Raw genomic sequence first — 70104 nt, 5'->3', positions numbered from 1 at the left:
AGCTTGTGAACCACAGAATTAGAGGCTATTCTTGGTACTTCTTGAGTTTAGGCTAGCCTGGGTTACATGAGACGCTGTCTTTAAATCAACAGCAAAGCTTAACAAAACTGAAACCAGTAAAGTGTGTCATGAGAAAAGACCCTCACTTAGCTCCCTTTTCCCTGGGGATGGAGAACTTGAATATGATACTTAGCTTCTCTCCAGATTTAAATAAAATATAATGTGACTAACAGTACTTCAGTTTTTGTATGTTCTTTTGGTTTTCTTCTGTTTTGGAGGAGGGGGTTTCTCTATTACATACATCTCACTGTCCTGGAACTTGCTTCGTACACAATAAAATCTGGCCTTAAAGTCAGAAAAATCTCCTGCTGCTGCATCGTACTAAATTTCCCGACATATTAGGGTATTAACACTTTCCTGTTTTTTGTTCATTTATTTCTTTTGATTTTGGTTTGTTTTAAGCTAAATATAATAACCCCGAGGAGGGGGCTGTGAGTTTCTCTGTTTCTGTGACCACAAACTTGATGACATACCTATAAATGTCTCTATCCTTGGCTATCAGCAGATGTTGGGGCAGACTGAACTGTTTCCATAGTCCCACTCACTGGACCTTTAGACCACAGTATAGAGTCTCTTCCTGGGGACTCCCCTGGGCAGGGGTGCAGGCAGGAGCTCATCTGAGGCTGAGGACCAGGTCTACACCACCAGCTGCCATCCTTCCCCCACTCTCTCTAGCTTCTCCACTCTGTCCCGGCACCAGCCTGGGGGATTACTTTGTGATCACACTCTGGATCTTTGTGTTGTCACTTGGGAAGAGAGATCAATTAGTGTGTGTGTAAGGAAGTGGTGACAAGAATGGAGAAGACAGGGACAGTTTTCATCTATGAGGGTATCTGCTGGGCTCACAGAACCTGCAGTATGTGTTATCTGAGGGAAGCCTCTGGATCATCTACAGAGAAACAGGAAGGGTTGAGCCTGTTTTCTCCCCCTGCTGTCATGGGATAAGTTAATTAGTTATAAAGTCAGAGAGTCTGAATGCTGTGAACAAAGTCAGGAAGTAGAGTGTCAAGAATCACAGAGTCTCATCTTATGGAGGCCTTGTTTAGTCAGGATGATGATGGGCAATATGTTGTAACAGACTATATTTTAAAGGATCCTTGCATGATACGTGTTTGAGATCTGGTGCATGTGTGTGCAAGTAAGTTTGGGCCCAGGTATTGAAGTCCAGAGGACAACCTCAGGTATGGTAATTAGCAACACCCTCCAAGTTCACCATCAACCTTCTGTTTCTGTTTTTGATTGTTTGGTGTTTTGTTTGATACATAGACTTTTGTATGTTTGGCTGGGATTTATTGGTCATGTTGTTGGATTTGTTTTTGTTTTAGTTTTGTTTATTCTTTGACACAAGTCTTCACTCTGCTCCATTTGCTGTCTAAAATCTGGATACATAGACAATACAGCTTCAAACTCTATGAGATCCATGTGCTTCTGTCTTCCTCCTCCCAAATCTAGACTTGTAGGCCCATGACCAATGTGGGTTATAATATTTTAAGGAATACTTACTCATTCATTCTGGGGTGTGTAGGGTAGGTAGGGACACATGTGCTACTCCCTCAGCATCACTCATATTCCTGTCCTGCAACCTGACACTTCCCATGGTACTGTGATATGCAAAAGCCCTGTGTGCACACCAAAACCACAGACTTCTTGTCCCAAGAATAGTTCATGATTTGAGATTAAGGAGCCAGCAGGTGGCAGCAGTGCAGCTGAGCACAGGGCGTAATTGGCATTCTTAGAACCCACCAGAGGCTGCTGTATCAAAAACGTGGTGTCCAGCAGCTGACTTATGGCAGTCTTGTCAGGTCCAGGCCTTCCTTGGGTGGGTTAGTAACCAGATGACCTTCTACCCAGAGACCTCTGATAGGCAGGGTAAGGTAGATTAAATCTGGAGGTGAGTGCTCATGGCCACTAGGACATTCTTACCACACTGAGCCAAAGATGTCATCTGGTAGAGTGTGTTTTTGCCTGTCATGGACAGAAAATGATGTTCTTTGTCCACTGAGAGACAAAGGATACGCATTATGCACACCTGTATTCACCACTGAGGAGAGGCACAGATAGGAAGGTCTGTAGGAGTTTCAGATCATCCTTGAATACATAACAAATTTAAGGACAAGCTTGGTCAAACCACAGCCTAAATACCTGTCAGATGATCACCTGTCATCCCAAAAGGTTGGGGCCCCTTTGGGGAAGTTTATTATGAGAGGCATGCAAGGGAGCAAGAGAGATGTTTCAGCTAGAGAGGTGTACATGGGTAGCAGGGCCTGAGGTTGATCTGGAGCAGCCACACTATAAATCAGGGATATGACAGGAATTTGTCATCCCAGCCCTGCATGAGCAAGAGACAGGGAGAGGCATGGGGCTGACCATGTAGCTAGTCTAGCCTAATTGGTGAGGTGCATACCCATGAGAGCCATGGTATAAAAAACTGTGTGGGGGCTGGGGATTTAGCTCAGTGGTAGAGCGCTTACCTAGGAAGCACAAGGCCCTGGGTTCGGTCCCCAGCTCCGAAAAAAAAAAAAGAACCAAAAAAAAAAAAAACCAAAAACTGTGTGGATTTCTCAAGACGATCATCATGGTCATAACATTTTATAAGTTTATGGTAAATGAAGTATTTTTAAATGCTACATTAATGAACAGCAAATGAGGGTATGGCAGTGAGATATGGAGCTCAGTAGAAATGCTGCCTAACACAGTGACCTGGGTGTGATTCCTGGGGACTCAAATGGTACATGGAGAAAACTGACTGTGGACAATTGTCCTCTGCCTGGCAGGATCACCCACAGGCTCCTGATGAGACATCATCTGTTAGTCCTCAGGTAACAGACCTCCTGGTGCCATGACCTCTCACCATGGAGGTGCGTTACTTCAAAGTAGTGATTGAGGGGACCCACCCTGCATATCACCACCCTCCCTACTTCTTGCATGGGAATGAGAGCACTTGGATGCAGGATCATGTGTGATACATCCTAGGAATCCATGTCAGCTCTGATGTCCTCTCCTTTGGTCCCATGTCATCCTGTCTTTCTCTGGTCATGAGAGCCTGACTGGTGTTCTCTGTGTGTTTATGAATTTGTAATACTTTTTAATGAATGTGGGATAATACATAAAACAATTCAAGGAGCCAGTTCAGAGCAATACTAAGATCAAGCCAGAAAATCACATTCTGAGAGGAGCAGAACTTAGGAGTGTTCCCTCCTTCTCCAGTCTGCATATTCAGGTCCAAGAAGCGTGTAGCACCCCCATCTCTGCCATTATTGAAGAAGTAATAACAAGATGGCCGAATTACAGGTCTAATTTCATTTTTTGCCATAGAGACATATCCATAACCTGTAATATCTTTTCATGCAAATGAAGCCCTCTCAGACCCTCAGCACACGCCAATCATGGACATTCATCCTATAACCAATAATCATTTTGGAAATTTCATATAGCCTCTGTTACTTCCAACAAATCACAGCTCTATCACTGAAAACCTCTCAGAGAAACCTGTTTCTCCACAGGACACAATTCAGAAGAGATCTTGTGAGTGAACACCCCTGGAAAAACTTTGTTCCTATCCTTCCAGCAGAGAGCTCATCTTTCCTGTAGACCTTAAGGTCAGAAGAAGAACCAGTCCAGCAAATGAAAGTCTCACTCCAAGAAATCCTTCTCAGTATTTGTCTTGACCCTTTTCTCCCATGTGTGACCTCTAAGAGAGTGGCAGACTCTGTCTAGGATACAAGTCAGTGGGACAGGGGCAAGGACCAGGGTCCATATTGAGAATAACAGCCTGAGAATCAGGGTTCCCCTCTCCCTTATTCCCTGCACACTGCCATCTCATCTAGAAACTTGACCCCCCTCCCTCCATGCTTTACATTCAGTGACAGACAACATGTCATGTTTAATGCCCATGTTGGGCTTTTCCTGAAAGGTCCAAGTATACACACTAATTTTCTCATTTCCTGCCATGTTGATATTCTGGACTCTGGGTTCTCTTCTAGGATAGTTCCTTTTTGCCATGTTCAGTCTGTCTTAACTTTTGATAGTCAGCAGACCTGCTCCTAACAGAACACAGAAACTTTCCATTCCGACCCATGCTTGATAGAGTTCCTTCAAGCACAGTGTGTCATAGCTGCAGTGTGGTACCAATGTGTAGAGGGCCGCAATAACATTCGCCACCGCTAGATGGCGCTGGCTTCCACTGTGCCCCATGTGGAAGGTCAGGATAGCCTCCGCCATTACAAGATGGCACCAGCCTTCGCCGCGCCAGCCGACTCCCTTTCAGGAACTGTGCGCATGTGCAAGAGTGCCTTCATGCCAGGTCTTTGCCCACTCCGGGGCGTGCCTGATGAGATCATGGGTAAACAACCAATCAGGTGTGGATGTGCCATGCTAGGGTGTATATAAGCACACCATGTTGGCGCGCCAAGGCTTCCTCTTTAAGATCATAATAAAGTTTGGTCACAGTAAGGATTTCTATGTACCCGCGTGTTTCTTGCCGGCGAGAAGTCACGCGTGGGACATTTGGTGCCAAGAACCCGGGACACAAAAAAGCTACATCATCACCGGTGCCAAGGGGAGGCTCCCTTTCATGGAAGAAGCTGTGAGTGGGGGTAAGACTCTGAGAGACCATGTTTAGCCTTAATCTGTTCCAGCTCAGTCCTCTGCCGGATGCGGCAGGAACCTTTATGGTTGCTCTGGCCGCCCTCGGGTTGTTTCTATTGACCTTTGAGTTTCTAGTTACCGCCAAACGGCGTCAGAGGTTGCGTGGGAACTGCCCAGCTGTAACAGCAAAGCAGAGAGTGTTGGGGGGAGGGCGAGGCGGCGCAGTGTCAGAAACAGAGGGTAGTGAAAGGTTGCAACGAGAAAAGGATCCTGATCGATTTCAAGCACCAGGCCCTTCCAATGCAGAAGTGAAAGGTTGGGGAAAGAACGCCCCGGGTGAGGAGAAGGGAGGAGATAAAAGGAACACAGCATTTTGGGAGAAAAATTTTGTCTTTGTGCCTGTAAGAAGTGTGCTTAAGCTCCGGCGCCGGCTCTCGGGACGCCGCGGCATCCGTTCGCTGACACGACAGCTTTACAGAGTCATACTGATCAGATTTGATAGAAGCAGACCGCCTGAAAACTTATTCAGGAGAATCAAACAAAAGGACATCTCAGTGCCCATGCACAGCTTGATGGAGTTAATGTAATTGGGTTGTGAGTAAAAATATTCAGGGCTGTGTTTCACTTCCATACCATTGGCGAATGTCAGTCATGCTGCTCAGATAATATATCTCAGTATCTTACAGGAATTGGGTTTCAACACGTTGGTGGACTCGTCCAGGAATTGAGACAATCCATCGCCCATATCGACTCCACTGGAGTGGCTAGTCACTGTGAACACCATCTGTTTTTTTCCCTCTTTGTCTATTGTTTTCTCTGGTGTACCAGGATGTCCCCATGTCTGTCAATGTATGTCTGTGGTTTTTGTTTCTCGTTGTTTAAATGTTTTATGTTTCATGTTCAAAAGAAAAAATGGTAAAAACTTTATCTGCCGGTCGTTCACACCTTGACTTGGTTTTAACTCGTTTCAAAAAGGAACAAATGAATAAAAAACAGTTTCAATCAGGCCCTTGGAGCCCTGTGCCTGGAGCCAGGTGTCTAGATTAGCTGGAGAAGCTGCCCAGAGGCTAAGCGTATACACAAGCTGATCTTAAAGGTGCCAACAGCTTCTCAGCTTCTTCGATACAAGAGTTGATAGCTGTTTCTCTTAGAGAGATCCCTGTCTTATTATTTGACTCAACAGGTGACAAGGTGCTTCTCTTATAATCATAGCTAAAAAGGTAAAAATGGTATTTGGTCTAAATATTAAAGATATGTGTAGCCACTTCAATTTTGTTTCTCATTGGTTTTAAATGTATAAATATGCTCTACTTGCCTTGGTTATGGACTATTGGCTTTCAAGTTATTGGATACGGTTAAAAGGTATAATATTGGTAACAGAAAGTTGACATAAAGCTGGTAATCTGGATGGAGTCATTCTAGATAACATGTGACATGGGCCAACCTAGGGAAACAGGTCTAAATTGAGGTAATGTTTTTATGGAATTCTTATTCTAGGAACCAGGCTTCTAAAAGAATTTAGGACAATGTCTCTTTGTTGAGGTACTAGAGACTACGCGATCGTGCGTTCATATATAGGAATTGGCAGTCAAACTTTGTATCTGCATTTTGATGCTAATTCCACTGCCCTAAGGACAGCTGCCTAGTCATGTACTCAAAACTCAGGTGACCTTCCAAAGTTGTGGCTGTGTTCTGGTGTTACAAAGAGAACTTAAAGATTGTGATTAAGGATTGCCAGTGTTACATTGACTAACTCAAACTTATTTTTAATTAAGGAAAAATCAAACAGGTAGAGATTGTTACAAGATTTACGAAGGATTGATGAGGTTTTGGAACTTATGAGAACATTACAGCCAGTTTACTTACTCCAACTGCCATTTCAGGATAGATTTAGAGGATTGCTAACAGCCTTATATTAGGTAATTTTGTTGTTTCCTCAGTGTAAGAAGTTAGAACTTAAATCTTTCAATATATATGGAAATTTTTACTACAAACCTTTGCTCTCAAAATGAGCTTTGATATTTGGGGAGTAGCTGTTACACTACTCCAGATAAGAATATTTGAAGCTAATTTTAAGCTACTAAAGATATGTTAGTTGGCTAAGTACCTCACCCTACTAGAGGACTTAGGTCTTTGTTATGCACATTGGAGATAAAGCTTCAGCTGTGTTAGTACAGAGTTGAACTCCAGTCCACCAATTACAAGCCTCAAATGAGTATCATTCATGGGACTTTGCTGAGGAATTTGGAAAATTATCTCTAATGCCATGAGAGTAAATGGAGATAACTGGGGTCATAGAGTGGTCATCAAGCCTTCTTATGGCTAAAGTGAAGGGTCCTGGAATTTTTTCGTTATGTCTACAGTGGTTGTCACCCAACCCTCTTGAGGTTGAACTCAGCAGCACTCATGGGGATGGTGACCTTTGGAGCTGGGGTGGTGTTTTCTCTGAGCATCCCTGATGTGTTCATACAGAAGGATGCCATGATGGTCTGTGTAGTCATCCATAGTTGTCCATTTGCATCTCAACACCATAGGCAGCTGCACACAGAAAAGGCCTCAGGAGTAGACCCTCAGAGACATTGGGACGCTGACATGCTATTGGGTCTAGGGAGATTCGCTCTGGACCAGACTGGTTATCCAGAACAAGTCTATAGCCAAATTAATGAAATAGCCATCAAGGCATGGAAAGCACTGCCTAATAGGGGTGCAGTCTCCGGGAACCTTACCAAGGTTCTGCAAGGGCCCACAGAGCCTTTTTCAGACTTTGTAGCACGCATGGTAGAGGCCACTACTAAGATCTTCGGAGACCCTGATACAGCCATGCCTCTCATTAAACAGCTAGTGTATGAGCAATGTACAAAAGAATGTAGGACTGCTATAACACCATACAAACATAAAGGTTTAGAAATTTGGATGAAAGTCTGCAGGGAAATGGGAGGGCCATTGACTAATGCTGGCCTAGCGACAGCTGTGGTACAGTTATGGAAAACCGCCACTAAGGATACCTGTTTCAAATGTGGCCATAAAGGGCATTATTGAAGACAGTGTCCTGAAAGGAGAAGGGGGAAAAGTAGCGATAGACCCAAGCAGCCTGGACTATGTCCGCGGTGTAAAAAGGGAAACCACTGGGCAAATGAGTGTCGATCGGTGAAAGACTTGGATGGCCGACCCCTATCGACAGGATATGGTGGTGCATGGCCAAAAAATGGACAACAGGGCCCACGTCCCCAGGGCCCTCAAATATATGGGGCTCTGCAGGGCGACAGACGGGGACAGGACAAACAGAGGCCTTGGCCTCTCCTTTGCCACCCGAAGGACCGAGGAGAGCCACTAAAGTCTCCGCAGGACTGGACCTTCACTCTACCACCAGACTTGTACTGACCCCCCAAATGGGAGTGCAGCCTGTAGACACAGATTTTAGAGGACCCCTCCCTAAAGATACAGTTGGGCTATTGTTGGGACGCTCCTCCTCTGCCCTGAAAGGTTTACAGATTGTGCCTGGAGTAATTGACCCTGATTATTTAGGCACAGTAAAAGTCCTGGTAGCCTCCCGCCCCCCCCCCCCCGGAATCACTGTCATTTCCCCTGGAGAGAGAATTGCTCAAATGCTGCTTCTGCCTACCTTGCATAAGCGCTTTCCTGGTGAATCGTATTGGAAGCTTTTAAAAGATTTCATGATTCTTTTAATTTAATTTCTGACTCTGCTTATGTAGTTAATGCTGTATGCTCACGTGAAATTGCAGGGCCAATTCGGTCCACTAGTACCGTGTGTCAAATTCTTTTATAATTACAAAAATTGATTTGGGCCAGAAAAAATAAATTTTCCATACAACATATTCGAGCCCATACTAATTTTCCTGGTCCCATGACCAGTAATAATGCCCTGGTGGATGCTCGTACTCGTAGAGAGTTTATTTTTCATGCCGGTCCGGTTGATCTCGCTAGAGAATTTCATCACAAGTTTCATGTTCCTGCCTTTACACTTCAACAAAAATTTAACATCTCTAGGGCTACAGCCCAGGATGTGGTGTTACGTTGCCAGAATTGTGTTCAATTTCACCACCCTCCTCATGGGGGATTAACCCTCGTGGTCTGATCCCGCTAAAACTTTGGCAGATGGATGTCACACACATATCTCAATTTGGAACTTTAAAATATGCTCATGTTTCTGTTTACCTGTTCCGGTATTATACACGCCACTCTGATGACTGGTGAAAAGGCTCGTAATGCCATTAGTCATTGCTTAGAAGCATGGGCAGCCTGGGGAAAGCCTGATAGTCTCAAGATGGACAACGGTCCTGCCTACACAGCAAAGTCCTTTCAGACTTTTTTCCAGGCAATGCAGGTTGGCCATGCCACAGGATTGCCATACAAACCCCAGGGCCAGGGCATCGTGGAAAGAGCACATTGTACTTTAAAAGAGTTGATACAAAAACAAAAAGAGGGAAATGCTAGCAGCTGGACACCAAAAGAACAACTTTCTTTAGCTCTTTTTACTTTAAATTTTTTAATTTTAAATGTGCATGGCCACTCTGCCGCGGACCGCCATACTGCCATTACCCCTATGACTAATGCAGAAGTAAAGTGTAAGGATGTCTTAACTGATGAATGGTGTGGCCCAGATCCCGTGATTTTGAGATCTAGGGGAGCTGTTTGTGTTTTTCCGCAGAATCAAGAAAATCCAATTTGGGTACCTGAGCGCTTGACTCAAAAATTGCCTTCTGCTCTTCCTGAAGATGAGACTACGAACCCTACTATTACTACTGGGAATGGTAATCCAGGTTGATTCACTCAACCTGTGGGCTATTGCCAGATCCTGGCCAGTACCCATGCCAGTTCATAGCAATTCTACTGTTTTGCCAACCTTTTTCTCCACCTCCTGTTTGAGTGATGTTCCCTGTATAGCGCCAGATGGAGAAATGCCCCAACGGTATGCCGCCACTAACTTTTCTCTGTCGCATACCTTATGTTTTACTGTTAAGAACTCTTCCCTGTCCTGTGTTTGGTTGCATAGGGCCACACTAGCTAATTGGTTGGATCCTATGAGTGGCAGTGCAGTGGGCACCGGGGTCATCCTGGCTGCTTTGAGTCAAATTACCAAGGGGTTCTCTTCAGCCAGCAGAAAAATGTCAGTCAATAGTTCTGCTGATTTGAACATTACATTTGATTATGATGCATAATTGTAGCATTCCATCACACCCGGGGCAAGGTAACTATACACAGGATAACTCTACCCGTCGTAGAGTCTTACCTGCTTGCCCACCATATCAAGAGTTCCCACCTGATTTTACCCCATGTCAGAGTCCATTTCATAGAGCGAAACAATTCTTGCCAGGATTTGAGTTTTCCCCACCTCTTGGCAAAACACAATTTAATTGGAAACAGAATAAGTCTAGCATGGAAAATCTCTGGCCTTGGTTTCAATGGGTGCTGTCCAATGAGCAAGGGGCATATACATCCCTGACCCCCTTTGCTAGGTTAGTGGGTGAGAACTTCACACTGTATAATGTTTCAGCTACCAGAAAAAATGATACCAGGTTGATCAATATTCAATATAATAACCTTTTGGCAAATGATACTGCCACTAGTACTTCAGTATGTGTTAGATCACCTTTTTTCTTTCTCATAAGCACTAATGTAAGCAATGATGTTTTAAATTGTAAAAGCTCTGATGTAGTCTGCTATTTAGCTGAATGCTGGGATGGCACCAACGACACCACAGTGATGGTTAAGATTCCCTCCTTTGTGCCAATCCCAGTGGAGGCAAACCCAGATAGCTTTCCTATTCTTGATTTGCTAAGAGCCAGAAGGGATTTTGGAATTACGGCAGTTATAATTTCAGCTATTGTGCTGTCTGCTGCTGCAGCTATTACAGCCTCAATAACCATGACTAATGAAGTACAGACGGCTGAGACTGTCAATCAGATTGTAGAAAGAACTGCAGTGGCACTAGAGATACAAGAAGAATTTAATTCTCATTTGGCATCTGGCCTTCTATTAGCTAAGATAGATTTAATTCAAGAACAAATTGAAGCACTGTATCATATGACACAGCTGTCCTGTGTTTCCTCCCTTAGAGGAAACTACTCCTTTGCAAGCTAACATTTCTCAGCATTCTCAACAGAGCAAAGAAATCTCGAATTATCTGAAAGGAAACTGGTCCATGAAAGCAGAGCGACTATCAAGACAATTGTTGATGCAAATTGCTGTCCTTAACAGCACTAGGTTCGACCCCATCAAAGTTGAAGATTTTACCTTATGGATCACCAATGCTTTCTCCTTTTTTAAGGAGTGGGCTGGCATGTTTGCCTGGGGAGCTATTGTCCTCCTGGGATGCGGAGTATGTCTCTGGCTTATTGGCCGTTTAAAAAGAGAACATGCCAGACACAAAGCGGTTGTTTACCAGGCTATGATCACCATTGAAAATGGTGCTTCTCCCAACATATGGCTGGCCTCTTTGAAAGATTAAGAGTTCACCCTAGATCATTTTAGTCACTGTCATATTTAGTCATAGTGTCCAGAGATGGGCAACTTTCCTTGAGCCCGGACCAACCTAAGACACGGGGCCTGATGGCAATAGGGTTACCCTATGACGGGTATGTCCAAGTCATCATCAGGAATGACCTAAGACAGGAGCAATGACATACTGGCATGGCACCATGATCTAGACCAGTCATTTTTTTTTTATAAAACAAAAAAGGGGGAGATGTAGGGCGCAGTCCCAGCGAACTAAGATGGCACCGACATCTGGTGCCCTCCTGTGGTAAAAAACAGTACTGTGCATGCACAGGTTTGCCCCTGGCGCCAATCTGGCCAGGGTGGTACCATGCTAATGGGGTGATTCATGCTCCACCAATCCCTGGAGGACAAGTAGCACAGCCATAGCCTGTTGTGTATAAAAGGCGAGCGCCTTTGCTGCTCGAGGTCCCCGGTACCAGCAATGAGGTGGTCCTGCAATAAAGGCTGTTGAGAAGAATCCGACCGTGTTGTGTCTTCCTTGCTGGCCGAGGTGGGCGCAACATTTATGGTCCAAGTTGGGAGCAGATGTTGACTTCTGCCCCGGCTAAACTTGTTTACAATGTATGTTCTCTGGCCTGAGAGAAACAGTAGGAAAAAGTACTAGAGGAACTTGGGCATGAGAACAGGAAGTGACTGCAGTAGGCTGGAGCAGCTTCCTGTGACAAAAGCTTCAGGAGAGAATACTCTTCCCTTAGGGTGATACAGCTCAATAAAACAAGCAGCCTCAGAGGGACTTTGGTGAAACAAATTATCCTCTTTATTCCTTATGGATACAATCTTATAAACATATTGGGGTGGAGTGGGATCTAAAGACAGATGATTCCTATTGGTCTGTTTTAAGATGTTAGGGATGCCTCATTTGCATGGGGATGTGCTTTGTGTGTTGCTCCTTTGAGACAGATTGTCACAGTCCTCTCAATGGGGTTTCATGGTTATGTGTTTCAGTACAGCAATTATAGGATTAATGTGGTTTCATGTCTGCTCCGTGACAGGAATTAGGCTGTTCTGGGAATCAGGATGGGGGAATTTGACCATGCTTACCACAGGCTACCACCTGGTTGCCTGTGGTAAACATTGGTACAGCTCTGTAGGTGTGGGGCAGCATGGTCTGAAGCAGGACACATCTGGGGCTGGCTCAGGAGTCCCCGGGCCTCCAAGGAGGTCAGAGTCTTTGGGTTCTCAGGGTCTTGTGCATCCAAGCACTGCTGTAATCCAATGGAAGAGTAGACAACACAATGGGGGTCCACAGAATGGATCTAGCCCAGGGCTGAGGGTGAAAAGGGAGAGCTGTGGCTGGCTGGTCCAGCAGGGAGAGTCCTTGACTAGACTTGGTGGTCTTGGTTTGTCTTCCTGGTAGAGATGCCTGTGAGTGCAGAGAGGCCTTCTATGGGAGATTAGATGATGGTTCTGTAGGCAAAGGGGTTTCTCTGAAGCCCCCCATGGTGTATCCTAATGAAAAGAGACAGTCCATGGTTTTAAGACATTTATTGTCATGGCAGAAAGTGGATGAGTAAAATTCTTCTCTACTTCTCAACGTGGGCTTGTGATTAAATACTTTTTGCAGGGAGAAGTGTCTAGTAAGGAAAGGTTCATTTGGTAAGCTGCTAGGCCTTTACTTTCCTCTTTATAATGGATATCTGTCTGGAGCCTATGCAACCTGTTGTCATGCCCTATACATGTGGAAGGGTTTGGAGAATTGCTCTTATGTGATTGATAACCACAAATATATGGAGGACTGTGGATAGTGACCGTCCTGGTGTCCTGAGAGTCAGGCGACTTTCCTCTCGCCATCAGGTTGTCTCTGGTGTTACCTTGTTCTGCTATTTCTGACAGTGGCTAGATCGTCCTATAGGCCTGTGTGTCAGGAGTGCTGCAGACCTGTTTTCCTGCTTTCTTTCAGCCAGATGTGGAACAGAGTGTTCTGCTTTTGGGCGTGTAGTCTTTCCTATCTACTGGTCTTCAGCTGTTCCTGTGGGCCTGTGTCCTGAGTCTACCAGGCAGGTTGCTTGGAGCAGAAAAGTTGGTCTTACCTGTGGTCCCGAGGCTCAAGTTGCTCGTGGGGGGCTGCTGTTGAGCTCTTGGTGAGGGTGGCAACCAGGAGGGCCTGTGCCAACTTTTCCTGGGGCCCTGGTGCATCATGGTCCCAGATGGTGTTAGGTGTTTTTCTCTGGAGTCAGAAATGTGGGCAGAGTGTAGCTCTTCTGGCTTCCCAGGTATTTCTGCCCCCTGAAGGTTTAGCTCTCCCTTCCACAGGATTTGGGTGTAGAGAATTGTTGACTGGTTCCCTTCACGTCTGGGCAATGTCTGGACTGCCATGACTATTTTTGTTTTTGTTTTTGTTTTGGCATGGCAATCCAAATTTATTGAACTACGGATGCTACGTTATCTAAAATTGCCTCACTTTAATTAAGGCTTTGAGTTTACATTTGGCCACCTCAAAGTTGTAACATGAGGTTGGTCAATTTAAATACTGTGGCTCCCTGTTGGATGGACACACAATCTTTACACCCAAATGTTAATGCATACAAAGCAACAAGGCATTGTTAAATAGAACAGCAAGTTACTGCAGATTAGCCTTGTGACCAATTACATATGATTAAAATTACTTCCCACATTCACATCCACGGTACTCGTCCACCATTTAACGTCTCTACCAAAACATGGAAACAATCACTAACAGGCAAAGATACTAATCCTGTGTGTTTGGTATTGCAGACACATGTATTCACGAGCAAGCAAGGGAGGCACAGTGAGAATCTACAGCTGCAGAAGCCTGAAAATGATTTACAAAGTTGTTAAATCATTAAAAAATTGTTTGAAAATACACACTTCTTGTTGTAGATGCCCACTGTACAGACAACTATAAACATTGTTCCCTATGTAAACAAAGAAGGAAACATATAATAAGGAGATTTGAAAAGTCTGGACATTTCCTTCCCAACAGATATTAAAGGCAATGTCTTTAATCTAAGACATTTACTGAAAGGAGTATCATATTTTAAAGACAAGATCACTGTCTCCACAGGTTTTTGAAAAAATAAAAAAACCCTATATAGCTGTGTTAATCAAAGCGCTTATCTTGTATAATACAATGATAATGACCTTGAATTTAATAAAATTACAGTAAGCTACGAGTATCAAAGAAGCAAAGTTATCTGGAGTAGTCTATATAGGAGCTCTTTGGACTTTCTTTTATGATGCTAAAATAGTGGTGCTTTTAGGATTTACATTATTGTACTCTCCAATACAAAGTATGGGTGTGCTAAAGTATACAGTACACCATTTTCATACATGTACAACATTGGTGGATGAAGAATGTCTCTTAGCAGTAATACTGGATGTAGCCTCTGGTTTTACCAGCTGCATACTCTAGAACTATCATATAAGTAAAAACCTCTCGTGATACTGGAAAGTGATTAGAATGTGCAAACTGATGGAGTAGCTTTCATCCGCCTCTTACAGGGTACCACCGCGGGAAAGTCCATTTAAGATGTTGGTAGGTTTAACAAAGTTGGAATGCTGGCACTGTTGAATTGGGCAACAGTTCTTCAGACCTGGCTCAGAGCTACAATGTATTCAGTACATTAAAGCAGCTGACATGATGACTTTCTGCGGGCCTTTCCAGGCACCAGGGTTTTTCTGTTAATTTGCCACACTAGGTCATAAAAGATCTCATTAACATTTATTTTGGACTTTGCAGAGGATTCTAAGAATGCAGTTGTTCCACTGTCTTGCTAGGTTCTGACCTTGTTCCTTTCCTACAACGCTTTCACCTTCCAAGTCGCATTTATTACCAAGCAGAATCTCTGGAACATTGTCAGTGTCTTTAACCCAAAGAATCTTCTCTCTTAGATCCTGTAAGTCATTAAATGTCGACTGTGCTGTGATGGAGTAAACCAACACAAAGCCTTGTCTGTTCTTCATGTACAGATCTCTCATGGCTGTAAACTGCTCCGTTCCTGCAGTATCCAGGATTTCAAGCATACACTGCTGTGCATCTCCTTCAACTTGCTTTCTATAAGAATCTTCTATCATAGGATCATATTTTTCAACAAAAATTCCTTGAACTGTACAGTCAGAGCCAACTTCACAACACCTCCTGAGCCAAGAACGACTAGCTTATATTCACGCACACATGTTACACTTAGTACCTCTCGCGCTGTCACCAGGTCGCCGCCGTCACCATCGCCCCACATTCCCTTTGGGTCTCAGATCCAGGCGCTACTGGTCTCTGCCGCTGCTGCCACCATCGCCGCAGCTCAGGCTGCTTTCCACACCTGACTTTGCCATGACTATTCTTAAGGGATGGATGTGTATAGGAGTTTATGTGTCTAGATGAGCAAATTATATCTTATTTAGGTGGGCATTTATATCTTATCAATTGGATCAGAGGTTATTATGTTGTGTGTTCTTTCATGTGGTGATTTAATTGAGTTCAAGAGATTGTGTGGTGACTGGACACACTGGGCTACCATGGAATCGGGATGTGTATGTCTGGCACTGTGTCAACCTGTCTTGGGAACTAGATGGGTGGAGAGATTGTTGCTAGATGCAGAGAGTAGCCATTGTCTGTGTGATATGGGATGGAACATAGTGTGTGAGAAGTTTTGTTGACTGAAATGAAAATATCCAACAGATAACCATGTGGCCCTATGGCGCTGGCACTAATGTGGTATAAAAGAAACCTTTTAAAAAATTTTTTTACTGCCACAGTGGGGGACATAATATAAAAGAGATTGAGGAGGGGGAGTGAAGGAATAGAGGAAATATAGAGGAAAGGGGCAGAGAGATTACAAACTACTTAGGAAATGCAATAGTGTAGATAAGGTAGACAGTCAAGGTGGAAGAGAGGAGAGCCAGCTATGCCAAGGGCTAGGATATGTCTCCCAACAAAAAGTGTGGGCTGGGTCCAAGAACACTGCCATGTTGTCAGTAACCACAAGGGTGGATCTTTTGCAACATCGGAAAAGAAGAAACCAGATCAATAAAGGAAGTTGCTGGCCACACAGAGGTGGAGATGGTCCTGTCAAACTCAGTCGTCCACTTGAGAATGTCTGAGCATGTGTTTTTATTTACCCTGATTCTCTCTGGACTGCTGAGTGCCCCAGTGTCCCTAGACAGGGCAACCTTGACTGCCTGATGGCCCTGCTGGTCTCACTTCCTGGAAGGAATCTGGCTATGCCTCAACTCCTTATTTTGCTGTCGGCATCATGTCTGCACACTGGTGAGTGGTGGGGACCTCATTAGCAGGGACTGAACCAGAGATAGGGACAGAATGGCTGGGAAAAGTGGGTGTCTTGTGTAGAGTGTCTGGTAGGGGAGCCAGCCAGGCCTCTCTTTCCTAAGAGCTCAGCCTTCAGAGTGAGGACAACCCAACCCTTCCCTCTTTTTCTTGTCCCCCAGCCATAGCGACAGTCCTGCCCTGTGTCCCACCCCTCCCTTCAGATGAAGGCTCAGGATGCTCAGGGTTGACTTTTAAATCCCTGCAGTGGCTTCAGACTCTCCCTGTCCTTCCCAGGGAACTCAGCAGGATACACAAGGGTAAATGACTTTGGTGTCAACCAACCAGCTGTCCTCTCTGGAGTCCAGGGCAGCTCCATCGAGATCCCCTTCTCCTTCTACTTCCCCTGGGAGTTGGCCAAGGATCCTCAGATGAGCATAGCCTGGAGATGGAAGGACTTCCATGGGGAATTCATCTACAACTCCACCTTGGCTTTCCTTCATGAACATTTTAAGGGCCGGGTTATTGTGAATTGGACACAGGGTCAGACATCTGGTGTCCTCAGAATCCTGAACTTAAAGGAGAATGACCAGGCCAGATATATCAGCAGAGTTTCTCTGCAAACAACTGAAGGCATGAAGTCGTGGCAGTCTGTAGCTGGAACCCAACTCATCATCATTCATGGTGAGTCACCATGACTCAGGCTTTGACACCTGTGGCTTCCTTGTTCCCTAGATATCACATCAGGGTCCAAAACTCTGAGCTTCCTTTCATATTCCTTTCCGTCAGCTCTGCCCAAACATCTGCCACCAGCATCTTTCCTTGCAGTTGGGAGAAGTCTTTGCTGCCTCCTATGTCTGTCATCCTCTGCTCAAACAGAATCAGACAGGACTCTAGGCTTCAGTAACCCATAGTTCACACCCTTATTGTCCCAAAACTAACTACAGTCCTGTCCACTTTCACCTGTGACCTCAAGGTGAATATAATTCTCCAGGATGGAGCTGACTCTCTTGTTTCTGTGGCAGGGCTCTAGTTGGTACCTATGTGCAGCATCCTCACATAGCTCCAATGTCAGCACAGAACATAGAGTAGGGGCCATTGGATGTTCTGGTGTTCTCAGGTCTAACTGTAACTGCCACATGTCACCATAGTCCCTCATTTCACCTCATAGTTCCCCAGGACACACCTATCTTCTCTCCCCAGTCCCTTCAGTCATTAGAAAATGATTAAGAAAGTGTTTCCGTTTCCATGATGTGGCTGCTCTGTCTTCTGATCCCTACAGCCCCTCTGATGCTGAAGGAACTGGAGTCCCCTGGATTGGGAGCCCTGAGCCCATTGTAGTGACTTGTGTTCCTGCATAGGGACCAAGAGAATCTGGGTCCTGTGTGTTGCTGCATTGTTTCCTTCAACCTTTCTTTGTTGCTCCCCATAACCACACATTTTTGTAAATGTGAGTACTTCTTTATTTCCTGTTTTCTTTTTATCTTGTTTATTTATTTTATATCAGTTTCTCAGCTTGTAGCCCTGGCTTTTCCAATACTCACAATATAGATCAATCTGGTCTCGAACTCACAGCAATCTGCCTTGCCTCTGCCTACTGATTGTGGGCAGTACAGCATGTGCCACAACATCCTGAGGTGCCTCTTGACTGTCCTAAGCCAAAATATGGGTTGATGTGCACAGAGCAGGTATCTGTGCAGGCCACAGCTACCATGGTGACCTGTGGTAGGGTTTGATAACTGCTGCCTGGACTTAGAGAGAAAGGAGCCATTTTATGTATGTGTCTAGTTCAGTCATTCTCTAATTTCCTAAAGGTGCAAATCTTTTATAAAGTTCTTCATGTTCTGGGTACCCACATGCCTAAAAGTATATCATTGCTACTTCATAATTTTAATTATCCTATTTTTATGAATCACAACAAATACCTGAAATATGTGATACCTGATATGTAATCCATGTTGGGATAATTACGTACAGGTCAAGTACCCCTGGTTTAGAATTCGGAAATAGGTAAATATTGGGAAAAATTTTCTCAGTTATGTGTGTAAAGCAAAGGAATGTATTCTGCCCTGGACAGAGCTGCACACGAAAAGCTAAAATTGTGTTTTTTCTGTTTCACATTTTGGCATATTCAGTGTGTATGGCAAGTGCATGTGTGTGTGTGTGTGTGTGTGTGTGTGTGTGTGTGTGTGTGTGTGTTTGTACATATATTTATGTATGTAGTGGCTACAGGAAAGCCTAAGTTCTCATCGACCTTCTTTTGGGGGACAGGCTCTCTCACTGGCTTTAAGTTTTTCATGGAATCTAGGTTGGCAGGCCAGTGAGCCCCAGGCACAAGTCTGTCTCCACCTCCTCAGCTCTCGGATTACATCACTTGGCTCTGTTTGACACAGAACTAGACACATAGACCAGGTTACCTGTCCACTCACAGGGCTCTGCCTGCCTCTGTCTCTTGGGCTAGGAGCAAGGGTCATGCACCCTTCACCAGGTTCTTGATATTGATATTGGAGACCAAACTCAGGTTCTTGTGTCCAAGCAGCAAACTCACTATGAACTAACCATATCTGTATGTTACATATATTGAGTGGAAAAAAAACATCGCCGAATTTTTCTAACGTAGTTATGTGTGACCCAATGAAAATTAGTGAACACACAGCCAGGACACTTGGGGACTGTGCATCTGAGCTTACTCTTCTGGAGTCTCAGCCTTAAGCATGTGTTCCCTTCCTTGTGTGAACTTCTAACAGCTGTTCTGCATCCCACATCCAACTGAGGAGACAAGGTGTGATACTCACCCATTCCTCACTTCATCCACAGAGGATTTTCTCACTTTTCTTCTCTCCATAGCTCCCAGTACTACCGTGGTGAGCCCCTCCATCATCCCCTCTGCCGTCCCCACAGCTGGTCTGGAGGACACAAGGGGCCAGAGGAATCCTTCACTGCTGAAATTGGGAGCCATGGTTGGGATGGTCATGTCCAAAGTTGTGGTCATCATCCCCCTCTATGGATGGGTGATCTTCCTGTGGTGGAAGCAAAGGTAAGTGGTCCAGGAGAGGCCTCAACCGAGCTTCCCCACGGGGAATGTTCTTAGCTGTGGGAGATGGAGAAGGGCAGGGAACATTAAAGAGAGCAGGAGGAGGGAAATTTGCCTGAACTCCTCAAGAACTGCATGGAACCTGCTGTCCTTGCTGACCACTTGGAAATCAGAGGAGCAAATGCAGATGAACAAAGCACCTGCTCCTAAGGAATTCAAGTAGCCATGTAGGAACCTCAGGGGCTGACTGTTCATCTGGAAGAACTGTGTCTGGTGTAGAAGAAATGAGGGTAGACCAGCTTTTGCAGACAACACGTTACAGGAAGTGATATGTATAAGTAGAGACACCACTTTGACTTGGCATGTGTAAGTAAAATGGAAATAAATGGACACAGAAAGAGAAAGAAATGTGTATGGAGAACTTAACACTACAACAAGCAAGAGTTGGACACTAGAAATCTCACCCTCCTCAGCGAAATCATGAAACACCCATTGAAGTGTCTCACTTGAAGTGATTTTTCCACAAACAGTCACATGAGCATCATCCCAGGAGTCATATAAAGAGTTATCAGATGCTAGGACAGACTGGTGCGCTAGGATCCCTGAGGCTGTGCTGGCCACCTTATGTACTGCATGAGACCAATGACTTTGCTGCCTCACAATCCAGAGAGGACAGCTCCTAAAGGAAAATACCCAAGGTTGTCTTCCAGCAGCACATGAGTGTTCACATTTGCAAATATTCACATGTGGTTATGCCCTGTTCATAGTAAATTTTACGAAAAGTTTAGGGAAGTACTCTAAATTCAAGCAAATTTTCAGAACAGAAAATTTTATATGTTATGTCCCTGGAGAACACACACATACATACACAACACACAAACAGACACACACACACACACTTGAAAATACAATGTTCTTTTGCAAAATCCCATTACATTTTTGCATAAACAAATTATTTGTCTTCAAATATTCATGGGTACTCTAAGAAATAAAAATGGGGACAAAGAGGGGTACAAAATAATTTCAGCCCTTGGGAAATCCATAGAAGGGAATCAGGAGTTCAAGTCTATCTACAGTTACATAGGAAGCCTTAGGCCGCTGGGCTCCAAATTTCTTGTACACCCAACACAAGACCTACATGTGAAGTGAGGTCAGAGTTGATTTAAAGCCATTGGGACTGCAGGATATGGATATAGATGCATAGATGGTGGAGTGTAATGGAAGTTTACAAATGAACATTTAAATGTGCATCCCACTGTTTCAGACAGGCTCTGGCCTCTGTCAGTGTAAGTAGAAGAACTGAGAGGTGGAAGAGCAGCAGACTGAACGACTGCAGAAGTCTGACTGGGATTATATCCCTGAGTCTCAAACTGCAGGTTGCAGCAGCCTACAGTGAGAGGGACAGCTAGAAAGCAAGATTTCAGGGAGGCAAGAGGGAGACACAGTGAGTGCAGAGCAGAGAAGGCAGAGATGTGTCAAGAAAGTAGAGTAGGGAAAAGGACTGAAAGGGAGACAGGATATGGTTGAGTTCACTAGTAGTCATCTGACATGCTGTGTTATACAGAAAGTAGGCTGACTCCTGGTGTCAGGTCCTGCGTATTCTCAGACCTGTGCCTACCTGGATGTTGCAGACATGTGTGATGCTCTGGTCCCCTCCTGTTGTGTGCACACAGAGAACAGCTGAGAGGCAGGAATGAGAACCAGTGTGGCTGACCCAGTGACATAGTTTCTTCTCCTACAGGCCAGCAGAGTAAAGACTAAACCCTAGTAAGGTGAGTGCCTGTCATCTCAAGGGACACATGAAGAGCTGCTTGGAAGTCCTTTATGAGAGGCATGGAAGGGAGCCTGAGCGATGATTCAGTCAGAAACGCATGGCACAGGGGTACAAGGGCCTGAGTTTCATGGATCAGGAGCTTGCACCCAGGGATGTGGCAGGAATTTGCAATTCCAACCCTGGTCAAGCAGGAGACAGGCAGAGACAGGTTGGCTGAACACCTAGTCTAGAACAACTGGTGAGGTTCAGGCCTGTGAAAGAATGTGATTTTAAAAACGAGGGAGATTGCTCAAGGTGATGAATCATGGACATAATATTTTCCAAATTGATGTTACCTGAAATATTTTAAATTACACATGAAGGAAGAAAAGTAGTATATGCCAGGGAGATAGCTCAGTCGGAAATGGAGTCTGCTGCCTAGCCCATTGACCTGGAAATGATTTCTGGGGACCCCAATGGTACACAGAGTACACTGTCATCTGTGTTTCATGGTTGGCCACCAGATCATGGTGACAAATAATCTATTATTCCTTAAATAACAGGCTCTCCAGTGCTAGGATCTCTCACCAGGGAGGCAAGTTTACATCAAAGTAGTTGTTGGTGATTACACGCCCTGCATCCCACAGCCTTCCATGTCTTCTCGTTGGGAGTCAGAGCTAATGGCTGCAGGATTCTCCTGTGAAAATCATTCTTGGATAACCCCCACTTCTGCCATGGGGGCTCGGATACCCTCCCCTTGGAACCAAGGTCCTCCTGTGTGTCTCTGGGCCTGAGAGCCTGACTGTTCTGTTCTCTCTCTGCTCATGGAGTTATTGACACTTTTAATAAATATCTTACTCCCAGCAATCCATCTCAGTGTGTCTCCTGAGCCCCCATCCTTTTCCCTTCCTGACACTTCTTAGAGAGTGTAGACTGTGTCTAGGGTGCAAGTCACTGGGATAGATGTAAGCGCCATGGTTTTCATTGAAACCCACAGCCTGAGAATCAGAGTTCTCTTCTTCCTACTCTCTGGATGCTGACATCTCATCCAGAGCCCACCCGTCCTCCCCACATGCTTCACGTCAGGTGTCAGAGCATGACCTGCTTGGCTCACATATTGCGCTTTCTTTACTCACAAGCCCAACTGTATATACTCACTTTCTCATTTCCTGTCATGCTGACGTTCTGCACTCTCGATTCTCTCCTAAAATGGGAAATTTGTCCCAAGTCCAGTCTGTCCTAATGTTTGATAGTCAGCAGGTCACCTTATAATAAAAATTTGCAGGTACACAGCAAACCATCCACAGTGACCCAGAAGGAATGAAACCATGCTTCTCATGACAGAAGAATTTTATGGCCATGCTCGATAGAGATCTACCAACCATAGTGAGCCATAAATGAAGAGGTATGGATACAGCTCCAGGTCTCCAATCACAAGCCTCAAATGAATATCATTCATGGGCCTTTCTTTTGTCATTGGGAAGCTGTTCCCAATGCCATGAGACAAGCTGGAGATATTTGGGGTCATGATGAGATCACTAAAACTGGTGTCACTAATGTGAAGTGTCCTGGAACAGCTGTGAGATGTCTACTGTGGTTGTGACTGCATCCTAGCCCCTGAGACTGAACTCAGCAGCTCTCATGGGCATGGTGTTATTGGGCATTCCTGATGTTTTTATACAGAAGGCTTCCAAGATGCCGGTCTGTCCAGTCATCTCAAGGAGTCTCATGCACCGGAAAGAAGGAGCCTTAATATACTTGTTCAAATGGCCATGTGACTTCTCAGGTCTTTTTCCATTGAATAAGAGGGAAAATTGAGAGATAAGCCCAGAGCAAAGACTTACAGAGACAACATCCTCATCTCTACATATGTGCTTAAGCTCAGGTTGTATACACTTAGGCAGCCTGTGTCTCTGATCTGCCAAAAGGGAACATTATGTTCCAACTAGTAAGTAGATATTGGCTTCTGCCCTGGTGACAAGTGTTTGGAATTTATGTTCCCTAGACTGAACTGATGAGTAAGAAAAAGGACTAAAAGAAATTGGAGATCATACCATTCCTGTCATCCCAACAATTGACAGGTAGTGATGGAAATATTATCAATTTTAACACAGATTCTCAACATATGGGTCACCTCCTCTTTGAAGCTAGGAGAACGTTTTCACAGGAGTCACATTTCTGATATCCTGAATATCAGATGTTTATATTATGATCATAACTGTAGTAAATTACAGTCATGAAATACCAATGAAATAATTCTATGATAGGAGTCACCTCAACATGAAGAGATGTCATAGCATTAAGAAGTTTGAGAACCACAGAATTAGAGGCTATTCTTGGTACTTCTTGAGTTTAGGCCAGCCTGGGCTACATGGGATTTTGTCTTTAAATCAACAACAAAGCTTAACAACACTGAAATCAGTAAAGTGTGTCATGAAAAAAGGCCCTCACTTAGCTCCCTTTTCGTTGGAGATGGAGAACTTGAATATGATACTTAGCTTCTCTCCAGATTTATATAAAATATAACATGACTAGCAATACTTCAGTTTATGTATGTTTGTTTTTGTTTTCTTCTGTTTTGGAGGAGGGGGTTTCTCTATTATATACATCTGATTGTCCTGGAATTTGCTTTGTACACAAAAGTCTGGCCTCAAAGTCAGAAAATCTCCTGCTGCTGCATCCTACTAAATGTACCCACATGGTAGGGTATTAACACTTTCCATTTTTTTGTTCATTTATTTGTTTTGTTTTTGTTTTTTTTTTTTTTGGTTCTTTTTTTCAGAGCTGGGGACGGAACCCAGGGCCTTGCACTTCTTAGGTAAGCGCTCTACCACTGAGCTAAATCCCCAGCCCCGGTTTTGGTTTGTTTTAAGCTAAATATAATAACCGTGAGGAGGGGGCTGTGAGTTTCTCTGTTTCTGTGACCACAAACTTGATGACATACCTATAAATGTCTCTGCCCTTGGCTATCAGCAGATGTTGGGGTATACTGAACTGTTTCCCCAGCCCCACTCACTGTACCTTTAGAACACAGTATAGAGTCTCTTCCTGGGGACTCCCCTGGGCAGGGGTGCAGGCAGGAGCTCATCTGAGGCTGAGGACCAGGTCTACACCACCAGCTGCCATCCTTCCCCCACCTTCTCTAGCTTATTCACTCTGTCCCGGCACTAGCCTGGGGGAGTTAATTTGTGAACACAACCTGGATCTTTGTGTTGTCACTAGGGAAGAGAGATCAATTCATGTGTGTGTAAGGAAGTGGTGACAAGAACGGAGAAGACAGGGACAGTTGTCATCTATGAGGTTATCTGCTGGGCCCACAGAGCCCGCAGTATGTGTTATCTGAGGGAAGCCTCTGGAATTGGATCATCTACAGAGAAACAGGAAGGGTTGAGCCTGTTTTCTCCCCCTGCTGTCATGGGATAAGTTAATTAGTTATAAAGTCAGAGAGTCTGAATGCTGTGAATAATGTCAGGAACTAGAGTCTCAAGAACCACTGAGCCTCGTCTTAAGGAGGCCTTGTTTAGTCAGGATGATGACGGCCAATATGTTGTAACAGACCATATGTTAAAGGATCCTTGCATGATATGTGTTTGAGATCTGGTGCATGTGTGTGCAAGTCAGTTTGGTCCCATGTGTGGAAGTGCAGAGGACAACCTCAGGTATGGTAATTAGCAACACCCTCCAAGTTCACCATGAACTTTTTGTTTCTGTTTTTGACTGATTGGTGTTTTGTTTGATACATAGACTTTTGTAGGTTTGGCTGGGATTTAATGGTCATGTTGTTGAATTTTTTTTTGGTTTGTTTATTCTTTGACACAAGTCTTCACTCTGCTCCATTTGCTGTCTAAAATCTGGATACATAGACCATACAGCTTCAAACTCAATGGATCCATGTGCTTCTGTCTTCTTCCTCCCAAATCTAGACTTGTATGCACATGACCAATGTGGGGTATAATACTTTAAATAATACTTACTCATTTATTCTGGGGTGTGTAGGGTAGGTAGGGAAACATGTGCTACTCCCTCAGCATCACTCATATTCCTATCATGCAGGCTGACACTCCCCATGGTCCTGTGATATGCAAAAGCCCTGTGTGCACACCAAAACCACAGACTTCCTGTCCCAAGAACAGATCATGACTTGGGATTAAGGAGCCAGCAGGTGGCAGCAGTGCAGCTGAGCACAGGGCTTAGTTGGTATCCTTACACCCCACCAGAGCCTGCTGTATTAAAAACATGTTGTGTAGCAGCTGACTTATGGAAGTCTTGTCATGTCCAGGCCCTCCTTGGGTGGGTTAGTAACCAGATGACCTTCTACTCAGAGACCTCAGACAGGCAGGATAAGGTAGATGAAATCTGGAGGTGAGTGCTCATGGCCATGAGGACATTTTTACCTCACTGAGCCAAAGATTTTCATCTGGTATAATGTGTTCTTGCCTGTCATAGACAGAAAATGATGTTCTTTGTCCACTGAGAGACAAAGGAGCAGGATCATGAACACCTGTATTCACCACTGAGGGGAGGCACAGGTAGGAGGGTGTGTAGAAGTTTCAAATCATTCTTGAATACATAACAAATTTAAGGACAAGCTTGGCCAAACCACAGCCTAAATATCTGTCAGATCAACTGTCACCCCAAAAGGTTGGGGCCCCTTTGGGGAAGTTTAATATGAGAGGCGTGCAAGGGAGCAAGGGAGATGCTTCAGCTAGGAAGGTGTACTTGGGTAGCAGGGGCTAATGTTGACCTAGAGCAGCCACACTGTAAATCAGGGATATGGCAGGAATTGTAATCCCAGCTCTGCATGAGCAAGAGACAGGGAGAAGCATGGGGCTGACTGTGTAGCTAGTCTAGTCTAATTGGTGAGGTCCATACCCATGAGAGCCATGGTATAAAAACTGTGTGGATTTCTCAAGATGATCCATCATGGTCATACCATTTTATAAGTTTATGGTAATTGAAGTATTTTAAAATGCTACATTAATGAACAACAAATCAGAGTATGGCAGTGAGATATGGAGCTCAGTAGAAATGCTGCCTAGCACAGTGACCTGGGTGTGATTCCTGGGGACTCAAATGGTACATGGAGAAAACTGACTGTGGACAATTGTCCTCTGCCCAACAGGATCACCCACAGGCTCCTGGTGACACATCATCTGTTAGTCCTCAGGTAACAGACCTCCTGGTGCCATGACCTCTCACCATGGAGGTGAGTTCCTTCAAAGTAGTGATTGAGGGGACTCATTCTGCATATCACCACCCTCCCTGCCTCCTGCATGGGTATGAGAGCACATGGATGCAGGATTGTGTGTAATACATCCTAGGAACCCATGTCTGCTCTGATGTCCTCTCCTTTGGTCCCATATCATCCTGTCTTTCTCTGGTCATGAGATCCTGACTGGTGTTCTCTGAGTGTTTATGAATTTGTAATACTTTTTCATGAATGTGGGATAATACATAAAACAATTCAAGGAGCCAGTTCAGACCAATACTAAGATCAAGCCAGAAAATCACATTCTGAGAGGAGCAGAACTTAGGAGTGTTCCCTCCTTCTCCAGTGTGCACATTCAGGTCCAAGAAGCCTGTACCACCCCCATCTCTGCCATTATTGAAGAAGTAATAACAAGATGGCCGAATTACAGGTCTAATTTCATTTTTTGCCATAGAGACATATCTATAACCTGTAATATCTTTTCATGCAAATGAAGCTCTCTCAGACCCTCAGCACACGCCAATCATGTACATTCATCCTATAACCAATAACCATTTTGGAAATTTCATATAGCCTCTGTTACTTCCAATAAATCACAGCTCTATCACTGAAAACCTCTCAGAGAAACCTGTTTCTTCACAGGACACAATTCAGAAGAGATCCTGTGAGTGAACAACCCTGGAAAAACTTTGTTCCTATCCTTCCAGCAGAGAGCTCATCTTTCCTGTAGACCTTAAGGTCAGAAGAAGAACCAGTCCAGCAAATGAAAGTCTCACTCCAAGCATCCTTCTCAGTATTTGTCTTGACCCTTTTCTCCCATGTGTGACCTCTAAGAGAGTGGTAGACTCTGTCTAGGATTCAAGTCAGTGGGACAGGGGCAAGGATCAGGGTCCACATTGAGAATAACAGCCTGAAAATCAGGGTTCCCCTCTCCCTTATTCCCTGCACACTGCCATCTCATCTAGAAACTTGACCCCCCCCTCCATGCTTCACATTCAGTGACAGACAACATGTCATGTTTAAGGTCCATGTTGGGCTTTTCCTGAAAAGTCCAAGTATACACACTACTTTTCTCATTTCCTGCCATGTTGATATTCTGGACTCTGGGTTCTCTCCTAGGATAGTTCCTTTTTGCCATGTTCAGTCTGTCTTAACTTTTGATAGTCAGCAGACCTGCTCCTAACAGAACACAGAAACTTTCCATTCTGACCCATGCTTGATAGAGTTCCTTCAAGCACAGTGTGTCATAGCTGCAGTGTGGTACCAATGAACTCCAGTCCACCAATTACAAGCCTCAAATGAGTATCATTCATGGGACTTTGCTGAGGCATTTGGAAAATTATCTCCAGTCCATGAGAGTAAATGGAGATAACTGGGGTCATCGAGTGGTCACCAAGCCTTCTTATGGCTAAAGTGAAGGGTCCTGGAATTTTTTCGTTGTGTCTACAGTGGTTGTCACCCAAGCCTCTTGAGGTTGAACTCAGCAGCACTCATGGGCATGGTGACCTTTAGAGCTGGGGTGGTGTTTTCTCTGAGCATTCCTGATGTGTTCATACAGAAGGATGCCATGATGGTCTGTGTAGTCATCCATAGTTGTCCATTTGCATCTCAACACCACAGGCAGCTGCACACAGAAAAGTGACCTAAATTCAGTTGCTCAAATGGTCATGTGACTTCACGGGTCCATTTCCATTATTCAATAGTGAAAAACCATAGATACTCCCACAGCATTTATTCAGACATGGCCACCATCCTTAACTGAATACACGCAGGGAGACGGGGTCTCTGATGTGCTACAAGGGAACTTTATGTGTAGGGCGCAGTCCCAGCGAACTAAGATGGAGCCGACATCCGATGCCCTCCTGTGGTAAACAACAGTACTGCGCATGCACGGGTTTGCCCCTGGCGCCAATCCGGCCAGGGTGGTACCATGCTAATGGGGTGATTCATGCTCCGCCAATCCCTGGAGGACAAGTAGCACAGCCATAGCCTGTTGTGTATATAAGGCCTTTGCTGCTTGAGGTCCCCGTATCAGCAATGAGGTGGTCCTGCAATAAAGGCTGTTGAGAAGAACCCGACCGTTTTGTGTCTTCCTTGCTGGCCGAGGTGGGCGCGACAACTGGTGGTCCGTATGGAGTCCCGAGGACATCCTCGTGGTTTCAGAACTCTTCAAACCCAGGAAGGCGCTGTTGGTAAGTTCCCGGGTAAGGGATGATAAAGTTCTCTGGAGGTAAGCAGAGACTATGGAAGCCTTGGTATAGAGGCTATAAAGTCTGTGAACTACAGCAATGTTGTTTTCTCCAATTGATCCCTTGTGGGTAGGACTTATAATTTTCTTTTCTTCTTTGTGTGGTGGATTTGTTTTCTTTTGAATTGCCACCGTCCCCTACATGAGTGCATTTGCTGGGAATAGCCAACAAGTGCCAGGCTATGAAGTCGTGTGTAAATAAACAGGCCAGCCTACCCTGCTGGGATGACATGGGGTGATTCGTGCCCTGCCAATCCCTGAAAGAATATTAGCATACTGTTGTGTATATAAGGCGAGCGCTTTTGCTGCTTGTGTCCCTGTGTCAACAGCTGTTGAGAAGAATCCAACCGTGTGGTGTCTTCCTTGCTGGCCAAGGTGGGCACAACATTTATGGTCCAAGTTGCAAGCAGATGTTGACTTCTCCCCCGGCTAAACTTGTTTACAATGTATGTTCTCTGGCCTGAGAGAAACAGTAGGAAAAAGTACTAGAGGAACTTGGGCATGAGAACAGGAAATGACTGCAGTAGGCTGGAGCAGCTTCCTGTGACAAAAGCTTTAGGAGAGAATACTCTTCCCTTAGGGTGTTACAGCTCAATAAAACAAGCAGCCTCAGAGGGACTTTGGTGAAACAAATTATCCTCTTTATTCCTTACGGATACAATCTTATACAATCTACCACCTGGTTGCCTATGGTAAACATTGGTACAGTTCTGTAGGTGTGGGGCAGCATGGTCTGAAGCAGGACACATCTGGGGATGGCTCAGGAGTCCCCGGGCCTCCAAGGAGGTCAGAGTCTTTGGGTTCTCAGGGTCTTGTGCATCCAAGCACTGCTGTAATCCAATGGAAGAGTAGACAACACAATGGGGGTCCACAGAATGGATCTAGCCCAGGGCTGAGGGTGAAAAGGGAGAGCTGTGGCTGGCTGGTCCAGCAGGGAGAGTCCTTGACTACACTTTGTGGGCTTGGTTTGTCTTCCTGGTAGAGATGCCTGTGAATGCAGAGAGGCCTTCTATGGGAGATTAGATGATGGTTCTGTAGGTAAAGGGGTTTCTCTGAAGCTCCCCATGGTGTATCCTAATGAAAAGAGACGGTCCATGGTTTTAACCTTTATTGTCATGGCAGAAAGTGGATGAGTAAAACTCTTCTCTACTTCTCAACATGGGCTTGTGATTAAATACTTTTTGCAGGGAGAAGTGTCTAGTAAGGAAAGGTTCATTTTGTAAGCTGCTAGGCCTTTACTTTTCTCTTTATAATGGATATCTGTCTGGAGCCTATGCAACCTGTTGTCATGCCCTATACCTGTGGAAGGGTTTGGAGAATTGCTCATATGTGATTGATAACGACAAATATATGGAGGACTGTGGATAGTGACCGTCCTGGTGTCCTGGGAGTCAGGCAACTTGCCTCTCGCCATCAGGTTGTCTCTGGTGTTACCTTGTTCTGCTATTTCTGACAGTGGCTAGATCGTCCTATAGGCCTGTGTGTCAGGAGTGCTGCAGACCTGTTTTCCTGCTTTCTTTCAGCCAGATGTGGGAACAGAGTGTTCTGCTTTTGGGCGTGTAGTCTTTCCTGTCTACTCGTCTTCAGCTGTTCCTGTGGGCCTGTGTCCTGAGTCTACCAGGCACATTGCTTGGAGCAGAAAAGTTGGTCTTACCTGTGGTCCCGAGGCTCAAGTTGCTCGTGGGGGGCTGCTGTTGAGCTGTCGGTGAGGGTGGCAACCAGGAGGGCCTGTGCCACCTGTTCCTGGGGCCCCGGTGCATCATGGTCCCAGATGGTGTTAGGTGTTTTTCTCTGGAGTCAGAAATGTGGGCAGAGTGTAGCTCTTCTGGCTTCCCAGGTATTTCTGCCCCTCTGAAGGTTTAGCTCTCCCTTCCACAGGATTTGGGTGCAGAGAATTGTTGACTGGTTCCCTTCACGTCTGGGCAATATCTGGACTGCCATGACTATTTTTTTTTTGGCATGGAAATCCAAATTTATTGAACTACGGATGCTACGTTATCTAAAATTGCCTAACTTTAATTAAGGCTTTGAGTTTACATTTGGCCACCTCAAAGTTGTAACATGAGGTTGGTCAATTTAAATACTGTGGCTCCCTGTTGGATGGACACACAATCTTTACACCCAAACGTTAATGCATACAAAGAAACAAGGCATTGTTAAATAGAACAGCAAGTTACTGCAGATTAGCCTTGTGACCAATTACACATGATTAAAATTACTTCGCACATTCACATCCATGGTACTCGTCCACCATTTAACATCTCTACCAAAACATGGAAACACATGGAAACAATCACTAACAGGCAAAGATACTAATCCTGTGTGTTTGGTATTTCAGACACATGTATGCATGAGCAAGCAAGGGAGGCACAGTGAGAATCTACAGCTGGAGAAGCCTGAAAATGATTTACAAAGTTGTTAAATCATTAAAAAATTGTTTGAAAATACACACTTCTTTTTGTAGATGCCCACTGTACAGACAACTATAAACATTGTTCCCTATGTAAACAAAGAAGGAAACATATAATAAGGAGATTTGAAAAGTCTGGACATTTCCTTCCCAACAGATATTAAAGGCAACGTCTTTAATCTAAGACATTTACTGAAAGGACTATCATATTTTAAAGACAAGATCACTGTCTCCACAGGTTTTTGAAAAAATAAAAAAAAACCTATATAGCTGTGTTAATCAAAGCGCTTATCTTGTATAATACAATGATAATGACCTTGAATTTAATAAAATTACAGTAAGCTACGAGTATCAAAGAAGCAAAGTTATCTGGAGTAGTCTATATAGGAGCTCTTTGGACTTTCTTTTATTATGCTAAAATAGTGGTGTTTTTAGCATTTACATTATTGTACTCTCCAATACAAAGTATGGGTGTGCTAAAGTATACAGTACACCATTTTCATACATGTACAACATTGGTGGATGAAAAATGTCTCTTAGCAGTAATACTGGATGTAGCCTCTGGTTTTACCAGCTGCATACTCTAGAACTATCATATAAGTAAAAACCTCTCGTGTTACTGGAAAGTGATTAGAATGTGCAAACTGATGGAGTAGCTTTCGTCTGCCTCTTACAGGGTACCACCGCAGGAAAGTCCATTTAAGATGTTGGTAGGTTTAACAAAGTTGGAATGCTGGCAGTGTTGAATTGGGCAACAGTTCTTCAGACCTGGCTCAGAGCTACAATGCATTCAGTACATTAAAGCAGCTGACATGATGACTTTCTGCAGGCCTTTCCAGGCACCAGGGTTTTTCTGTTAATTTGCCACACTAGGTCATAAAAGATCTCATTAACATTTATTTTGGACTTTGCAGAGGATTCTAAGAATGCAGTTGTTTCACTGTCTTGCTAGGTTCTGACCTTGTTCCTTTCCTACAATGCTTTCACCTTCCAAGTCACATTTATTACCAAGCAGAATCACTGGAACATCGTCAGTGTCTTTAACCCAAAGAATCTTCTCTCTTAGATCCTGTAAGTCATTAAATGTCGACTGTGCTGTGATGGAGTAAACCTACACAAAGCCTTGTCCGTTCTTCATGTACAGATCTCTCATGGCTGTAAACTGCTCCATTCCTGCAGTATCCAGGATTTCAAGCATACACTGCTGTGCATCTCCTTCAACTTGCTTTCTATAAGAATCTTCTATCATAGGATCATATTTTTCAACAAAAATTCCTTGAACTGTACAGTCAGAGCCAACTTCACAACACCTCCTGAGCCAAGAACGACTAGCTTATATTCACGCACACATGTTACACTTAGTACCTCTCGCGCTGTCACTAGGTCGCCGCCGTCACTGTTGCCCCACGTTCCCTTTGGGTCCCAGCTCAAGGCGCTATGGGTCTCTGCCATTGCTGCCACCATCGCCGCCACTCAGGCTGCTTTCCACGCCTGACTCTGCCATGACTATTCTTAAGGGATGGATGTGTATAGGAGTTTATGTGTCTAGATGAGCAAAATATATCTTATTTAGGATGGCATTTATATCTTATCAATTGGGTCAGAGGTTATTGTGTTGTGTGTTCTTTCATGTGGTGATTTAATTGAGTTCAAGAGATTGTGTGGTGACTGGACACATTGGGCTACCATGGAATCGGGATGTGTATGTCTGGAACCGTGTCAACCTGTCTTGGGAACTAGATGGGTGGAGAGATTGTTGCTAGACGCAGAGAGTACCCATTGTCTGTGTGATATGGGATGGAACATAGTGTGTGAGAAGCTTTGTTGACTGAAATGAAAATATCCAACAGATACCATGTGGCCCTATGGCGCTGGCACTAATGTGGTATAAAAGAAACCTTTTTAAAAATATCATCCTGAGTGAGCTAACCCAATCACAGAAAGACATACATGGTATGCACTCATTGATAAGTGGCTATTAGCCCAAAGGCTTGAATTACCCTAGGTGCCTAGAACAAATTAAACTCAAGACGGATGATCAAAATGTGAATGTTTCACTCCTTCTTTAAAAGGGGAACAAGAATACCCTTGGCAGGGAAGAGAGAGGCAAAGATTAAAACAGAGACTGAAGGAACACCCATTCAGAGCCTGCACCACATGTGGCCCATACATATATAGCCACCCAATTAGACAAGATGGATGAAGCAAAGAAGTGCAGACAGACAGGAGCCGGATGTAGATCGCTCCTGAGAGACACAGCCAGAATACAGCAAATACAGAGGCAAATGCCAGCAGCAAACCACTGAACTGAGAATAGGACCCCCATTGAAGGAATCAGAGAAAGAACTGGAAGAGCTTGAAGGGGCTCGAGACCCCGTATGTACAACAATGCCAAGCAACCAGAGCTTCCAGGGACTAAGCCACTACCTAAAGACTATACATGGACTGACCCTGGACTCTGACCTCATAGGTAGCAATGAATATCCTAGTAAGAGCACCAGTGGAAGGGGAAGCCCTGGGTCCTGCTAAGACTGAACCCCCAGTGAACTAGACTGTTGGGGGGAGGGCGGAAATGGGGGGAGGGTTGGGAGGGGAACACCCATAAGGAAGGGGAGGGGGGAGGGGGATGTTTGCCCGGAAACCGGGAAAGGGAATAACACTCGAAATGTATATAAGAAATACTCAAGTTAAAATTTTTTTACTGCCACAGTGGGGGACATAATACAAAAGAGATTGAGGAGGGGGAGTGAAGGAATAGAGGAAATATAGAGGAAAGGGGCAGAGAGATTACAAACCACTTAGGAGATGCAATAGTGTGGATAAGGTAGACAGTCAAGGTGGAAGAGAGGAGAACCAGCTATGCCAAGGGCTAGGATATGTCTCCCAACCAAAAGTGGGGGCTGGGTCCAAGAACACTGCCATGTTGTCAGTAACCACAAGGGTGGATCTTTTGCAACATCGGAAAAGAAGAAACCAGATCAATAAAGGAAGTTGCTGGCCACACGGAGGTGGAGATGGTCCTGTCAAACTCAGTCGTCCACTTGAGAATGTCTGAGTATGTGTTTTTATTTATCCTGATTCTCTCTGGACTGCTGAGTGCCCCAGTGTCCCTACAGAGAGCAACCTTGACTGCCTGATGGCCCTGCTGGTCTCACTTCCTGAAACGAATCTGGCTATGGCTCAACTTCTCCTTTTGCTGTCGGCATCATGTCTGCACACTGGTTAGTGGTGGGGACTTCATTAGCAGGGACTGAAACAGAGGAAGGGACAGAATGGCTGGGAAAAGTGGGGGTCTTGTGTAGAGTGTCTGGCAGAGGAGCCAGCCAGGCCTCTCTTTCCTAAGAGCTCAGCCTTCAGAGTGAGCACAACCCAACCCTTCCCTCTTTTTCCTGTCCCGAAGCCATAGGGACAGTCCTGCCCTGTGTCCCACCCCTCCCTGCAGATGAAGGCTCAGGATGCTCAGGGTTGACTTTTAAATCCCTGCAGTGGCTTCAGACTCTCCCTGTCCTTCCCAGGGAACTCAGCAGGATACAAGAGTAAATGACTTTGGTGTCAACCAACCAGCTCTCCTCTCTGGAGTCCAGGGCGGCTCCATTGAGATCTCCTTCTCCTTCTACTTCCCCTGGGAGTTGGCCAAGGATCCGCAGATGAGCATAGCCTGGAGATGGTAGGACTTCCATGGGGAATTCATCTACAACTCCACCCTGGCTTTCCTTCATGAGCATCCCACATCCAACCGAGGAGACAAGGTGTGATACCCATTCCTCACTTCATCCACGGAGGATTTTCTCACTTTTCTTCTCTCCATAGCTCCCAGTACTACCGTGGAGAGCCCCTCCATCATCCCCTCTGCAGTCCCCATAGCTGGCCTGGAGGACACAAGGGGCCAGAGGACTCCTTCACTGCTGAACTTGGGAGCCATGGTTGGGATGGTCGTGTCCAAAGTTGTGGTCATCATCCCCTTCTATGGATGGGTGATCTTCCTGTGGTGGAAACAAAGGTAAGTGGACCAGGAGAGGCCTCACATGAGCTTCCCCACAGGGAGTGTTCTTAGCTGTGGGAGATGGAGAAGGGCAGGGAATATTAAAGAGAACAGAAGGAGGGAAATTTGCTTGAACTCCTCAAGAATTGCATGGAGCCTGCTGTCCTTGCTGACCACCTGGAAATCAGAGGAGCAAATGCAGATGAACACAGTGCCTGCTCCTAAGGAATTCAAGTAGCCATGTAGGAACCTCAGGGGCTGACTGTTCATCTGGAAGAACTGTGTCTGCTGTAGAAGAAATGAGGGTAGACCAGCTTTTGCAGACAACACGTTATAGGAAGTGATATGTATAAGTAGAGACACCACTTTGACTTGGGCATGTGTAAGTATAATGGAAATTAATGGACACAGAAAGAGAAAGAAATGTGTATGGAGAACTTAACACTACAACAAGCAAGAGTTGGACACTAGAAATCTCACCCTCCTCAGCGAAATCATGAAACACCCATTGAAGTGTCTCACTTGAAGTGATTTTTCCACAAACAATCACATGAGCATCATCCCAGGAGCCATAGAAAGAGTTATCAGATGCTAGGACAGACTGATGCGCTAGGATCCCTGAGGCTGTGCTGGCCACCTTATGTACTGCATGAGACCAATGACTTTGCTGCCTCACAATCTAGAGAGGACAGCTCCTAAAGGAAAATGCCCAAGGTTGTCTTCCAGCAGCACATAAGTGTTCACATTTGCAAATATTCACATGTGGTTATGCCCTGTTCAAAGTAAATTTTACAAAAAGTTTAGGGAAGTACTCTAAATTCAAGCAAATTTTCAGAACGGAAAATTTTATACGTTATGTCCCTGGAGAACACACACATACACCACACACAAACAGACACACACACACACTTGAAAATACAATGTTCTTTTGCAAAGTCGCATTACATTTTTGTATAAATAAATAATTTGTCTTCAAATATTCATGGGTACTCTAAGAAATAAAAATGGGGACAAAGAGGGGTGCAAAATAATTTCAGCCCTTGGGAAATCCATAGAAGGGAATCAGGAGTTCAAGTCTATCTACAGTTACATAGGAAGCCTTAGGCCGCTGGGCTCCAAATTTCTTGTACACCCAACACAAGACCTACATGTGAAGTGAGGTCAGAGTTGATTTAAAGCCGTTGGGACTACAGGATAAGGATAGAGATGCATAGATGGTGGAGTGTAATGGAAGTTTACAAATGAACATTTAAATGTGCATCCCACTGTTTCAGACAGGCTCTGCCCTCTGTCAGTGTAAGTAGAAGAACTGAGAGGTGGAAGAGCAGCAGACTGAACGACTGCAGAAGTCTGACTGGGATTATATCCCTGAGTCTCAAACTGCAGGTTGCAGCAGCCTACAGTGAGAGGGACAGCTAGAAAGCAAGATTTCAGGGAGGCAAGAGGGAGACACAGTGAGTGCAGAGCAGAGAAGGCAGAGATATGTCAAGAAAGTAGAGTAGGGAAAAGGACTGAAAGGGAGACAGGATATGGTTGAGTTCACTAGTAGTCATCTGACATGCTGTGTTGTACAGAAATTAGGCTGACTCCTGGTGTCAGGTCCTGTTGATTCTCAGACCTGTGCCTACCTGGATGTAGGAGACATGTGTGATGCCCTGGTCCCCTCCTGTTTTCTGCACACAGAGAAGAGGTGAGAGGCAGGAATGAGAACCAGTGTGGCTGACCCACTGACATAGTTTCTTCTCCTACAGGCCAGCAGAGTAAAGCCTAAAGCATAGTAAGGTGAGTGCCTGTCATCTCAAGGGACAGAAGAGGAGCTGATGGGGAATTCATTATGAGAGGCATGGAAGGTAGCCAGAGTGATGATTCAGTCAGAAACGCATGGCACAGGGATAGGAGGACCTGAGTTTGATGGATCAGGAACTCGCACCCAGGTATGTGGCAGGAATTTGCAATCCCAGCCCTGGTCAAGCAAGAGACAGGCAGAGACAGATTGGCTGAACACCTAGTCTAGAACAACTGGTGAGTTTCTGGCCTGTGAAAGATTGTGTCTTTAAAAACGAGGGGGGATTGCTCAAGGTGATACATCATGAACATAACATTTTCCAAATTGATTTTATCTGAAATATTTTAAATTACACACAAAGGAAGAAAAGTAGTATATGCCAGTGAGATAGCTCAGTGGGAAATGGAGTTTGCTGCCTAGCCCAGTGTCCTGGGAATGATTTCTGGGGACCCAAATGGTACACAGAGAACACTGTCATCTGTGTCTCATGGTCGGCCACCAGATCCTGGTGACAAATAATCATTTATTCCTCAACTAACAGGCTCCCCACTGCTAGGATTTCTCATCAGGTGAGTTTACATCACGTACCCTGCATCCCACAGTCTTCCATGTCTTCTCTCTGGGAGTCAGAGCTCATGGCTGAAGGATTCTCCTGTGAAAGTCATTCTTGGATAACCCCCACTTCTGCCATGGCGGCTCGGATACCCTCTCCTTGGAACCAAGGTCCTCCTGTGTGTCTCTGGGCCTGAGAGCCTGATTGTGCTGTTCTCTCTCTGCTCATGGAGTCATTGACACTTTTAATAAATATCTTACTCCCACAATCCATCTCAGTGTCTCTCCTGAGCCCCCATCCATTTCCCTTCCTGACACTTCTTAGAGAGTGTAGACTGTGTCTAGGGTGTAGGTCACTGTGATAGATGTAAGGGACATGGTTTTCATTGAAACCCACAGCCTGACAATCAGAGTTCTCCTCCTGCTACTCTCTGGATGCTGACATCTCATCCAGAGCCCCCCGCAACCCCAAATGCTTCACATCAAGTGTCAGAGCATGGCCTGCTTGGGTCCCATGTTGAGCTTTCTTTACTCACAAGCCAAACTGTATGCCCTCACTTTCTCATTTCCTTCCGTGTTGATGTTCTGCATTCTCGATTCTCTCCTAAAATGGGAAATTTGTCCCACGTCCAGTTTGTCCTAATGTTTGATATTAGCAGGTCTCCTTATGATATAAATTTGTGGGTACACAGGAAACCATCCACCGTGACCCAGAAGGAATGAAACCATGCTTCTCATGACAGAACAATTTCATGGCCATGCTCAATAGAGATCTACCAACCATAGTGAGCCATAAATGAAGAGGTATGGATACAGCTCCACTTCTCCAATCACAAGCATCAAATGAATATCATCCATGGGCTTTTTCTTGGTCATTGGGAAACTGTTTGGTCTCGAGGAGGTCACCAAAACTGATGTGGCTAATGTGAAGTGTCCTGGAACAGCTGTGAGATGTCTACTCTGGTTGTGACTGCATCCTAGCCCCTGAGACTGAACTCAGTAGCTCTCATGGGCATGGTGATATTGAGCATTTCTGATGTGTTTACACAGAAGGCTGCCATGATGCTGGTCTGTCCAGTCATCTCAAGGAGTCTCATGCACCAGAAAGAAGGAGCCTTAATCCACTTGTTCAAATGGTCATGTGACTTCTCAGGTCCTTTTCCATTGAATAAGAGGGAAAATCCAGAGATAAGCCCATAGCAAAGACTTACAGAGCCAACATTCTCATCTGTACATATGTGCTTAAGCTCAGGTTGTATACAGTTAAGCAGACTGTGTCTCTGTTCTGTTCCCAAAAGGGAACATTATGTTCCAACTAGAGAGTAGATATTGTCTTCTGCCCTGGTGACAAATATTTGCAATTTATATTCCCTAGACTGAACTGATGAGTAAGAAAAAGCACTAAAAGAAATTGGGGATCATACCATTCCTGTCATCCCAACAATTGACAGGTAGTGATGGAAATATTATCAATTTTAACACAGATTCTCAACGTATGGGTCACCTCCTCTTTGAAGCTAGGAGAACATTTTCACAGGAGTCACATTTCTGGTATCCTGAATATCAGATATTTATATTATGATCATAACTGTAGCAAAATTGAAGTCATGAAATACCAATGAAATAATTCTATGATTGTAGTCACCGCAACAGGAAGAAATGTCAGAGCATTAGGAAGCTTGAGAACCACAGAATTAGAGGCTATTCTTGGTACTTCTTGAGTTTAGGCCAGCCTGGGTTACATGAGACTCTGTTGTTACATCAACAGCAAAGCTTAACAAAACTGAAAACAGTAAAGTGTGTCATGAAAAAGGGCCCTCACTCAGCTTCCTTTTCGTTGGAGATGGAGAACTTGAATATGATACTTAGCTTCTCTCCATATTTATATAAAATATATCGTGACTAGCAATACTTCAGTTTTTGTAAGTTTGTTTTTGTTTTCTTCTGTTTTGGAGGAGGGGGTTTCTGTATTATGTACATCTGATTGTCCTGGAACATGCTTTGTACACAAAGGCTGGCCTCACAATCAGAAAATCTCCTGCTGCTGCATCCTACTAAATGTACCCACATGGTAGGGTATTAACACTTTCCATTTTTTTGTTCATTTATTTGTTTTGGTTTTGGTTTGTTTTAAGCTAAATATAATAACCCTGAGGAGGGGGGTGTGAGTTTCTTTGTTTCTGTGACCACAAACTTGATGACATACCTATAAATGTCTCTGTCCTTGGCTATCAGCAGATGTTGGGGGAGACTGAACTCTTTCCCCAGTCCCACTCACTGGCCCTTTAGAACACAGTGTGGAGTCTCTTCCTGGGGACTCCCCTGGACAGGTGTGAAGGCAAGAGCTCATCTGAGGCTGAAGAGTAGGTGAGGCAGATGAAGACCATGATGTCATCCTAGGGAAGAAACATGAGGTCAGTTGGCAGCAGGCAACTGTGCTATCATAAAAGTGAAACTTCGGCCTGAGCATTCTGTCTACACCACCAGCTGCCATTCTTCCCCCACCCTCTCTAGCTTCTCCACTCTGTCCCTGCACCAGTCTGCAGAGGAACTTTGTTACCACACTCTGGATCTTTGTGTTTTCACTAGGGAAGAGCGATCAATGAGTGTATGTGTAAGGAAGTGGTGACGAGAAGGGAGAAGACAGGGACAGTTTTCATTTATGAGGGCATCTCCTGGGCCCACAGAGCCTGCAGTATGTGTTATCTGAAGGATGCCTCTGGAATTGGATTATCTACAGAGAAACAGGAAGGGTATAGCCTGTTTTCTCCCCCTGCTGTAATGGGATAAGTTAATTAGTTATAAAGTCAGAGAGTCTGTATGCTGTGAACAATGTCACGAACTAGAGTCTCCAGAATCACAGTGCCTCGTCTTAGGGAGACCTTGTTTAGTCAGGATGATGACGGGTAATATGTTGTAGCAGACCATATGTGAAAGGATCCTTGCATGGTACATGTTTGAGTTCCAGTGCCTGTGTGTGCAAGTCAGTTTGGGCCCATGTATGGAAGTGGAGAGGACAACCTCAGGTATGGTAATTAGCAACACCATCCAAGTTCACCATCAACCTTGTGTTTCTGTTTTTGATTGATTGGTGTTTTGTTTGATACATAGACTTTTGTAGGTTTGGCTGGGATTTATTGGTCACATTGTTGGATTTATTTTGGTTTGTTTATTCTTTAACACAAGTTTTAAGTCTGTTCCCTTTCCTCTCTAAAATCTGGATACATAGACCATACAGCTTCAAACTCAATGAGATCCATGTGCTTCTGTCTTCCTCCTCCCAAATCTTGACTTGTATGCCCATGACCAAAGTGGGTTATAATTTTTAAATAATACTTACTCATTCATTCTGGGGTGTGTGGGTAGGTGGGGACACATGTGCTACTCCCTCAGCATCACTCCAACCCTGCAGGCTGACACTCCTCATGGTCCTGTCATATGCAAAAGCCCTGTGTGCACACAAACCACAGACTTCCTGTCCCAAGAAGAGATCAGGACTTGGGATTATGGAGCCAGCAGGTGGCAGCAGTGCAGCTGAGCACAGGGCTTAGTTAGCATCCTTAAACCCCACCAGAGGCTGCTGTATTAAAAACCTGGTGTCCAGCAGCTGACTTATGGCAGTCTTGTCAGGTCCAGGCCCTCCTTGGGTGGGTTAGTAACCAGATGACCTTGTAACCAGAGACCTCAGACAGGCAGGGTAAGGTAGATGAAATCTGGAGGTGAGTGCTCATGTCCATGAGGACATTCTTACCTCACTGAGCCATAGATGTTCATCTAGTAGAGTGTGTTCTTGCCTGTCATGGACAGAAAATGATGTTCTTTGTTCACTGAGATACAAAGGATCAGGATCATTCACACCTGTATTCACCACTGAGGGGAGGCACAGATAGGAGGGTCTGTAGGAGTTTCATATCATCCTTGAATACATAACAAATTTAAGGACAAGCTTGGTCAAGCCACACCCTAAATACCTGTCAGATGAGCACCTGTCATTCCAAAAGATTGGGGACTCTTTTGGGAAGTTTATTATGAGAGGCATGCAAGGGAACAAGAGAGATGTTTCAGGTAGGGAGGTGTTCATGGGTAGCAGGGCCTGAGTTTGATGTGGAGCAGCCACACTGTAAATCAGGGATATGGCAGGAATTTGTAATCCCAGCCCTGCATGAGCAAGAGACAGGGAGAGGCATGGGGCTGACCGTGTAGTTATTCTAGCCTAATTGGTGAGGTCAAAACCCATGAGAGCCATGGTATAAAAAACTGTGTGGATTTCTCAAAATGATCCATCATGGTCATAACATTTTATAAGTTTATGGTAAATGAAGAATTTTAAAATGCTATATTAATGAACAACATAACAGTGTATGGCAGTGAGATGTGGAGCTCAGTAGAAATGCTGCCTAGGACAATGACCTGGGTGTGATTCCTGGGGATTCAAATGGTACATGGAGAAAACTGACTGTGGACAATTGTCCTCTGCCTGTCAGGATCACCCACAGGCTCCTGGTGAGACATCATCTGTTAGTCCTCATTTAACATACCTCCTGGTGCCATGACCTCTCACCATGGAGGTGAGTTCCTTCAAAGTAGTGATTGAGGGGACTCACCCCGTATATCACCACCCTCCCTGCCTCCTGCCTGGGAATGAGAGCACATGGATGCAGGATTGTGTGTGATACATCCTAGGAATCCATGTCAGTTCTGATGTCCTCTCTTTTGAACCCATGTCATCCTGTTTGTCTCTGGTCAGGAGAGCCTGACTGGTGTTCTCTGTTGGTTTATGGATTTGTAATACTTTTTAATAAATGTGGGATAATAAATAAAACAATTCAAGGATCCAGTTCAGAGCAATACTAAGATCAAACAAGAAAATCTCATTCTGAGAGCAGCAGAAGTTAGGAGTGTTCACTCCTTCTCCAGTCTGTATATTCAGGTCCAAGAAACGTGTACCACCCCTACTCTGCCATTCTTGAGGAAGTAATAACAAGATGGCCGAATTACAGGTCTAATTTCCTGTTTCTCCATTGAGACATATCCATCATGTGTAATTTCTTTTCATGCAAATGAAGCTTTCTCAGACCCTCAGCACACGCCAATCATGTACATTCATCCTATAACCAATAATTGTTTAGGAAATTTCATAGAGCGTTTGTTACTCCTAATAAATCGCAGCTCTTTCACTGAAAACCCCTCAGAGAAAGCCGTTTCGCCACAAGACACAATTCAGAAGAGATCCCGTGAATGCACAATCCTGGAAAACCTTTATTCTTATTCTTCCAGCTCTGAGCTCAACTTTCCTGTTGACCTTAATGTCAGAAGAAGAACCAGTCCAGCAAATGAAAGTCTCACTCTAAGCAATCCTTCTCAGTATTTGTCTTGACCCTTTTTTCCCATATGTGACCTCTAAGTGAGTGGCAGGCTCTGTCTACTATACAAGTCAGTGGGACAAGGGGCAAGGACCATGGTCCATATTGAGAATAACAGCCTGAGAATCGGGGTTCCCCTCTCCCTTATTCCTTGCACACTGCCATCTCATCCAGAAACTTGACCCACCTTCCTCCATGCTTCACATTCAATGACAGACAAAGGCATGTTTAAGCCCCATGTTGGGCTTCCTTTCCTCAAAGGTCCAAGTACACACACTACTTTTCTCATTTCCTGCTTTGTTGATATTCTGGACTCTGGGTTCTGTCCTAAGACAGTTCCTTTTTGCCATGTTCAGTCTGTCTCAACATTTGATAGTCAGCAGACCAGCTCCTAACAGAACACAGAAACTTTCCATTCTGACACATGCTTGATAGAGTTCCTTCAAGCACAGTGTTTCATACCTGTAGTGTGGTACCAATGAACTGCAGTCCACCAATTACAAGCCTCCAATGAATATCATATACGGTCCTTTGCTGAGGCATTTGGAAAATTATCTCCAATCCCATGAGACTAAATGGAGATATCTGGGGTTATAAAGAGATCCTTAAGGCTTCTTATGGCTAAAGTGAAGGGTCCTGGAATATTTTCGTTGTGTCTGCAGTGGTTGTCACCCAAGCCTCTTGAGGTTGAACTCAGCAGCACTCATGGGCATGGTGACCTTTGGAGCTGGGGTGGTGTTTTCTCTGAGCATCCCTGATGTGTTCATACAGAAGGATGCCATGATGGTGGTCTGTGTAGCCATCCATAGTGGTCCATTTGCATCTCAACAGCACAGGCAGCTGCACACAGAAAATCGACCTAAATGCAGTTGCTCAAATGGTCATGTGACTTCACAGGTCCATTTCCATTGTTCAACAGTGAAAAACCATAGATAGTCCCACAGCAATGATTCACACAGAGCCACCACTCTCAACATCACATAGGTGCTTATCCTTAACTGGGTACACGTAGGGAGACAGGATCTCTGATCTGCTACAAGGGAACTGTATGGTTCAAGGTGGGAGCAGATGTTGACTTCTCCCCTGGCCAAACTTGTTTACAATGTATGTTCTCTGGCCTGAGAGAAACAGTAAGAAAAAGTACTAGAGGAACTTGGGCATGAGAACAGGAAGTGGTGCAGTAGGCTGTAGCAGCTTTCTGTGACAAAGCTTCAGAGAGAATACTCTTCCATAAAGGGTGTTACAGCTCAGTAAACAAGCAGCCTCAGAGGGACTTTGGTGAAATAACTTCCGCTCTTTATTCCTTAAGGATACAGTGTTATAAATGCGTTGGGCTGGGATGGGGTCTAAAGGCAGATGATTTCTCTTGGCTTAGTTTGAGATGTTAGGGATGCCTCATTTGCATGGGGATGGGCTTTGTGTGTTGCTCCTTTGAGACAGATTGTCATAGTCCTCTCAATGGGGTTTCCTGGTCATGTGTTTCAGTACAGCAATTGTAGGATTAATGTGGGTTCATGTCTGCTCTTCAACAGGGATCTGGCTGCTCTGGGAAGGAGGTTGAGAGAAGTTGACCATGCTTACCACAGGCTACCACCTGGTTGTCTGTGGTAATCTGTGGTACCTTACTGTATGTATGGGGAAGCATGGTTTTAAGCAGGACACATCTGGAGCTGGCTCGGGAGTCCCCGGACCGCCAAGGAGGTCAGAGCCTTTGGATTCTCAGGCTCTTGTGCATTGAAGCACTGCTGTAATGCCACGGAAGAGCAGAGAACAGAATGGGGGTCCACAGGATGGATCTAGCCCAGGGCTGAGGGTGAAAGGGGAGAGCTGTGGCTGTCTGGTCCAGCAGGGAGAGTCCTTGGCTAGAGGTTGGTGGACTTGTTTTGTCTTCCTGGTAGAGATGCCTGTGAGTGCAAAGAGGCCTTCTATGGGAGATTAGATGATGGTTCTTTAGGCAAAGGGGTTTCTCTACAGTTCCCCATGGTGATGAAAAGAGACAGTTCATTTTAAGTTTTAAGACATTTATTGTCATGGCAGAAAGTGGATGAGTAAACTGTACCCCACTTCTCAAGGTGGTCCTGTGATTAAATATCTTTTGCAGGGTGAAGTTTCTGGTAAGGAAAAGTTCATTTGTTAAGGTGCTAGGCCTTCAGGTTCCTCTTTATAATGGAGATCTGTCTTGAGTCTATGTGACCTGTTGTCATGCCTTATACCTGTGGAAGGGCTTGGGGAATTGCTCTTATGTGACTGATAACCACAAATATATGGAAGACTATGGATAGTGACTGCCTTGGTGTCCTGGGAGTCAGGCGAAGCTCCTACCATTCCTTTCCGGGTCACTGGGACCTCAATCCTCCTCAAACAGGAACCAGGGTCCCTTTCATCATCCCTCAAACCATCTGATGGGGAATAGATTTAAATAGCATTTTCAATTATGATAATTGCCTAGGTTGCTTAATCATTTCAACTTTACCACATTTTCTGTGTGGTGGCACAATCCACTGCCCCACAATCACCTGCCACCCTCCTTCCACCATCCTTTCTAGCATCTCTTTCTCTCTCCACAGGTCCCAGTTTGGGTGAGGTATTTTGGGGTTCCCTCTGGGCTCTGGGTTTTGTCACTATGGAAGGGAAAGCAGGAAGTATGTGGGTAGGTGGTGTGACATGAACAGAAAAGAGAGGAATATTTTTCATCCAGGACATTAACTGATATGTGAGGGCTGACAGAACCTGCAGTATGTGTTATCTAAAGGATATTTCTTTAATGGGAGGCATCAAAGAGAAATAGGAAAGCTTGAGCCTTTTCTTTCTGACCACTGTCTATTATGGAATAACCAACTTGCCCATAAAAACAGAGAGTCTGAATGCTGGGGTCTTGTCAAGATATGGAGTCTGAAGAGTCACTGAGCCTGGTCTGAGGGAGGCCATGTTTGCTCAGAATGAAGACTGAAGATGGTCCTAGAAACTGATTAGCTGTTAATTGTGCATTGTTCTCTCTCTGTGTCTCTGTGCCTGTGTCTCTCTGTCTTTCTCTGTGTGTCTTGGTCTGTCTACCTCTCTCTCTGACTACCTGTTCATGTCTCTCTGTCTCTGTCTGTCTCTTTCTCTCTCTCTGTTTCTCTCTCTCTTTCTCGTGTGTGTCTGTGTGTGTGTCTGTGTGTGTGTCTGTGTGTCTGTGTGTGTCTGTGTATTATGAAGGTGGAGGTGAGGTAGAAAGACTCCTTTAGAAAGTGGAGTAGCTTTACAGTCCCTGTCCATGAAACTCAGGGAGTTGGAAATTGTGCCAGAGGGAGCAAGCAAAGGCAGGAAGAGTTCACAGGCCTTGTTCTTCTCCCTGTCTTTCCCAGGGCACTCAGCAGGATACAGAAGAAAAAATGACTATGGAATTAATCAACCAGCTCTCTTCTCTTGAGTCCAGGGTGGCTCCACTGAGATCCCTTCTTCCTTCTACTTCCCCTGGAATTTGGCCAATGATCCACAGATGAGCATAGCCTGGAGATGGAAAGACTACCACGGGAAATTCATCTACAACTCCACTGTACCTTTCATTCATGAGCACTTCAAGGACAGGCTCATCCTGATCTGGACACAGGGTCAGATATCTGGACTCCTCAGAATCCTTAACTTGAAGGAGAATGACAAGGCCACATACTTCTGTAACATCTGCCTGAGCACCACAGAAGATAGGAAGAGATGGCAGTCGATCCCTGGGACCCAACTCTCCATCGTCCATGGTGAGCCATCATGGCTCAGGCTTTGACATGTGCAGCTTGCTTGTCCCCTAGATGTCACCTCAGGCTCCACAGCTTTGAGCTTTCTTTCACATACCTTTCCCTTGGCCCTGCTAACACCTCTTCCAGCAGCATCTTTTCTGCATAATCATGTCAAGTCTTTGCTGACTCCTTTGCTCTTGTCTCTTATTCACTGCTCAGACAGACCCATACCCACTCCCTAGGCTTCAGCATGTGCCCTACCCCCTATCTCACACCTTTCACCTGCTGTCCTGCCCAGGTATACCCTTCCCCATGACCTCAAGGTGCATGAAAGTGTCCAGAATATGGCTAACACTCTTGGTCCTGTGGCAGGGCTCCAATTGGTCCCTGTATGCAGCATTTCCACACAGCTCTGACCTAAACCCAGAACATACAGTGGGGACCACTGGATCATGTTGGTGTTCTTGTCTAAGTGTAACTGCCACCTGTCTCCACAGTCCCTCATTTTCCCTCCCTGTTCCCCAGGACACATCTGTCATTTCTCCCTATCTACTGTCCTGTCTTCTTTCGGTTTTCCAACTTCCCGTTCCCCTCCCTTACCCTCCCCTCTCTCATACAAGACAGTAGGCTCTTAAAAAATAATGTCCCCATTGACATGATTTGGATGTTTTGTCTTCTGATCCCTGTGATCTTTGTAAGCAGATGTAATTGTACCCTCCCCATGGAACACTGAGGGCAAGCCCAGTCACTGTGTGGTCCTACACATGGCCCTATAGCAGCTGGGGATGCTACGAGTTGCAGTGTTTATCAGGACCTTCCTTAGTTGCTCTTGTTATTATTGTTGGGTTTTTGTGTGTGTGTGTGTGTGTTTAAGTTTTTGTAAGACAGGGTCGTAGCATTTATCCTGATTGTGCTTATACTCAGTATGTAGACCTGGCTCGCCTGGAACTCACAGAAATCTGTTTCGAATCTGCCTTATAAGTGCTGACATTAGAGCCATGTGCCTCCAGAGGTAGCTTATGATCACATCAAGGTCCACCTACAGGAGGGATACCTGTAGTTATTTTTGCAGGCTACAGCTGACATTGACCTAATGCAAACTCAAACCACAGTTTTTAGGGTTTACGGGACAGAGAAAACATAGCTGTTTCCGGAGTCAGCCTTCCTAGTGCTGCGATACTTTAACACAGTTCCTCATGTTGTGACACCCAATAAAAACACTATCATGTGCTACTTTATAATTCTTAGTTTACTACTGTTATGAGTTATAGTGTAAATATCTGATATGCCAGATACCTGTTATGGGACCCCGGTGAGATACTTACCTACTGGTTGAGAACTGGTGGTCTATGATGTTTGTAGAGTAAAGGAATGACCTATGCCTTGGACTGAGATCTTTTGTACAGCTTAAATGATATAGTTTCTATTATACACATTTTGTACATAGTTTGTGTGAACATCTGGGTCTATTAGGCCGTGTGTGTGTGTGTGTGTGTGTGTGTGTGTGTGTGTGTGTGCACGTTTGTTCATCTACATGTGGAGGCTATAGGAGATTGTAGGTCTAATCCACCTTATTTTGGACCTGGTTCTCTCACTGGCTTGAAATTTCTCAAGAAGACTAGGTTGGCTGGCCAGTGAGCCACAGAGACAATCCTGATTCCACTGTCAAAGTAATAGGGTTACAGCTTACTCTGCTCTGTTTGGTGTGGAAGTAGACAGGCTGGCTGTCATCTCACAGAGTTCTGCCTACTGCTGCCTCTTGGGCTTGGATTAAAGGTTTAGGTGGTTCTTCATGTGGATATTCAAGGTCGAACTCAGGTTCTAAGATTCAAGTAGAATATGGATGATTCATATCAGTTACTTACTTAAGTTTACATAAAAATTCACTGTATTTCTCTGGCTTAGTTATTTATGACCCAATAAAAATCTGTGGACACACAGCCAGGACAGTTGGGAACTGTGAATTTGAGCTTGCTCTCCTAGAGTCTCAGTCTTAAGGATGTGTTTCCTGTTCTGTGTCAACATCTGACAGCTGTTTCCCATTTCACATCCCACAGAGGACACAAGATGTGAAAGTCACCCATCCTCCCTCATTCAGGGAAGTTCTGCTCACTTCTCATCTCTCCACAGCACTCAGCACCACCATGAGGATCCCCTCCATCATCTCTTCTTCAGACTTCACAACTGGTCTGGAGGACACAGGAGATCAGATGAATCATTCACTGCTGAATCTGGTAGCCATAGAAGGGATGATCATGGCCAAAGTTGTGGTCACCTTCCCCATCTGTGGATGGATCATCTTTCTGTTGAGGAAGCAAAGGTAAGTGGTCCATGACAGGCCTCATCTGAACTTCCCCCTGGGAGTGTTCTCAGCAGTGGGAGATGGAGAGCAGCAGGCTTGGGCAGGGACCAGTAAAGAGAACAAAAGGAGGAAAATGTGCCTGAACTCTACAAGGACTGCATCCATGAAGCCTGCTGTCCTTCCTGACCACTTGGAAATTAGAGTAGCAAATGCAGATGAACACAGAGCCTGCTCTTAAGGAATTCAAGGAGGCATGCAGGAGCCTCAGGGGTTGACTGCTCATCTGGAAAGAGCTGTGGCTGCTAAAGAAGATCTGAGGGTAGACCAGCATTTGCAGACAACATGTTACAGGCAGTGATAGCTATAAAAAGGAACACCTCTTTTTGTTGGGCATGTGTGACTAAAATGGAAAGTAATAGACCCATAAACAGAAAGAAATCTATACAGAGAACCTATCACCACAACGAGCTAAAGAGTTGGACACTAGAAATCTAACCATCCTAAGCAAAAATATGAAACACCTATTGAAGGGTCTCAGTTGAAGTGATTGCCTCACAAACAGGGACATGAGTATCCCATAAACCACATAAAGAGTTTTCAGATACTTGGAAAGGCAGAGAAACTACGATTCCTGGGGCTCACTGTGTTGTAAGCCTTACCTAGTGGGTGAGAACTATGACTGACCTGTCTCAAAATCCAGAGAGAACATCTCCCAAAAGACAAAGTCAAAGTTTTCCTCTACTATCCACATGTGTCTGCACATATGCACATATACACATGTTTCTGGAGAAATACTTTAAATGTAGTGATTTTTGGAGAATGGTAAATTTTATACATTAAGTCCTGATAACACACATGCACACAAACATACATGCATACAGCTAAAAATACAATGAAGTTCCTGTTTGAAATCCAATTGCATTTCTGTAAAAATAAATGATTTGTCTTCAAATTTTCATGGTTACTCTAAGAAATAAAAATGGGCACAAAGAGGGGGACACAATAATCCAGGCCCTTGCAAAATGCAACGTGTTTCAAGGTTATCTACAATGGCATGGCACCATATGTCACTAGGATCCAAAGACCTTTTACACACAACACAAGACTCAAGTGTGGACTGAGGTCATAGCGGATTTAAAACCATGGGACCTAGCAGACTAAAAGATAAGGACTGATATGCATAGATGGTGGAGGGTTTACAAATACCATTTAGCAATGTTAAATGTTAAGTAGAAAAACTTAAGAGGAGGGAGACCAGCAGCATAAGAGACAGCAGAAGTCTGACTCGGATTCATAACTTGAGGCTGAATCTGCAGGGTGGCAGCAGACATGGCGAGACATGGTGACTGCAGAGCAGAGAAGGCATGAAAGGGTCAAGAGATCAGAGCAGGGGGAAGGTGGGAAAGGGAGATGGGACATGGACATGGGTTAGTGGACCAGTAGATTTTTCCATTGATTTGCTGTGTTGTACCTAAGGTCAGCCAAACACTACCTTCAGGTCCTACTGATTCTCAGACCTGTCCCCAATGGCTGGAGCAGAGCTGTTTCTGGTCTTGAGCCCCTCATGTTGTCTGAACACAGAGAACAGCTGAAAAGCAGGACTGAGAACGAGTCTGGCTGACACACTGACACAGTTTCTTCTCCTACAGGCCAGCAGAGGAAAGACTAAACCCCAGACAGGTGAGCACCCACCATCCCAAGGGGCAGCTGAGGATCTGTTGGGAAGTTTATTCCTAAAGGCATGCAAGTGAGACAGAGATGATTCAGCCAGAAATGCATGGGACATGGGTAGAAGGACCTGACTTTGATCCTCAGCTTACACATTATAACCCCGGGGATGTGCCAGAAATTTGTAATCGCAGCTCTGGACAAGCAAGACACAGGCAGAGTCATGGATTTGCAGTCCACTATTCTAGCCTAATTGATTAGTTCCAGGGCTAATGAAAGATCCCTTTTAAGAAAGGGGAAATTTCTCAAGGTGATAAATTACAGTCATTCACTAAATTTATTTGAAGTAAAGTATTTTGAATTACATATTAATGGAAAAGCAATAGTATATGTCAGTTGGAAATGTAGTCAGCTGCCTAGCACAGTGTCCTAGATGTGATTCCAGGGAACCCAAATTGTACACAGAGAAAACTGACTTTGGACAATTTTCCTCTGCCTCTCAGGGTTGCTCACATGCTCCTGGTGAGACATTGTCTATTTGTCCCCAGCTAACAGACCTCCAGGTGCCAGTTTCTCTCACCAGGGAGGAGAGTTTTCATCAAAGTAGTAATTGGTGAACCCACATCAGCATCTTATACCTTCAAATTTTTGATCTTGGGAATTAGAACATGCAGGGCTCTAGACTGTTCTTCCAAACATTCTTGGGCAGGGATCGCAAGATAACCCCACTTCTGCCATATGGGTTCTGATGTCCTGTCCTCAGAACTCAGATCATCCAGTCTGTCTTTGGTCCTGAGAGTTCAACTGTGCTGTTCTTTCTTTGCTCGTGGAGTTAATGATACTTTTTAGTAGATGAGGGATCAGAAAGTCAAGCAAACCAAGGAGCTAGTTCAGAGTAAGGCTGAGGTGTAGATGTGTCCAAACCCTAAAAATCTTATCCTGACACCAGCTGAGTTAGGACAGGTCTGCACATTCAGGAGCAAGAAGCCTATATCACCACCACCTCCTACACTCTTTTAGTAGGCACAGAGAAAGATGGCTGAATTATAGTTCTAACTTTCTCTTGGGCTATAAGGACAGGTCCAGCAAGCACATGGAATTTCTCTTCATGCAAATGAAGGTGTCCCAGAACCTATCACACAGAAAGTTTCATATAACCCTTGTTACCCCATTTTTGTGTTTGCTGCTTGGGCCTTAGAACCATATTTGATCTCTAGTGTCCATATAAAGAGGCCAGCAAAACCTTTAATCTTAGCAAAAGAGATAGAGGAAGGGAGAGCTCTGTGAGTGGACAGTTAGCCTGGTCTATAGCCTGGTGTCTAGTTCCACACCAAACAGAGCTGTGTGAGCTGTAATCCTAGGACTGAGGAAGTGCAGACAGGCTTGTCTGTACAGCTCACTGGCCAGTCAATCTAGTCTCCATGGGAAAATTGAAGTCAGTGAGAGAACCTGATCCAAAAAATGAGGAGGATGAGACCTTAGGCTCTCCTCTAGCCTCAACATGCATAAACCAATGCATGTACACAAAGACAGATATAGAGAGACAGAGGAACATAGACACACAAACAGGGATACACACACAGACACACACACACACACAGGTACATACACCCACAGAGACATACAGACACAGATTCTTACAAAGACAGACACACACTCACCTGCACACACATAAACACACAGACACACATCTGATGTAACAGATCCACACGTTCACACACACTGGATATACCAGAATGTGTAAAAGAAGAACTATGAAATAGTCATATGGGTAAAGCTCAGTCAAGAGCAGAGTACAATCCTTTGCATTATGCACATCACACCACTTCTGCTCACATATCTGGCTGAAGAGGAACCCTCCTGTAGGCCTCAGAATACAGGAACTGAGGAGCAATCTGGCACAGAATCCTTCCAGTTTCTGCCTTCACCATGAGCTGACCCTGTACCACCGCTCTCTGTACCCGAATACCCCTGGGAGAGAGCTGGTTTCCCAGTCGTGCTCACACTCAGACTTACAGGAGAGTCAAGCTACTGTCAGAGAGAGAAAGACCAGCTCAAACCAGAGATAAGCAGATGGTGAGAGAGAAGGGTAAGAACCTTAGCAGCATAAACCAAGGTCATTCGACATCATCAGCACCCAGTTCCCCACCACAGCAAGCCCTGGATAACCCAACACTGGAAAAGGATTATTTTGACTTAAAATCACAAGTCATGATGACATTAAAGGCCTTTAAGAAGGACATAAATAAGTAACTCCCTTAAGGAAATACAGGACAATACAGGCAAACAGGTAGAAGCCCTTAAAGAGGAAGCACAAAAATGAACCAAGCAGGTGAAGGAATTGATCAAATCCATCCAGGATCTAAAAATGAAAATAGAAACAATCAGGAAATTACCAAGGGAAAGAGCCCTGAAAAAGAAAATCTAGGACTGAGATCAGGAGTCATAGACACAAGCATTACCAACAGAATACAGGACATGGAGGAGAGAATCTCAGGGGGAGAAGATACCAGAGAAAACATTGACATAACCGTTAAGGAAAATGCAAAACCAAGTAACTCCTAACCCAAAACATCCACTCCAAATAGACTGGACCAGAAAAGAAATTCCTCCCATCACATAATAGTCAAAACACCAAATGCAAAAAACAAAGTGAGAATATTAAAAGTAGTAAGGGAAACAGGTCAAGTAACATATAGCCAGACCTATCAGAATTACACTGGACTTCTTACCAGAGACTATGAAAGCCAGAAGATCCTGGGCAATATCTGCTCCTACCAGTTCCCCTTTGGTGGATTTAATGAAGAAATTGATCATCTCTACCTCCAGGTGAGGTAATACTTTGTGGCTAGGTAGCCAATGGGCAGGAACTGCCTATTTTATTTACAGACTAATACTGGCCAAAAAGGTCGACATTTTGCAAAATAGTTGACTGAAAATGTTTGCAAAGCCAGAATTATCAGCCCTTCAAGATTTCTGCATTTCAGGGATTGGGGATTTAGCTCAGTGGTAGAGTGCCTGCCTAGCAAGTGCAGGGCCCGGGGTTTGGTCCCCAGCTCCGGAAAAAAAAAGAATAAAAAAAAAGATTTCTGCATTTCAAGAGTCTGTGAGTTAATTTTTGGGCAGAAGGCTGAAGACTTGAGCTCACATGTTGCTAACAGAGTACTGGGCTAGTGGAGATTAGTCTCAACAGCCTGTCTCAGTTCTGGAAGCCATGTTAGGTTTCCTATATGTGTAGATATTTGGTTATTCTCAGATTTCTGATGGGGTTGAAGACTGATTATAGTCTCAAAGCCTACCAATGCTGTTTAACTTTGACAATACATATTTAATTAGATAGTTATCAGAGAGTATACAAGCTTGCCAGGATATAACATAGATTTTAAGCCTTCTTAAGCTGGAATGGATAACTCAATGTTCTGTTTAACTGATAACATGTTGGACTGGGTGTTAGGTTTCTTTATATGTTTAATGTACAAAATGATAATAGTTGTGCTCAGCTTATATTTAAGAGAAAAGTTTTTTTTAATTAGACAAAAAGGGTGAAATATATGTTGATGTCTTTATGCAGGAAGGCAGGTACAAGATAGAATGAGGCCTGTCATTGGATGAGAAGGAAGGATGGGCAGGAGAAAATTTTCAGAGGAGAAGACTGGAGCGGGAGGGAGGGCGGGCAGCCGAGAGAACATGGAGGCAGAGGTAGAGAATTTTCTCTGCACATTTACAAGTTGTTATGACTACTCTTTTCTTTTTCTATTCTTTTTTTCGGAGCTGGGGACCGAACCCAGGGCCTTGCCCTTGCTAGGCAGGCGCTCTACCAATGAGCTAAATCCCCAACCTCTGTTATGACTATTCTTAAGAGATGTATGTGTACAGGATTTTATGTGTCTAGATGAGCAAATTATATCTTATTTAGGTGGACATTTATATCTTATCAATTGGATCAGAGGTTATTGTGTTGTGTGTTCTTTCTTGTGGTGATTTAATTGAGTTCAAGAGATTGTATTGTGACTGTACACACTGGTCTACCATGGAATTGGGATGTGTATGTCTGGCACTGTGTCAATCTGTCTTGGGAACTAGATGGCTGGAGAGATTGTTGCTAGGCGCAGAGAGTAGCCATTGGCAGTGTGATATGGGATGGAACATAGTGTGTGAGAAGCTTTGTTGATTGAAATGAAAATATACAACAGATGCCTTGTGGCCCTATGGTGCTGGCACTAATGTGGTCTAAAAGAAACCATTTTTAAATTTTTTTACTGGAACAGTTATGGCACAATACAAAAGAGATTGAGGAGGGGAAGGAAGGAATAGAGAAAATATAGAGGAAAGGGGCAAAGAGATTACAAGCCACTTAGGAAATGGAATAGAGTAAATAAGGTAGACAGTCAATGTGGAAGAAAGGAGAAACTGCTATGACAAGGGTTAGTATATATTTCTCAGCCCAACGTGGGGGCTGGGCCCAAGAGCCCTGTCATGTTCTCATTAACCACAAGAGCGGATCTTCTGCAATGTGGGAAAAGAAGAAGTCAGATCAATAAAGGAAGTCGCTGGCCACAAGGAGGAGGAGATGGTCCTGTCAAACTCAGTTCTCCACTTGAGAATTTCCGAGCATGTGTTTTTATTTACCCTGATTCTCTCTGGACTGCTGAGTGCCCCAGTGTCCCTAGACAAGTCATCCTCAACTTCCTGATGGCCCTGCTGGTCTCACTTCCTGAACAGAATCTGGCTATGGCTCGGATTCTCCTTCTTTTGCTGTCGGCAGCATGTCTGCACACTGGTGAGTGCTGGGGCCCTCATTAGCAGGGACTGAACCAGAGGAGGGGACAGAGTGGCTGGGAAAAGTGAGTGTCTTGTGTACAGTGTCTGGTAGAGGAGCCAGCCAGGCCCTCTCTGTCCTAAGAGTTCACCCTTCATAGTGGGCACAACCCAACCCTTCCCTCTTTTTGCTGCTCCGCAGCCATATGGACAGTCCTGCCCTGTGACCCACCCCTCCCTTCAGATGAAGGCTCAGGATGCTCAGGGTTGTCCTTTAAATCCCTGCAGTGGCTTCAGACTCTCCCTGTCCTTTTCAGGGAATTCATTAGGATATCCAAAAGAGTATGACTATGGTGTCAACTAACCAGAACACCTCACTGGAATCCAAGGTGGCTCCATCAAGATCCCCTTCTCCTTCTACTTCCCTTGGGAGTTGGCCAAGGATCCAAATATGAGCATAGCCTGGAGATGGAAGGATTTCTGTGGGGAAGTCATCTACAACTCTACACTGCTTTTCTTTCATGAGCATTTTAAGGGCCGGCTCATCTTGAATTGGACACAGGGTCAGACATCTGGAGTCCTCAGAATCCTGAACTTGAAAAAGAATGACCAGTCCACATACTTCGGCCGAGTTATTCTGCAAACAACAGAAGGCATGAAGTTTTGGCAGTCAATGCTTGGAACCAAACTCATCATTCATGGTGAGTCACCATGACTCAGGCTTTGACACCTGCGGCTTCCTTGTTCCCTAGTTATCACATCAGGTCCACAAGTCTGAGCTTCCTTTCATATTCCTTTCCCTCGGCTCTGCCCAAACATCTGCCACCAGCATCTTTCCTTGCAGTTGGGAGAAATCTTTGTTGCCTCCTATGTCTGTCATCCTCTGCTCAGACAGAATCAGATTAGACTCTAGGCTTCAGCACCACATAGTTTACACCCTTATTTTGACAAAACTAACTACAGTCCTGTCCTCTTTCACCTGTGACCTCAAGGTGAATATAATTCTCCAGGATGGAGCTGACTCTCTTGTTTTTGTGGCAGGTCTCTAGTTGGTACCTCTGTGCAGCTTCTTCACATAGCTCCAATGTCAGCACAGAACATATAGTAGGGGCCACTGGAAGTTCTGGTGTTCTCAGGTCTAACTGTAACTGACACATGTCACCATAGTCCCTCATTTCACCTCACAGTTCCCCAGGACACACCTATCTTCTCTCCCCAGTCTCTTCAGTCATTAGAACATGATTAAGAAAGTGTTTCCATTTCCATGATTTGGCTGCTCTGTCTTCTGATTCCTCAAGCCCCTGTGATGCTGAAGGAACTGGAGTCCCCTGGAGTGGGATCCCTGAGCCCATTGTAGTGACTTGTGTTCCTACATAGGGACCAACAGAATCTGGGTCCTGTGTGTTGCTGCATTGTTTCCTTCAACCTTTCTCTGTTGCTCCCCATAACCCCACTTTTTTAAATGTGAGTACTTCTTTATTTCCTGTTTTCTTTCTATCTTGTTTATTTATTTTATATCAGTTTCTCAGGTTGTAGCCCTAGCTTTTCCAATACTCAGTATAGAGACCCTTTTGATTTCGAACTCACACCAATCTGCCTTGCCTCTGCCTCCTGATTGTGGGCAGTACAGCATGTGCCACAACATCCAGAGGTGCCTCCTGACTGTTCTAAACCAAACTATGAGAGGATGTGCACAGCACAGTTATCTGTGCAGATTATAGCTAGCATGTTGACCTGTAGTAGCATTTGATAGCTGCTTCCTGGAGTTAGAGAGAAAGTATCCATTTTATATATGTGTCTACTTCAGTCATTCTCTAATTTCCTAAAGCTACAAATCTTTTATACAGTTCTTCATGTTGTGGGGACCCACATCCCTAAAAGTATACCATTGCTACTTTATAAATTTAATTATCCTATTTTTATGAATCACAATGAAATACCTGAAGTGTGTGATTCCTGATATGTAATCCATGATGGATAATGATGCACAGGTCTAGAACCCCTGGTTTAGAATTCGCAAATAGGTAAATATTGGGAAAAATTTTCTCAGTTATTTGTGTAAAGCAAAGGAATGTATTCTGTCCTGGACAGAGCTGCACACCTAAAGTTAAAATTGTGTTTTTTTCTTTTACACATTTTGGCATATTCGGTGTATATGAACATGTGGGTCTGTAAAGGCAGATATATGTTTTTGTTTGTTTGTGTGTGTGTGTGTGTGTGTGTGTGTGTGTACATATGTTTATATATGTAGTGGCTAGAGGAGATCCTAAGGTCTCATCACCTTACTTTGGGGAACAAGCTCTCTCACTGGCTTTAAGTTTTTCATCAAGGCTAGGTTGGCAGGCCAGTGAGCCACAGGGACAAGTCTGTCTCCACCTCCTAGCTCTCTTGGCTCTGTTTGACAGGGAACTAGACACATAGACCAGGTTACCTGTCCACTCACAGGGCTCTGCCTGCCTCTGTCTCTTGGGCTAGGAGCAAGGTCATGCACACTTCACCAGGTTCTTGATATTGATACTGGGGACCAAATTCAGGTTCTTGAGTCCAAGGACCAAACTCACTGTGAATTAACCACATCTGTATGTTACATACATTTAAGTAAAAAAAACACTGTATTTTCCTGACTTAGTTATCTGTGAGCCAATGAAAATTTGTGAACACACAGCCAGGACAGTTGGGGACTGTGCATTTGAGCTTACTCTTCTGGAGCCTCAGCCTTAAGCATGTGTGCCCTTCCTTGTGTGAACTTCTAACAGCTGTTCTGCGTCCTGCTTCCAACCAAGGAGACAAGGTGTGACACTCACCCATTCCTCACTCCATCCAGGGAGGATTTTCTCACTTCTCATCTCTCCACAGCTCTCAATACTACAATAGAGAGCCCCTCCATCATCCCCTTTGCAGTCCCCTCAGCTGGCCTGGAGGACACAAGGGACCAGAGGAATCCTTCACTGCTGAACTTGGGAGTCATGGTTGGGATGGTCATGGCCAAAGTTGTGGTCATCATGCCCCTCTGTGGATGGATGATCTTCCTGTGGTGGAAACAAAGGTAAGTTGTCCAGGACAGGCCTCACCTGAGCTTCTCCACTGGGAGTGTTCTTAGCTGTGGGAGATGGAGAAGGGCAGGGAACAGTGAAGAGATCAGAAGGAGGTAAAAGTGCCTGAACTCCTCAAGAACTGCATGAAGCCTGCTGTCCTTCCTGACCACCTGGAAATCAGAGGAGCAAATGCAGATCAACATAGTGCCTGCTCCTGGGAATTCAAGTAGGCGCGCAGGAACCTCAGGGGATGACTGTTCATCTTGAAAAACTGTGTCTGCTGTAGAAGAAATGAGGGGAGACCAGCTTTTGCAGTCAACATGTTACCGGAAGTGATATGTATAAGTAGAGACCCCTCTTTGAGTTGGGCATGTGTAACTAAAATGGAAATGAATGGACACAGAAAGAGAAAGAAATGTGTATGGAGAACTTAACACTACAACAAAAAAAGAGTTGGACACCAGAAGTCTAACCCTCCTCAGCGAAATCATGAAACACCCCTTGGAGTGTCTCAGTTGAAGTGATTTTTCCACAGTCACATGAGCATCACCCCAGGAGCCATAGAAAGAGTTGTCAGATGCTAGGACAGGCTGATGCGCTAGGATCACTGTGGCTCCCTGTGCTGCCCACCTTAGCTACTGGGTCTAATGAGTGAACTTCCTCACAATCCAGAGAGGACAGCTCCTAAAGGAAAATGCCCAAGGTTGTCCTCTAGCAGCACATGCGTGTTCACATTTTCAAATATTCACATGTGGTTATGCTCTATTCAAAGTAAATTTTACAAAAAGATTAGGGAAGTACTCTAAATCCAAGCATATTGGCAGAATGGAAAAGTTTATACATTATGTCCCTGCAAAACACACACATACATACACAACACACAAACAGACACACACACACTTGAAAATACAATGTTCTTTTGCAAAACCCCATTACATTTTTGTATAAAAAATTATTTGTCTTCAAATATTTATGGGTACTCTACGAAATAAAAATGGGGACAAAGATGGGTACAAAATAATTCCAGCCCTTGGGAAATCCAGAGAAGGGAATCAGGAATTCAAGTTTATCTACAGTTACATAGCAAGCTGAGGGCACTGGGCTCCAAATGTCTTGTACACCCAACACAAGACCTACATGTGAACTGAAGTCAGAGTTGATTTAAAGCCATTGGGACTACAGGATAAGGATAGAGATGCATAGATGTTGCAGTGTAATGGGAGTTTACAAATGAACATTTAAATGGGCATCCCACTGTTTCAGACAGGCTCTGCCCTCTGTTATTGTAAGGAGAAGAACTGAGAGGTGGAAGAGCAGCAGCCTTAATGACCGCAGAAGTCTGAATGGGAATAAAACCCTGAGTCTCAAACTGCAGGATGCAGCAGCCCACACTGAGAGGGACAGCTAGAAAGCAAGGTCTCAGGGAGGCAAGAGGGAGACACAGTGAGTGCAGAGCAGAGAAGGCAGAGATATGTCAAGAAAGTAGAGTAGGGAAAAGGACTGAAAGGGAGACAGGATATGGGTGAGTTCACTAGTAGTCATCTGACATGCTGTGTTGTACAGAAATTAGGCTGACTCCTGGTGTCAGGTCCTGCGGATTCTCAGACCTGTGCCTACCTGGATGCAGTAGACATGTGTGATGCCCTCGTCCCCTCCTATTGTCTGCACACATAGAACAGCTGAGAGGCAGGAATGAGAATCAATGTGGCTGACCCACTGACACAATTTCTTCTCCTACAGGCCAGCAGAGTAAAGCCTAAAGCCTAGTAAGGTGAGTGCCTGTCATCTCAAGGGACAGATGAAGAACTGCTTGGAAGTTCATTATGAGAGGCATGGAAGGGAGCCAGAGCAATGATTCAGTCAGAAACGCATGGCACAGCGGTAGGAGGACCTGAGTTTGATGGATCAGGAGCTTGCACCCAGAGATGTGGCAGGATTTTGCAATTCCAACCCTGGTCAAGCAAGAGACAGGCAGAGACAGATTGGCTGAACACCTAGTCTAGAACAACTGGTGAGGTTCAGGCCTGTGAAAGATTGTGTCTTTAAAAAGTAGGGGGATTTCTCAAGGTGAGGAATCATGGACATAATATTTTCCAAATTGATGTTACCTGAAATATTTTAAATTACACATTAAGGAAGAAACATAGTATATGCCAGTGAGATAGCTCAGTCGGAAATGGAGTCTGCTGCCTAGCCCAGTGACCTGGGAATGATTTCTGGGGACCCAAATTGTATACAGAGAACACTGTCATCTGTGTCTCTTGGTCGGCCAGCAGATCGTGGTGACAAATAATCTTTTTTTTTCCTTATATAACAGGCTCCCCTGCTAGGATCTCTCACCAGGGAGGCAAGTTTACATCAAAGTAGTTATTGGTGATTACACACCCTGCATCCCACAGCCATCCATGTATTCTCTCTGGGAGTCAGAGCTAATGGCTGCAGGATTCTCCTGTGAAAGTCATTCTTGGATAACCCCCACTTCTGCCATGGGGACTCCGACATGCTCTCCTTGGAACCAAGGTCCTCCTGTGTGTCTCTGGGCCTGAGAGCCTGACTGTGCTTGCTGTTCTCTCTCTGTTCATGGCGTTATTGACACTTTTAATAAATATCTTACTCCCAGGAATCCAGATCAGTGTCTCTCCTGAGCCTCTGTCTTTTCGCCTTCCTGACACTTCTTAGAGAGTGTAGACTGTGTCTAGGGTCTAGGTCAATGGAATAGATGTAAAGGCCATGATTTACATTGAAAGCCACAGCCTGAGAATCAGATTTCTCCTCTTCCTACTCTCTGGATGCTGACATCTCATCCAGAGCCACCCCTCCCCACATGCTTCACATCAAGTGTCAGAGCATGGCTTTCTTGGGTCCCATGTTGAGCTTTCTTTACTCACAAGCCCAAATGTATAAAGTTCTCATTTCCTGCCATGTTGATATTCTGCAGTCTCAATTCTCTCCTAAAATGGAAAATTTGTCCCAAGTCCAGTGTGTCCTAATATTTGATAGTCAGCAGGTCACCTCATAATATAAATTTGTGGGTGCACAAGAAACCATTCACAGTGACCCAGAAGGAATGAAACCATGCTTCTCATGATAGAACAATTTCATGGCCATGCTCGATGGAGATCTACCAACCATAGTGAACCATAAATGAAGAGGTATGGATATAGCTCCAGGTCTCCAATCACAAGCCTCAAATGAATATCATTCATGGGCCTTTCTTTGGTCATTGGGAAACTATTTGGTCTGGAGGAGGTTACCAAAACTCATGTGGCTAAAGTGAAGTGTCTTGGAACCGCTGTGAGATGTCTACTGTGGTTGTGACTGCATCCTAGCCCCTGAGACTGAACTCTGCAGCTCTAAGGGGCATGGTGATATTGGGCATTCCTGATGTGTTTACAAAGAAGGCTGCCAAGATGCTGGTCTGTCTAGTCCTCTCAAGGAGTCTCATGCACCGGAAAGAAGGAGCCTTAATCCATTGTTTGAATGGTCATGTGACTTCTCAGGTCCTTTTCCATTGCATAAGAGGGGAAATCCAGAGATAAGCCTACAGCAAAGACTTACAGAGCCAACATTCTCATCTCTACATACGTGCTTAAGCTCAGCTTGTATACACTTAGGCAGACTGTGTCTCTGATCTGCCAAAAGGGAACATTATGTTCCAACTAGAAAGTAGATATTGTCTTCTGCCCTGGTGACGCGTATTTGGAATTTATGTTCCTTAGACCGAACTGATCAGTAAGAAAAAGGACTAAAAGAAATTGGGGATCATAGCATTCCTGTCATCCCAACAGTTGACAGGTAGTGATGGGAATATTATCAATTGTAACACTGATTACCAACCTGTGTGTCACCACCTCTTTGAAGCTAGGAAAATATTTTCACAGGAGTCACATTTCAGATATCCTGAATATCAGACATTTATATTATGATCATAACTGTAGCAAAATTGCAGTCCTGAAATACCAATGAAATAATTCTATGATTGGAGTCACCACAACATGAAGAAATGTCAGAGCATTAGGAAGCTTGAGAACCACAGAATTAGAGGCTATTCTTGGTACTTCTTGAGTTTAGGCCACCCTGGGTTACATGAGACTCTGTCTATAAATCAACAGCAAAGCTTAACAAAACTGAAATTAGTAAAGTGTGTCATGAGAAAAGGCCCTCACTTAGCTCCCTTTTCATTGGAGATGGATACTTCATTATGATACTTAGCTTCTCTCCAGATTTATATAAAATATATCGTGACTAGCAATACTTCAGTTTATGTATGTTTGGTTTTGTTTTCTTCTGTTTTGGAGGAGGGGTTTCTCTATTATATACATCTGATTGTCCTGGATCTTGCTTTGTACACAAAGTCTGGACTCACAGTCAGAGTCTCCTGCTGCTGCATCCTACTAAATGTACCGTGTAGGGTATTAACACTTTCTGGTTTTTTGTTCATTTATTTGTTTTGGTTTTGGTTTGTTTTAAGCTAAATATTATAACCCTGAGGAGGGGGCTGTGAGTTTTACAAGTTATCAGAAACTTGATGACATACCTATAAATGTCTCTGTCCTTGGCTATCAGCAGTTGTCGGGGGAGACTGAACTCTTTCCCCAGTCCCACTCACTGGACCTTTAGAACACAGTATAGAGTCTCTTCCTGGGGACTCCCCTGGGCGGTGTGCAGGCAGGAGCTCATCTGAGGCTGAGGACCAGGTATACACCACCAGCTGCCATCCTTCCCCCACCCTCTCTAGCTTCTCCACTCTGTCTGGGCACCAGCCTGGGGGATTACTTTGTGATCACACTCTGGATCTTTGTGTTGTCACTAGGGAAGAAAGATCAATGAGTGCGTGTGTAAGGAAGTGGTGACAAGAACGGAGAAGACAGGGACAGTTTTCATCTATGAGGGTATCTGCTGGGCTCACAGAGCCTGCAGTATGTGTTATCTGAGGGAAGCCTCTGGAATTCGATCATCTACAGAGAAACAGGAAGGGTTGAGCCTGTTTTCTCCCCCTGCTGTCATGGGATAAGTTAATTAGTTATAAAGTCAAAGAGTCTGAATGCTGTGAACAAAGTCAGGAAGTAGAGTCTCAAGGATCACAGAGCCTCATCTTATGGAGGCCTTGTTTAGTCAGGATGATGATGGGCAATATGTTGTAACAGACCATATTTTAAAGGATCCTTGCATGATATTTGTTTGAGATCTGGTGCATGTGTGTGCAAGTAAGTTTGGGCCCAGGTATTGAAGTGCAGAGGACAACCTCAGGTATGGTAATTAGCAACACCATCCTAGTTTACCATCAACTTTGTGTTTCTGTTTTTGATTGGTTGGTGTTTTGTTTGATATATAGACTTTTGTAGGTTTGGCTGGGATTTATTGGTCATGTTGTTGGATTTTTTTGTTTGTTTATTCTTTGACACAAGTCTTCACTCTGCTTCATTTGCTGTCTAAAATCTGGGTACAAAGACCATACAGCTTCAAACTCTATGAGATCCATGTGCTTCTTTCTTCCTCCTCCCAAATCTCAACTTGTAGGCCCATGACCAATGTGGGATATAATATTTTAGATAATATTTACTCATTCATTCTGGGGTATGTAGGGTATGTAGGGACACATGTGCTCCTCCCTCAGCATCACTCATATTCCTATCCTGCAGGCTGACACTCCCCATGGTCCTGTGATATGCAAAAACCCTGTGTGCACACCAAAACCACAGACTTCCTGTCCCAAGTATAGTTCATGATTTGAGATTAAGGAGCCAGCAGGTGGCAGCAGTGCAGCTGAGCACATGGCGTAGTTGGCATCCTTAGAACCCAGCCGAGGCTGCTGTATTAAAAACGTGGTGTCCAGCAGCTGACTTATGGCAGTCTTGTCAGGTCCAGGCCCTCGTTGGGTGGGTTAGTAACCAGATGACCTTCTACCCAGAGACCTCAGATAGGCAGGGTAAGGTAGATTAAATCTGGAGGTGAGTGCTCATGGCCACGAGGACATTCTTACCTCACTGAGCCAAAGATGGTAGAGTGTGTTTTTGCCTGTCATGGACAGAAAATGATGTTCTTTGTCCACTGAGAGACAAAGGATAAGGATTATGCACACCTGTATTCACCACTGAGGGGAGGCACAGATAGGAGGGTCTGTAGGAGTTTCAGATCATCCTTGAATACATAACAAATTTAAGGACAAGCTTGGTCAAACCACAGCCTAAATACCTGTCATTTGATCACCTGTCATCCCAAAAGGTTGGGGCCCCTTTAGGGGAAGTTTATTATGAGAGGCATGCAAGGAAGCAAGAGAGATGATTCAGCTAGAGAGGTGTACATGGGTAGCAGGGCCTGAGGTTGATCTGGAGCAGCCACACTGTAAATCAGGGATATGACAGGAATTTGTCATCCCAGCCCTACATGAGCAAGAGACACGGAGAGGCATGGGGCTGACCGTGTAGCTAGTCTAGCCTAATTGGTGAGGTGCATACCCATGAGAGCCATGATATAAAAAACTGTGGATTTCTGAAGATGATCCATCATGGTCATAACATTTTATAAGTTTATGGTAAATGAAGTATTTTAAAATGCTACATTAATGAACAAAAAAAACAGTGTAAGGCAGTGAGATATGGAGCTCAGTAGAAATGCTGCCTAGCACAGTGACCTGGGTGTGATTCCTGGGGACTCAAATGGTACATGGAGAAAACTGACTGTGGACAATTGTCCTCTGCCTGTCAGGATTACCCTCAGGCTCCTGGTGAGACATCATCTGTTAGTCCTCATGTAACGGACCTCCTGGTGCCATGACCTCTCACTATGGAGTTGAGTTACTTCAAAGTAGTGATTGAGGGGACTCACACTGCATATCACCACCCTCCCTGCTACTTGCATGGGAATGAGAGCACATGGATGCAGGATCGTGTGTGATACATCCTAGGAATCCATGTCAGCTCTTATGTGCTCTCCTTTGACCCCATGTCATCCTGTCTTTCTCTGGTCATGAGAGCCTGACTGGTGTTCTCTATTTGTTTATGAATTTGTAATACTTTTTAATGAATGTGGGATAATACATAAAACCATTCAAGGAGCCAGTTCAGAGCAATACTAAGATCAAGCCAGAAAATCACATTCTGAGAGGAATAGAACTTAGGAGTGTTCCCTTCTTCTCCAGTCTGCATATTCAGGTCCAAGAAGCCTGTACCACCCCCAACTCTGCCATTATTGAAGAAGTAATAGCAAGATGTCCGAATTACAGGTCTAATTTCCTTTTTTGCCATAGAGACATATCCATAACCTGTAATATCTTTTCATGCAAATGAAGCTCTCTCAGACCCTCAGCACAAGCCAATCATGTACATTCATCCTATAACCAATAATCATTTTGAAATTTCATATAACCTCTGTTACTTCCAATAAATCACAGCTCTATCACTGAAAACCTCTCAGAGAATCCTGTTTCTCCACAGGACCCTATTCAGAAGACATCCTGTGAGTGAACACCCCTGGAAAAACTTTGTTTCTATCCTTCCAGCAGAGAGCTCATCTTTCCTGTAGATCTTAAGGTCAGAAGAAGAACCAGTCCAGCAAATGAAAGTCTCACTCCAAGCATCCTTCTCAGTATTTGTCTTGACCCTTTTCTCCCATATGTGACCTCTAAGAGAGTGGCAGACTCTGTCTAGGATACAAGCCAGTGGGACAGGGGCAAGGACCAGGGTCCATATTGAGAATAACAGCCTGAGAATCAGGGTTCCCCTCTCCCTTATTCCCTGCACGCTGCCATCTCATCGAGAAACTTGACCCCCACTCCCTCCATGCTTCACATTCAGTGACAGACAACATGTCATATTTAAGGCCCATGTTGGGCTTTTCCTGAAAGGTCCAAGTATACACACTAATTTTCTCATTTCCTGCCATGTTGATATTCTGGACTCTGGGTTCTCTCCTAGGACAGTTCCCTTTTGCCATGTTCAGTCTGTCTTAACTTTTGATAGTCAGCAGACCTGCTCCTAACAGAACACAGAAACTTTCCATTCTGACCCATGCTTGATAGAGTTCCTTCAAGCACAGTGTGTCATAGCTGCAGTGTGGTACCAATGAACTCCAGTCCACCAATTACAAGCCTCAAATGAGTATCATTCATGGGACTTTGCTGAGGCATTTGGAAAATTATCTCCAATCCCATGAGAGTAAATGAAGATAACTGGGGTTATAGAGTGGTCACCAAGCCTTTTTATGGCTAAAGTGAAGGGTCCTGGAATTTTTTCATTGTGTCTGCAGTGGTTGTCACCCAAGCCTCTTGAGGTTGTTGAGGTTGAACTCAGCAGCACTGATGGGCATGGTGACCTTTGGAGCTGGGGTGATGTTTTCTCTGAGCATCCCTGATGTGTTCATACAGAAGGATGCCATGATGGTCTGTGTAGTCATCCATAGTTGTCCATTTGCATCTCAACACCACAGGCAGCTGCACACAGAAAAGTGACCTAAATGCAGTTGCTCAAATGGTCATGTGACTTCACAGGTCCATTTCCATTATTCAATAGTGAAAAACCATAGATAGTCCCACAGCAATGAATCAGACCGGGCCACCATCCTTAAATGAATACACGTAGGGAGACGGGGTCTCTGATCTGCTACAAGGGAACTTTATGTGTAGGGCACAGTCCCAGCGAACTAAGATGGAGCCGACATCCGGTGCCCTCCTGTGGTAAACAACAGTACTGCGCATGCGTGTGTTTGCCCCTGGCACCAATCCGGCCAGGGTGGTACCATGCTAATGGGGTGATTCATGCTCCGCCAATCCCTGGAGTACAAGTAGCACAGCCATAGCCTGTTGTGTATATAAGGCAAGTGCCTTTGCTGCTCGACGTCCCCGGTATCAGCAATGAGGTGGTCCTGCAATAAAGGCTGTTGAGAAGAATCCGACCGTCTTGTGTCTTCTTTGCTGGCTGAGGTGGGCGCGACAACTGGTGGTCCATATTGGATCCTGAGGACATCCTCGTGGTTTCAGAACTCTTCAGTTCCAGGAAGGCGCCGTCGGTAAGTTCCCGGGTAAGGGACGATAAAGTTCTCTGAAGATAAGCAGAGACTATGGAAGCCTTGGATTAGAGGCTATAAAGTCTGTGAACTACAGCAATGTTGTTTTCTCCAATTGATCCCTTGTGGGTAGGACTTATAATTTTGTTTCTTTTCTTCTTTGTGTGGTGGATTTGTTTTCTTTTGAATTGCCACTGTCCCGAACATGAGTGAATTTGCTGGGAATAGTTAACAAGTGCCAGGCTACGAAGTCGTGTGTAAATAAACAGGCCAGCCTACCCTGCTCATAAAACCGCTCGTAAATAAGTGCATTGAGTATGGGAAACTCACATTCCAGCCCACTCCTGACATCTCCAGGAACTCCTCAGTCCGCGTACGCTCAAAATCGAAAGGAAAATCCTGTTGAGCTTTCTTGATGAATGTGACCATTGTGCTCCGTGGTTTATAGTATCGGGATCTCTTACCTTGTGAGCACAGGACAAATTGGGAAAAGATCTGGATAAAGAAGCCACAGAGGGCAAGCTTAAGCCCGGATCAAAACCTCTTTGGCGAATGGTCCGTGCCTGCTTAGAGGATAGATGATGTGAGGAAGCTGTTAGGACATGTCAAAAAATCCTTGCAGAGCAACAAGAAAGTATGTTGGAGGGAGAAAAGGTCCCAAAGGAAGAAAAGAAAAGAAAAGGAGACAAAAGGAACAGAGAGAATGCAGAGATAAAAAAGGGGATAATCAGAACCAGGAAACAAATAAGATATATCCGTCTTTAAAAGCATTGACCTTAGGAATGTCAGATGATTCAGAGCTTAGTGAGGATGATGAGGCTGATCTCGAGGAAGAGGCTGCTCAGTATGAAAGAGAGAGATATGATCCAGACTGGCCACATGCTAACGCCACATGGCAACGAGGCAGACAATTAGGCAAGAAAGTGGTTATACCAACAGCACCTCTGTATAACTCTCAACATAAAAGCATGGTGAAGCCTGCAAAAGGTACTTCCTTTTGCCCAGAGGTGTGGAAAGAGATGGGATTAAGTTTTACAGTATTTCAGGATGCTAATGGGCATCGATATCATGAACCAGTTGATTTTAACACTATAAAGCAATTGGCAGAATCTGTCAGAACCTATGGGATCAGTACAGCTTTTGTTGTGCCTCAAGTTGAGGCTATTGCTAGATATTGCCTCACTCCTGGGGATTGGGGGAGATGGCTAAAGCCTGCCTCTCCTCAGGTCAATACTTGCATTGGAAATCTTACCTTTATGAATATGCTAATACTCAGGCCGCCATTAATCTGGCCTCAGGAGTAGACCCTCAGAGACATTGGGACGCTGACAGGCTATGGGGTCTAGGGAGATTCGCTCTGGTTATCCAGAACAAGTCTATAGCCAAATTAATGAAATAGCCATCAAGGCATGGAAAGCACTGCCTAATAGGGGCACAGTCTCCGGGAACCTTACCAAGGTTCTGCAAGGGCCCACAGAGCCTTTTTCAGACTTTGTAGCCCGCATGGTAGGGGCCGCTACTAAGATGTTCGGAGACCCTGATATAGCCATGCCTCTCATTAAACAGCTAGTGTATGAGCAATGTACAAAAGAATGTAGGACTGCTATAACACCATACAAACATAAAGGTTTAGAAATTTGGATGAAAGTCTGCAGGGAAATGAGAGGGCCATTGACTAATGCTGGCCTAGCAGCAGCTGTGGTGCAGTTAGGGAAAACCACCACCACGGATACCTGTTTCAAATGTGGCCATAAAGGGCATTATAGAAGACAGTGTCCTGAAAGGAGTAGGAGGAAAATTAGCGATAGACCCAAGCAGCATGGACTATGTCCACGGTGTAAGAAGGGAAACCACTGGGCAAATGAGTGTCGATCTGTGAAGGACTTGGATGGCCGACCCCTATCGACAGGATATGGTGGTGCACGGCCAAAAAATGGACAACAGGGCCCACGTCCCCAGGGCCCTCAAATATGTGGGGCTCTGCAGGGCAACAGACAGGGACAGGACAAACAGAGGCCTTGGCCTTTCCTTTGCCACCCGAAGGACCGAGGAGAGCCACTAAAGGCTCTGCTGGACTGGACCTTCACTCTACCACCAGACTCGTACTGACCCCCCAAATGGGAGTGCAGCCTGTAGACACAGATTTTAGAGGAACCCTCCCTAGAGATACAGTTGGGCTATTGTTGGAACGCTCCTCCTCTGCCATGAAAGGTTTAGAGATTGTGCCCGGAGTAATTGACCCTGATTATTTAGGCACAGTAAACGTCCTGGTAGCCTCCCCCCAGGGAATCACTGCCATTTCCCCTGGAGACAGAATTGCTCAAATGCTGCTTCTGCCTAGCTTGCATAAGCGCTTTCCTGCTGATAATAGAATCAGAGGGGACAGGGGCTTAGGATCTACAGGCTCCCGATTTGCCTTTATCTCATTGGAACTGGGTGATCATACAATGTTAACATTGACTGTGGAGGGACGATCATTCCTTGGCCTGTTGGACACTGGAGCAGATCGTAGTATTATCTCTGCTCATGACTGGCCACCTAGGTGGCCTACACAAACATCATCTCAGGCCCTACGTGGTCTAGGGTACGAAATGGCTCCTTTAATAAGCTCCAAAGAATTGACATGGAAGGATACAGAAGGGAGATCAGGAAAGATTACTCCCTATGTTATAGACATTCCTGTGACACTGTGGGGCAGAGATGTTTTGATAAATCTAGACATGAGACTGACTAATGATTACTCCCCGCAAGTCAAGGATATGATGGCAGAAATGGGCTACGCTCCTAGAAATGGTCTAGGAAAAAACTTACAAGCACAAGTTGACCCAGTACTGTCGAAGCAAAAACAAGACAGGACGGGTCTGGGTTTTTCCTAGGGTCCATTGAGGGGGCAATACCCAT

General features: G+C 44.7%; 4 protein-coding genes and 2 pseudogenes across 12 annotated transcripts; 4 read left to right on the top strand and 2 right to left on the bottom strand.

Moving 5' to 3' along the window:
• Positions 1-14214: 14214 nt before the first annotated feature.
• On the bottom strand, positions 14215-15362 carry Rap1b-ps3 (RAP1B, member of RAS oncogene family, pseudogene 3; annotated as a pseudogene).
• An 803-nt stretch (positions 15363-16165) lies between these two features.
• Positions 16166-22040, top strand: LOC148002251 (paired immunoglobulin-like type 2 receptor beta). Its single transcript, XM_087579704.1, has 4 exons — positions 16166-16390; positions 19235-19424; positions 21163-21193; positions 21738-22040. The coding sequence occupies exons 1-3, from the start codon at positions 16306-16308 to the stop codon at positions 21173-21175; spliced, it is 288 nt and encodes a 95-aa protein (XP_087435830.1). The 5' UTR covers positions 16166-16305; the 3' UTR covers positions 21176-21193; positions 21738-22040.
• Positions 22041-28411: 6371 nt separating this feature from the next.
• On the top strand, positions 28412-39528 carry Pilrb-ps6 (paired immunoglobin-like type 2 receptor beta, pseudogene 6). 7 transcript variants are annotated; one of them, XM_087579699.1, is made up of 6 exons: positions 34038-34262; positions 34528-34708; positions 34852-35041; positions 36775-36805; positions 37351-37378; positions 38054-39528. In XM_087579699.1, the coding sequence occupies exons 1-4, from the start codon at positions 34178-34180 to the stop codon at positions 36799-36801; spliced, it is 483 nt and encodes a 160-aa protein (XP_087435825.1). In that variant the 5' UTR covers positions 34038-34177; the 3' UTR covers positions 36802-36805; positions 37351-37378; positions 38054-39528. The 7 variants fall into 7 exon arrangements, 6 of the variants coding, with proteins under 6 accessions (XP_087435829.1, XP_087435828.1, XP_087435825.1 ...); XM_087579703.1 differs by lacking the exons at positions 34038-34262; positions 34528-34708 and adding an exon at positions 28412-28575 and having other exon boundaries at positions 38054-39524; XR_015634705.1 differs by lacking the exon at positions 38054-39528 and having other exon boundaries at positions 34557-34708; positions 37351-37634.
• Positions 31300-32505, bottom strand: LOC103693637 (ras-related protein Rap-1b pseudogene; annotated as a pseudogene).
• A 4917-nt stretch (positions 39529-44445) lies between the features above and the next one.
• Positions 44446-53469, top strand: LOC148002250 (paired immunoglobulin-like type 2 receptor beta). 3 transcript variants are annotated; one of them, XM_087579697.1, is made up of 5 exons: positions 44446-44592; positions 46143-46458; positions 48568-48757; positions 50389-50419; positions 53143-53236. In XM_087579697.1, the coding sequence occupies exons 2-5, from the start codon at positions 46206-46208 to the stop codon at positions 53149-53151; spliced, it is 483 nt and encodes a 160-aa protein (XP_087435823.1). In that variant the 5' UTR covers positions 44446-44592; positions 46143-46205; the 3' UTR covers positions 53152-53236. The 3 variants fall into 3 exon arrangements, with proteins under 3 accessions (XP_087435823.1, XP_087435822.1, XP_087435821.1); XM_087579696.1 differs by having other exon boundaries at positions 44456-44592; positions 50911-53469; XM_087579695.1 differs by lacking the exon at positions 44446-44592 and having other exon boundaries at positions 46072-46458; positions 50911-53469.
• A 1379-nt stretch (positions 53470-54848) lies between these two features.
• Pilrb-ps1 (paired immunoglobin-like type 2 receptor beta, pseudogene 1) lies at positions 54849-60827 on the top strand. The gene is made up of 5 exons (XM_087579694.1): positions 54849-55187; positions 55555-55866; positions 58022-58211; positions 59941-59971; positions 60518-60827. The coding sequence occupies exons 1-4, from the start codon at positions 54884-54886 to the stop codon at positions 59951-59953; spliced, it is 819 nt and encodes a 272-aa protein (XP_087435820.1). The 5' UTR covers positions 54849-54883; the 3' UTR covers positions 59954-59971; positions 60518-60827.
• Positions 60828-70104: the final 9277 nt, after the last annotated feature.

Source organism: Rattus norvegicus, chromosome 12 (assembly GCF_021556685.1).
Source record: "Rattus norvegicus strain SHRSP/BbbUtx chromosome 12, alternate assembly SHRSP_T2T, whole genome shotgun sequence".
NCBI classification, from domain to species: Eukaryota; Metazoa; Chordata; class Mammalia; order Rodentia; family Muridae; genus Rattus; species Rattus norvegicus.
Note: the sequence above shows the minus strand (reverse complement) of the source record. Positions and strands in the feature narration are given on the sequence as shown.

Excerpts from the sequence above, each read along its gene's own strand:
- LOC148002251 (XM_087579704.1), top strand. The coding sequence starts at position 16,306 with ATGGCCCTGCTGGTCTCACTTCCTGGAAGGAATCTGGCTATGCCTCAA. Across the intron at positions 16,391-19,234 it reads GGCATCATGTCTGCACACTG|CTCCCAGTACTACCGTGGTG; the intron begins GTGAGTGGTGGG and ends TTCTCTCCATAG.
- Pilrb-ps6 (XM_087579699.1), top strand. The coding sequence starts at position 34,178 with ATGGCCCTGCTGGTCTCACTTCCTGAAACGAATCTGGCTATGGCTCAA. Across the intron at positions 34,263-34,527 it reads GGCATCATGTCTGCACACTG|TGGCTTCAGACTCTCCCTGT; the intron begins GTTAGTGGTGGG and ends AAATCCCTGCAG. Across the intron at positions 34,709-34,851 it reads ATGAGCATAGCCTGGAGATG|CTCCCAGTACTACCGTGGAG; the intron begins GTAGGACTTCCA and ends TTCTCTCCATAG.
- LOC148002250 (XM_087579696.1), top strand. The coding sequence starts at position 46,206 with ATGAGCATAGCCTGGAGATGGAAAGACTACCACGGGAAATTCATCTAC. Across the intron at positions 46,459-48,567 it reads CCAACTCTCCATCGTCCATG|CACTCAGCACCACCATGAGG; the intron begins GTGAGCCATCAT and ends ATCTCTCCACAG. Across the intron at positions 48,758-50,388 it reads TTTCTGTTGAGGAAGCAAAG|GCCAGCAGAGGAAAGACTAA; the intron begins GTAAGTGGTCCA and ends CTTCTCCTACAG.
- Pilrb-ps1 (XM_087579694.1), top strand. The coding sequence starts at position 54,884 with ATGTTCTCATTAACCACAAGAGCGGATCTTCTGCAATGTGGGAAAAGA. Across the intron at positions 55,188-55,554 it reads GGCAGCATGTCTGCACACTG|GTGGCTCCATCAAGATCCCC; the intron begins GTGAGTGCTGGG and ends CTGGAATCCAAG. Across the intron at positions 55,867-58,021 it reads AACCAAACTCATCATTCATG|CTCTCAATACTACAATAGAG; the intron begins GTGAGTCACCAT and ends ATCTCTCCACAG.